This window comes from Acanthochromis polyacanthus, chromosome 11 (genome assembly GCF_021347895.1).
Source record: "Acanthochromis polyacanthus isolate Apoly-LR-REF ecotype Palm Island chromosome 11, KAUST_Apoly_ChrSc, whole genome shotgun sequence".
Classification (NCBI taxonomy): Eukaryota; Metazoa; Chordata; class Actinopteri; family Pomacentridae; genus Acanthochromis; species Acanthochromis polyacanthus.
In genome coordinates this window covers 16,550,443-16,622,531 of record NC_067123.1, presented here as the reverse complement: position 1 = coordinate 16,622,531, position 72,089 = coordinate 16,550,443, and positions in this window count along the sequence as shown.

The following is a 72,089-nucleotide window of genomic DNA, read 5'->3' as shown; positions in this document are numbered from 1 at the left end:
TGTCCTGTTATGCCTGGAGATGTACAAGGCTAAAACCTCTGAAGTTGCTTTCAATTATTACTCTCTTCCTCTTCTACATTTTTAATATGTTCCCGGATGAGAGAAAGTCCATTTGCAATACAGTGGGTAAGGCTATGCCAGTGTCCTCAAGGATGACATGTAACAGCAGGTGGATTCAAGCATATGCCAAGAAATAAAAACTGTAGCAGCGGAAAAGGTTGTAAACCTATGAAAGACATTAATTGGTGTGCAGAACGGTGCCACAGCATCATTAAACAATGGTATAATGGCTCAGCAAGCAGCAATTAAAATGACCATTAATGCAAACCAATACCACTGTATCTGTCTTCTGTTGGAGTCCATTAGATACCCAATGAAGTTGGCATGTTTCAGTTCATTTGGATCAATCTCTCAGTGAGTTAAAAGATTACAGTTTTCCTTTTAAAAGCTCTCCAAACTATGTTGTTGATATATACACACGTGGACAAAATTGTTGGTACCCCTCACTTTTGAATTGTTGATTAACATAATTATTTAAAAAACAAACTAATGAAATAGGGCTGGACAAAAATGATGGTACCCATAACTTAATATTTTGTTGCACAACCTTTTGAGGCAATCACTGCAATTAAACGATTTCTGTATTTGTCAATGAGCGTTCTGTAGCTGTCAACAGGTATTTTGGCCCACTCCTCATGAGCAAACAGCTCCAGTTGTCTCAGGTTTGATGGGTGTCTTCTCCAAATGGCATGTTTCAGCTCCTTCCACATATGTTCAATGGGATTCAGATCTGGGCTCATAGAAGGCCACTTTAGAATAGTCCAACGCTTTTCTCTCAGCCATTCTTGGGTGTTTTTGGCTGTGTGTTTTGGATCGTTGTCCTGTTGGAAGACCCATGACCTGCGACTGAGACCAAGCTTTCTGACACTAGGCAGCACATTTCTCTCCAGAATGCCTTGATAGTCTTCAGATTTCATCGTACCTTGCACACTTTCAAGACACCCTGTGCCAGATGCAGCAAAGCAGCCCCAAAACATTACTGAGCCTCCTCCATGTTTCACCGTAGGGACAGTGTTCTTTTCTTCGTATGCTTGGTTTTTGAGTCTATGAACATAGAGTTGATGTGCCTTACCAAAAAGCTCCAGTTTGGTCTCATCTGTCCAAAGGACATTCTCCCAGAAGCTTTGTGGCTTGTCAACATGCATTTTTGCAAATTCCAGTCTGGCTTTTTTATGAGTTTTTTTCAGCAGTGGTGTCCTCCTTGGTCGTCTCCCATGAAGTCCACTTTGGCTCAAACAACGACGAATGGTGCGATCTGACACTGATGTACCTTGGCCTTGGAGTTCACCTTTAATTTCTTTGGAGGTTGCTCTGGGCTCTTTGGATACAATTCCAACGATCCGTCTCTTCAATTTGTCATCAATTTTCCTCTTGCGGCCACGTCCAGGGAGGTTGGCTACTGTCCCGTGGGTCTTGAACTTCTGAATAATATGAGCCACTGTTGTCACAGGAACTTCAAGCTGTTTAGAGATGGTCTTATAGCCTTTACCTTTAAGATGTTTGTCTATAATTTTTTTTCGGATGTCCTGGGATAATTCTCTCCTTCGCTTTCTGTTGTCCATGTTCAGTGTGGTACACACCTTTTCACCAAACAGCAGGGTGACTACTTGTCTCCCTTTAAATAGGCAGACTGACTGATTATGAGTTTGGAAACACCTGTGATGTCAATTAAATGGCACACCTGAGTTAATCATGTCACTCTGGTCAAATAGTTTTCAATCTTTTATAGAGGTACCATCATTTTTGTCCAGCCCTATTTCATTAGTTAGTTTTTTAAAATAATTATGTTAATCAACAATTCAAAAGTGATGGCTGTTTTTGATTATTTAATTTTCAATAAATTTTTATTTATTGTTACTTTTGTGAGTTTCAAGTGATTTCAGTGAGAATTGTGGGTTTTTCCTTCTTTGAGTGGTACCAACAATTTTGTCCACGTGTGTATATATATATATATATATATATATATATATATATATATATATATATATATATATATATATATACTCTTGAGAGTCTAATCATATGTGGCTGACATAGTACTTCCAGCATTGTGATAGGTACTATAGACCTGGTTGAAACAACTGTGCAATAAATAACTGATTTTGTTGAGAAATATTTGATTTCAACTTTAAGATCACAGGCCTGCGTTGGCAGCAAAACTGTGAATGAACCTAGTATCACATATTTCTCACATATTTTAAAACATTTTATAACCCAGACATGTAATTAATTGATTGAGAAAACCTCGGTGGATTCATCAGTACTATAATAAGCATAATTCCTAACAGTAATTTCACTGTGTGGGATGCTCAGTTAGCTAAGGAGTGTACAGGGTTCACTTGTGGAGTTATCAGCAGCCATTTCCCCACCAGAGTGCTCTGTCTTTGTAACGGGGGAGACATAAGACCTCAGCAATGAAGATAAAAGATAGAGTCTAGGGTTCTGGGAAGAAAACACAATACAAATCAATTTCTTTGTTCAATATCGTCACTGCCTGCTAGAAAATAACGTTGACATTTGCCAGGTCTGGCTTCACAAAAGATGGTAAGGTTAACTTATTTTCAGTCAGAAATCATTTTCAACACCGTATCGAAGAAGATTCATGAAGATGCAATTAGCCATGTTGCTTATTCATTAACACCAGAATTAACGTGCTGAAAAGGAGAAAGACGGAGACTGCTGGTGATAATTGGCTTCAGGGTGAGCCTCATCAAAGCTTCCTTTTAAGTATGATGGTCTATTGAGCTAAGAATACATGTCTTTATTTTTGGAGCCCTGACAGGGACTTGGCTGGCCATGACTTAGCTGTGGAGACATCACGCTTAAGACTGCCTGCCCATTGTAAATATGACACGCTGTCAGTGATATGCAGACACAAGTTTTTTGTTTGATTAATTGGATTTGCAGTCTAAGTATGCAGGGACGAGGCGACAGAGGAAAGCTAATACCACACATGCATACACACAAACGCACACACACAAACATGCACACAAATTATGTGTATGTTAGCTACACTGACATAGAGGACAAATGTAGTTTATGTTGCAATGCAGAGGCAATTGTAAATTAAGCAAGCTGTAAATTAAACCAACACAAAAAAATCTTGTTTCCCAGCACATACATCTTATTATCCTAGTTTCCTCTTGCCTCCCAGTGTTTTCGGCTCACCAGTCAATCAATTTTGCTGCATAGCAAAGAGTATTTACAGTTCATTAATGAGGCAGCTAGGGACATTAATGCCGGGACGGAGTGCTCCTGGGACAAAGCAGACGTTTGAAGGAGAACCAGCAAAGTGACAGCGTTACAAAATGTACATCTGAGAGAGGACTTGTTCAGGAGGCGGAGAAGGGTGGTGGAGTGAAAACTCGGAGGCTGAACGGAGCAAAGAAAAATGCCTCATGCTTGAGGTTACAGCAATGTCTTCATTATGCACATGTTTGTAAAGAGACTACCAGTTCAGGGGACATGTTTTACTGTGCTGACCTCTGATAATTAGCACTGCTAAGCCTCAGTACAACCACACTTAATATTTGATTCACAGATTTTCTTCTCACTATGACATCCTCTCAAATTACTTTTTTAGCATATTTGTTTTTCTACAAGGCAGATGAGGCTTGAAATCAGCATTTTATTGAGGAAATTAGTTGCTTGGGCAGAAAGTGTGTCAGGACTTGCTTCTTTTTTTGTCGGAGTCAGTGGAGTGCATTGGCCTCACAGCAGGGAGGAAGCACATGGCGCCTCAAAAGAAATACCCTTTCTGTGCGTCCCAGAACACCCTGCAGTCGATAAGGAGTTGTCATCTTGCTCCACCTAACAAAAGCCAAGCCTGTCAGAACCAATATGAGTCTTCATCGATTTAAATACCCCCCCGTTTTCAGCCGAGCCAACAGCAGGGGGCATTAGGAGCATGGTTGCAGCTATCGGAGGAGTGGATCTGGACACATCATCAGTTATTCAAAAGTAATTTAATTTAGCAACTGACAAGCAGGACATTTTGAGTCTAGAGAAAAGGAGAGGGTGGGGCAGTGTCAGGTACGATAGTGGTGTGAGGGGTCATTACACATTACTAATTGTAATTAACAAGTGGTCGGGTTACCATCACAGAGGAATTGAACAACTTGTGTTTGATGGATGTCATTAATCAGTGCAATAGCAGAGGGCTGAGGCGAGTTCTGCTGGGGACCCTGCATCTCTTTTGTTTGAGGTCTTCTAGCAAAGAACAAGAGTAGATGAAACTGCACTTAACATCTATTTGAAGGCTGTGGCCCTCAAAGTCCATTTGCTACTCAATCCCTGCCATAGACTTCCATCCATCTCTGAATTATAAAATCCGAAGTGCTAAGGCCATCGCTCACAGATTCTGTGCTTTCGTGCTTTTGAAAGCAGGCAAGAGCAAAATCTATGGTTTTATGTACAATGTCTTCTTTGTGAAGTCAGACTAGACACATGTCAGTGCAAAAAACTTAGTAACCATGGTAACAATTTTGCCATGAGAAAAATACTGTCTCTCACAAGCATATTGAAGTATAAGAGTCACAGTCGGTCAGTAGCTGTTACATGAGGTGACAGAGATCCAGCTAACAGGTGCAGGGGCCAGTGGTGGTTTTGGTCTGATACGGTAGTTTTGGGGGGAATTTTGCTGGCATGGATTGAGTCCACTTGTCCACTTAGAGGGAAGGTTGAGTCATCACCTTTATTAATCACCTGTGGCTGATTTTGGACTGATGTGTTAGACAGCACCCACCACCAACATCACCATCATCAAAACACAAAATGAACAAAGAATGGCATTCATCCCTCCATTTGAATTCCAGACAGTCCAGAGTCCATGCAAAGATGCATTGAAATTGTTCTGCTTTTATGTTTTATGTACATTTTGTTGCTGCAGTGGCGTTTGGGTTTTTGTCTAGGTTCGCCACAGTCTGCAGTGTTTTTAGTTTAAAATGTATGAAAACGTACTTTAAACAAGACACCAGAGACACCAACAATGATCTGTCTAATCTAGTATAACAGCTGTTCTGATGAGTTCAAAATCAAGACGCATACAGGAATTTTCCTGCATGTTTTAAAGGAGGTTCATTCAGTTACTACGTATAAAATTCCAAAATGAATGGTGACGACTGGTAAGCAAGACCAACCAAAGGCAAATTCTTTATTCAGAGCACAAATATTAAACACTGGAACAGTGTTTAATATTTGTGCCTCAGAGCGCATAGGTAACCTACTGGTTGGCTGACCTTTCTGTGTGGAGTATGTGGGTTTTCTCTGGATTTTCCAGCACCCACATTTCAGAGATTGGTGATCCTAAAGCGGCTGAATGTGCTTGTGCAGAGTTGTTTGTCTCCATATTAGCCCTGCAATAGATTGGTGGACTGTTCAGGGCTATTCAAATGTCAGCTTAAATAGCTCAAAAGATTGGGTTATATAATATATAAATGTCATGTATATATTAAATTCATCCGAAGTCTGGCCAGTGGTTATCAAGATATCAGGCTCTGTACCAGGGTGGAACAATCTGATGGAAGAAGGACTTCTTTTAATGTTCCTAAACATAATTCCCTGCTCTTCATCACTGTTAACAGAAAATATTTAGTCCCTTTTACACATAGCCCTCATTTCATCCATCCATTATGTACGCATTGCTTAAGAGTCGGGGCTGGAGTCTGTTCCAGCTGACTTAGGATAAAGACAGTCACCAGTCTGTCACAGGACTATACTTAGAGACAGACACACCTACGGACAATTTAGAGTTAAGAGTTAACCTCAGCATGTTTTTGGACTGTGGGAGGAAACTAGAGAACCTGGATAAAACCTATTCATGCTCAGGGAGAACACGTAAACTCCATGCAGAATGATCCCGGAAAGGCCTGGGTGTGTGAACTGGGGATCTTCTAGCTTCAAGGTGAAAGTGCTAACCACCAAGCCATTGTGCAGTCCCCTCATTTCATTCTGATAGCAAATTAACATGTTCATTTTGAATCTGGTATCAAGACAGGGTATCAGCGCTGTATCACTTTCAACATGGAACAAATGTAGTCATGTTTAGCAGGCCACATACAAAATATTTACATACTGATACAATGTTTTTTTTTTCCATATAGTGTGCCTAATAGTCATGATCTTAGAAGCAACACTTAAAAAGATGCAATTTAATCCGAGAAATAATTTTGTATCTGTAAGGTTTGACCGCAAAGAGGAACTGTTTTGGCTTAAAGCTGCATGAGAGGAATAGGAATGTGTGTTGGATGCAAACACCTTGTGTGTCTGTAGTGGTCTTTGTATGTCTGAATAAAACCACAAAGAACATTAAGGTACGAGTCAGCCATCCACCCTAAATGATACAATGCTGGCACTTTAACTGCCTAATGAAGCATCATGTGCTCAGTGTCAGGAAATGGCTATTATCGCTTTTGAAGGAAACATTCATAATGTACTGTCTGTGTTTTTGCAACTTAACAGCTGAAATGATCTTCCAAAAACTTTAACCATTCTTACATTTTAACCATTGCCATAAATATGCTAACATTACCCAGATTCAGATTATACCCCAAACTTCATCATACCCCAGTGGAAAAAGTGGACCATGTAAGGATTTAAGTTCAGGACAGTCGAGAAAGAGATGAAACCCTAATATAGACAAAAGCAAAGACAATTTCCAAAGGTGTGGGCTTAGATGGAATGAAGAATTTTGGAAAATAAAGTAGAAATTATACAACTGTGAGCTGATTGAGATAAAAAATGCTTTGTTTGTTGACCAGATTAAATTGTGGTTGTGTGTGCACTGAAATTAGTAAAATGAGCATAAAATCAATAAACATTTTGAGCTACCCCTGTTAACAATTTTTTTCTTTTCAAACCAACTTCTCCTGGAGCATTGCTTTAATGCCAGATTGTTGACTGTCTTTCAGGGGAAGGATTATGAAGTCCCGGATGCATTAAAACATAAATTTCTCACCCCGCTCATATCAAAAATGTATGTGTATTAAATGTTATCTCACTTTTGTAGAGTTTTCTAGAGATTTGAATTTGCTCTGAAAGGCTCTGAATTAACAACATAGTTGGAATGCAAGAAAAACACAAATGATTCACACTGCACTTCTTAAGTCAACATTAACATTCAGTCGGAACATTAAAAAGACAGCAAAGAGAATATATGAAAAGACATTGTCTCTTATCAATGAAAAATTACAGGCTCGAAAGGATCTTTGAAGTGAGTGCTTGCCTCATCTTTTACTCGAAGATGGGCAGACAGACATACACACAGACAACACTCAACACCACACAGACAATTGAACCCATGTGTCTACATTATTAAGGCTCATCCGGCAGTAGTAGATGCGTTATGCCTGTTTGCCACCAGTATATCTACAATTCAGACCTGGCTCTATCGGAAATGTTCTATTCATGCACTCTGGTGTGGTAATGTTAATGAGCTCTAGCAGACTTTTTGGCAGGACATTCAATCAGTGACCATCCTGCAACCAGAAATCTATGATTGTAAAGTCACTGTATAATTTCTGATATCATGTTGGCATAGTGGAGCTTTATACAGCTGGAAACATTATTTTTATTTCTGCAGTCCAGTCCACAGTGTCAAGGTACACTGTTGTGCTACCAGTATGCATGATGGGACACTATGGGCCTTAATGTAAAACTGGAATCAAACAGCATCTATTAATCTGTTAATGCAAAATACAAACAATACTCTGTCATTTAAAAAAAATAAAACATTAACTCAATTATTTTAAGCCCACAGTTGTGCGAGTTTTTTCAAGAACATAGAGAGTTTTTCTTGTTTTGTTTGTTTTGGGTTTTTCTAACCAATCATTTTACATTGCTGAATATTTTTCATTCTTACATTCATACCAACCATGATGGTTAAGCAGCACTGCTAAAGGTTGTAAAGGGTCCGTTCTCTTTCACAAACCATAAGACAATGATCTCAAAATACAGATTTCTTTCCAAATCTTGCCCTTCCTCTCAAATAGCCAGTTGTTTGTAAATCTGCCCTGTTCCTGCACATAATTATTGCTCTGCCCTCGAATAGGCTGTTGCTGTGTTTCAGTTTCAGTTTGTATCCTTGCACTCAGACTGCTGCTGTGCACTTGCTTCATTATTTTAACTTCTATTTTATCATTTCCATCCTGTGTAGGGTCACAAGGATGGGAATCTGTCCCAGCTGACTTTGGAGATACGCACAGTGCACCCTGATCAGGTTGCCTTTCCATCACATGGCCTACTAAGGGAGATATACAACCATGTATACCAATTTAGAATCATCAATTAACCAAACATGCATGTCTTTGGACTGTGGGAGGAAGTATGAGGAAACTGAAGGCACCCTCACCAGCACAGGATAACATGCCAACTGCACACAGAAAACATTAATGAAAACTGACTTCTTTCCCTTTGCAAAGGTATTTCCTTGCAGCTGTTAACTGAAGCCATTCTATATCATCCTATAGTTCATCTCAAATTCTCCTACAGGTTACCACCTTCAGCACCTGATCACCTATGGCCATGATCAGGTTCAGGCTTTGTTTCACCCTGATGCAGCCATGAGAAAGACAGATGCTGCAGGAGGAAGATATGTTAGGACTCGCTGACCTGGTCAAGATCAGATATTGTCTAGTCTGACATTCTTGAGCAGACAAGTTGTCTCCACGTTGGGCTGTAATCTAAACCTGGCATTCCGTCCAACTACAACATATACCCAAAGGTCGAAAGGAATCAACAGAACTGATGATGGCATTCCTTGCAGGAACTGTCCTGCTTTGTTGTATCACTTCTGTTGATGTCATGTACATGGTCTTTACAAATGCATGTAAACTTATGCTCACAGCAGTAAGGCCATAAGGACTCACTGGAGAAAATTATGACTTTTTAATTCAGCCCATATTAAATCCACTTGATGTAGCACTGTTATTGTCTGAAAGAGACTCAGCCAAGCCCCAACTTCTAGAGCTTCTCAATGTAAGCCTTTGAAAAAAGTACAGCAAAGATAGTTTTTTTGTTTTTTTAATTGCCAGTCTTAGATATGGACTTGGTGTTGAGACAAGGGTTTCATCCAGTGAAAGGCTACAGCAAGCAATGCTAGCAAGGGGAGTCTCTAGTGGCAGTATCTGCTGGAGCTGGTGTGCTATTGACAGGTTAGAAATTCATCAGAGGAACTATGATCTAAGGAAACTAAGGTGACAAAGTGTCATCCCTCACTGGTTTCTTTTTGGCTCCTTCAGGCACTGCCCTCTGGCTTCTAGAGCTCCCAGGTGGTGCAACTGCACAAGATGGAGACAGTCTGTGAGTGCTCTCTAATTCAGCATCCTCCATTTTGACAGATTTTGGCTTCATATTGGTATCGGTGCGTATGGCTGCAATCAGTATGTGGTAGTCATTCTTCTCTCAGATGTTACATACTATGACATGTAAGACAATTGTTTCCATTGTGTTTGAGAGGCAGAGTTTTTTCCCCAATATATAACTGGTGCAGTGCTTCTTGAGTGCTCTGAAACAATACTCTGACACTTTTCTCTACAAGCAAAAAAAAAAAAAAAAAAAAAAAGGATGGAGTGTTCTCTTTTTGGCTTTACATAATTTGAACATTATTTGAAGCAAAGAAGATATAATCATCACAAAAATGCATATTATGCAAGAAGTCTGATTAAAACAAACACTCAGGGTAGATTAATTCATGATATGAACTCAAGCTTTTATCAATTTAGAAAACATTCCACCTTCAAAGCTGTTGCATGTTGCTGCCAGCACAGTGTAGTTTTCTCCTCTAGTATACATGTTAACTAGTAAAAAATAAAAAGGCAGCAAAATATCAATTTCTTGGGACATAATGAAAAGTAATAAAATAATTTATTTAAAGTTTAAAGTCTTTCATTAGTACTAATTTTGTAGTCCATCAATGAAGGGCTCTAAAGTCAAGTTACAACCAATTTCTTTACAAAAATGTCTCAATTAGGTTTGCAGTCTGCTGTCATGAATAGTAATTTGACTGACAATAAAATACTGAGTCAATCTGGACAGAATTGCTTAGCTGGGAGTATAAAGTTGTTCTTCCTGTAAATAAATGAGTTGTAGCATGATGGCTTCATGAGCTATTCATAAAGTCATTTTAACACTGAATTGTGTGCTCAGTACAGTTGACTGCTGCATATAAACCTGCTACCTTAGCAACAGCAATTACACAACCATAGAAACAAGCCCCAACTTAACAAGCCACATGCATCAAGGATATCGTCTTAGAGCACTACACTCATGCTGCAAGAAACTTTTTTATAATGTAATGTGTAGATTATTGTGCCCTAGAGTTTTTGTGTATGTGTGTGTGTGTGCATTATTAGACTTTGGAGTTGGCCAGCTCTTTCCTTTGTTTCCCCAGAAACTTTTGGTGAATGAGAACTGAGGTACCAACACTTGGGTCAAGAGGTTCACTGATCAATTGCTTAAAATTCCTGCCCATTCATTCTGTCAAATCCAACTGAGTTTCTCACTGCGATTAAGAGCCTATCAATTTACACTTCACGATACTGTGCAGTTAGACTGAGCACAGCAAGCTAAATGAGCAGCTGCCACCCATATTCTATATTTTTTCAGAGGCAGTGAATCAATTGCAGGTAGTATGGACGGTGAAGAAGGTTGATAAGTCAAACGTGATGTGCAATTGGCGAAAAATGGCAGCATGGCAACTCATCACGCCTGAGATCTTTTGTAAATGAATATAAATTACAGCCTATAATTTGACTCCTGACACAGAACTCTGTTCAGATGCAGCACTACACTGATCTATTGTCCTTGTGAATCCTGTCTACGATAACAATGGGGGCTGGTGGTAAAGTCATTTGGATCGACACCATCATGGATCTGTTCACATAGATCCCTGCTGAGTGCAGGAGGTGCTCTGAGTCTGTCTTTACCCTTTTCATGATCACTCACTGTGGCATGCTAGCTTTTTTGTCTTTTTTTTCACTACTTGCAAATTTCTTGTTTGTCTTGTTTGTCCCCAACTGCTAACTATAGATGCTTGTTGTGTGCATGTCACAGCCTGTTCGAAGTCTTTTTCTTTCATGCTTGAACTTGTGCATTTAGCACAAAAGATAATAATCAAAGCAACTAAAACCACTCCTCTTACTTGTTCTAACTTTGAACCAACCCGGACTGAACCTATTGTTCCTGCCTGTGTGCCTTTTGTTTTATTTATACATGACTCACTGTCTGAAGGAGAGTACATCTCCCCAGGGTAATGCATATGTTGAGGGCTTAACAAGTGATCCAGAACAAAGACAAGGCTTCTTTATCACAAGGAGACGAACAGTGCTTTACTTGCAAAGCGATCTACCTATGCAGACAGCGGAATACGTTCAGCACTAAGGACGCACTAATGCACAGTCAGTCCCGGAGGAGCTTCTATCAGACAGCGGCTGCCTCCTCAGTGCATGCTGTTGTCATTGGCTCATCACATCCCATCACAGCCCATTTGCCTCTCAGTTAATCCAGTCCTCCAAACCCTTCTAAGTCTTTACACTCTCAGCATGAGAAAATAGATGCATTGGCTAAACATGTCAGCACAGACTCCAGGAACAGAGGTAATCATCCAGAACATTAAACAGCGCAGCAGAAAAAGAAATTAGTATTTATTGTCTTGTACCTCAGAAAATCTTTGAAATGCTCATAAAAAAATGTCACCTCACAGTGACAGAGAAATTGCTGAAAACGGAAAGAGTTTAAAGACCCGAGCCTGAGGAAGGAGGCACATGCTGGGAATGTGAAAGCATATTGTACAGCTTTTTGGATTACACTTCAGGGAAATTTTAGTGAAATCCAGTCTGATTTTATTACCTGACTAATTCTGATTTTAATCACCCTACCATATATTCTCTTTTACATAGTCATTGATTTTTTTTTTCCAGTTAAAGATTCAGCTCCTAATACTGTCATTTTAACCACCTTGATTCACCTGTGACTGTCAATTGATCGCCACCGGCACTATTTAAAACAGATTGGCAAGGCTGTCTCTGCAATAAAGACACAAAGACAAGGATCAGCCTTTGCGGTGTCGCAGCTGCCTGGCTGTCATCCCTTTCACCAGACCTATAAAAAATACTTAAGCGTAAGGAAATGTACCCATGCACCCTCTGGGCACTGCTTGAATACATCTAAACAGTCTAATTATCCCCGCTATTATCCTCATTCTGTTCTAATGAAGCTAATGTTGTGGCAGATTGTTGGAAGTGCCAGTTTTCATGGACACAGTTATAGGAAGAGTTGTGCTTCATCAGAGTGTTTGCAGGCCCCATCAGCTGCTCACTCTACTTCTGTTTTCCTCCTGTCTGCATCTAGAGTGAGTCCACCGCTTTTGTTTCAGCCCATTAGCTGCTGTAGCTCTCATATATTGCACTCTTATTGGAGCTCATGCCTTATCGTTAGCTGCATAATTCAGCAGAATCGCTAGTTTGAAGGCTCTTACCTTTACTGTATTGCTGTTCACCAACAAGTCATGGCTCCTATTAGACATTACAGGAGTCATGAATATGAGCTGCCTGGAACATAACGAGATGAAAGAAAATGCATAAAAGCTGTAATGAGTTTTGCGCCGCAGTCCTTTTAAACAAAAAAGCATACTGTGATGTTCTTTCATGAGTCAGACAGCTTTCGTAAGGAATTACTCTATATGAACGTAATATTCTGTAATTACCTGTAATTTACTCATGCTGGCTTCTTTCTTGAGTTTCTATTTCTGTTATCAGAAATAATAAAAAAAAAAGTCTATTACTGCTAGCAGGGGTATTTTTTTCAAGCAAATATTGCTTATTCCTGTAATTACATAGTGAGCAATAAGTCCTGCCTCACTGTCTTCATTCCCTTCTTTTGGTTTTCATTCATTTCTGAAGAGCCTTAAGTGTAACCACTTCAGTAACAGCTTATGTGAATAAAGTTCAAAGTATAAATTCTCATGTTGCTTCAAAGGGAGCTGTGTGAAATCTGGTAAAAGGCCTTAAGTGATGTGTCTTGTGTCAATATCAAGATTGAAGATTCAAAATCACTGTTTTTTGTCAAATGCTCATTAATTATGTGCAATGAAATGAAATTTGACCGGTCCTCTGATTTATATAATAACAACAGGACATTAAAAAAGAAAACATTCTTTAAAAACAATAGAAATTTACACAAAAAAAGCCATAAATAAAAAAATAGGTAGAGTTATTGATGCTGAAGTGTAGTGTACATTGTGCAAGAGTGCAGCTATGTTATGATGCATGAATAGTGTTGGTACATGTGGGTATGTGCATACACCTGTAGGTTATTTAAATATTAACATCGGTCCAGTGTGCTGCAGCTGACAGATGATTTGAGGTTGGAGTTCACAGTCCTGAACTTACCAGAGCCCTGTAACAACATAATATGCTTCAAGTATTACTCACCTAAATTTCTGACAGAACTATTACAGGTTGAATTGCATTGTAGGCATATCTCTCACCAGAATTACTTGCTGTAACTGTTGCCTTTGCTACTGTTCATGTAGCATGTCATAATCACCATCTCTACTTTTTCTCCATAAAGAAATTAACCATCGTCACTCTCCAAACTTGCTTTCTGGGGTTTGCTTTTGATAAGGAGTGACAGATGCAGGTCATAAATGCATGACAAACGTCTATTTATATACAGTATCTCTAAGTGAAATAATTATTTCTGACATTTTTTTTTGACTGTCTGATAGTCATAAAGTATTGTTGGATTTCAGCATGTTTTCAGTGCTGATGCTTCATCTCTCTGTTTATCAGCATTACTATACAAAACCTACCCTACTGAAAATCTTTAATAGTGGTGGAGAGGTGGAGCATGGCCGATTATAATTTGGCTTTAAATTTTCTTTAAATTTCGATACAGGATATGATGTTATTAGAAGGCTGCACTTTCTGACTACTCTTCTAATTACTTTTAAAAGCAGCAGTGAAACCCTATTTTCCTTTATGATGACTAACTTAACTCATTAATTCGGGGTTCACATGCATGACACCTCGTGGGTGGAGATCTGTACAGACTGTGGATCAACCATGGCTTGGTATACCACTCATTTTTAGTAACTCAAGAGAATTGGGTCAGGTCCTGCTTATATTTAGTCTTACAAGGTTTTGTGCTTTACTGTTGCTACAGGTGTTAGGACTGTGTTAATATGTTCAACCTCCAAGAAGACTTGCTCCCAGTTTTGATCACATGGTGCATTAGTCTTTGCTGGAGGAAAATTGTGTTTGTGAATATAAAGGGACAGTGTGAACTGTGAAGACCATCACACTGATTCTGAGAGCATGTCTTCCTACTCTTTTTTTTTACTGCTTCTGCTCATTAATAGGCCGTGCATCATGCTGGTGTCAGTAATGGTGGTCTGATTACTTTGGGGCTACGAGGGTCAGCTCTTCATTGATGTTCTGGTCTTAAATTCCTAAACATTGGCCCAAATTGCTTTTTTGAAAAGGGACACTTTGATATTGCAATTAAATGATTATTATGTCGTACTGCTATGGAAGAGAAGAGAAGAGTGCCACTATGTGGGTGATTCCTAGGCTTTATAAGGTTTATTCATGTGCTGTTGAGATTTCAAGAGGTGGGGGTTAGAATTTTAGTATAAATTATGATGGTATAGTATTGGGATGCCTTCAGCTGCATTTTCCAACATCTTTTTTTTACTTTTATGCAAAAAAAAATTATCTTTCATACATTCAAAATTGCTTTAATTAGTCATTTTTATCCCCCCAAAAATGGTACACTACTGTTCAAAAGTTGGGGTCACTTAGAAATGTCCTTTATTTTTGAAAGAAAAGCAGTTTTTCAATGAAGATAACATTAAATGAATAAGAAATACAGTCTAGACATTGTTAATGTGGTAAATAACTACTCTAGCTGGAAACGGCTGATTTTTTTAATGGAATATCTACATAGGGATACAGAGGAACATTTCCAGCAACCATCACTCCCGTGTCCTAATGGTACATTGTGTTAGCTGATGGTGTTGAAAGGCTAATTGGTGACTATAAAGCCCTCGTGCAATTATGTTCGCACATGAATAAAAGTGTGAGTTTTCATGGAAAACACGACATGAATGAAATTGTTAGACATTAACATTGGTTCAGTCGAAATATCTGTATAGCATCTAGCTTCACTGGTTAACATGAATTAATATGAAAATATCTTTTTTTATGTAGCTACGTTCACAATTCATTTGTAAAATTGGCTACATTTGTTATATCTTCTGTCTGTCTGTTGTTGCTATTGTTAAATTTTCATCGTCAAACCATAGTTTACTGACGACGGTCTCAAAGACAGAGACTTGCAGGGTTTCATACACGACAAGCCTAAGGAACCATTACTGTCAGCTTGCGGGGTGAGACTTTCAGTTTCATTCTTCTTCTTCTTCCGTATCTTTTTCAGGCTCCAACATGCTTGGCTGAATCACTCAAACTTTTCACCGTGCAGCATAAAGTAGTTTTACAGTGTTTGAGCAGAATTAAATGTGCGTTGCTGTGCTTAAGCCACAGTGTGTGGTGGAGAGGCGGGTGGAGAGAGAGCGGTGGAGATTTGGTGACGAGCATTGGTCCCATCCCAATCACACTAATGATTGTTCAAACTCTGACTGGTGAGTGGCAGGTCAATTCTTCAGCCTGCTTACATTTCCAGGAGATTTGATTTGAGATCAAGCATCCTGTCCATTTTTTCTCTGATTTCGTTTTGCTTTCTGTCACTGCATAGAACTCTGATATGTCCCTGAAATGCCTTTGTTGTCATTTGGTTTAAAAAAAAAGGCACAAAAAAGGAAAAAAAAAATCTATCTGCTGTGTCTAGCCTTTCTATGGTAAGGTAAACCATGTTTATTCCTAAAAAAAAAAAGACAGAGAACCAAAGAATGTCACGTCAAGGTCTCCTATTAAGGTGGCATTAGAAAAGGAGTATAGAAATTCTAATCATCGGTTTCAGCCTCATCTCTACTAACCCCTGTAATTGTCTTCTCATTTACAGTTTAGGTTGTTATACAACTCAGATCGGAATCATCAGGAAATATAATTTCACACATGGGCCTACAGGGAGAAAGTCTTGATGTCAAATGCGTGTCTATTTAAAGATCTTGGAGCCTCTGCAGATCTCCGATGTAAAACATTTTTGTTGAATATTCAGTCTATTTGTTTAGAACCGAGCTGACCTGTGGCCCTAACAGTTAGTTCAGTTAGCAAGCGAGGTAGATGTAGAGTTTTTTCCTCAAGCACCTCCTGTGAGTAGAATTTCATTGTCAGGAATGTTCAGAGATGGAAGGTTTCAGTTGAGTGTGTCAGAAATCCTTGTGGCATTCAGGGCGGACAAAATGAACAAAGGCAACCTCCCTGCTGATCATACCAGGAAAGTAAAGTGAGCACGTCAGCAGCCACCGCATTAAAATCAACAACAGACTGAATCTCACAATGTGTCAATGTTCTGAACCCGTTGATCACCTCATCTGTAGTTTTTTACCTTATGTGTTCTGTGAAATTGTCGCAGTCACGTCAAAAGTGTGCAGGAAATGAGTCATTCTGAGTACATCTGGGGATGAAGGAGTGACGTTATCAGTGTGAGTGATGAACTCGTGTGTGGTCCGTACATGGCAACGCTAAAAATCAGTCGTTCTGATCTGAGGTGTTCTATCACTCTTTATCATTTGAGTTGCTGCTCTATTTTGGTGCCATTATGGTGGAAGAGCTCTATCAGTCACCTGCCTGTCTTCTGTTATCCACCCCAATTCACCCCCAGTCAGCTTCTTGTGTCGCATTCAAACAAAGAAGGAGTAAGAAGAAAAACAAGGGTATTTACTCTGTACAGAAACACAAATTTTAAACTTTGTTTAGTTGTTTTTTTCTTTGTTTTTCTTTTTGCAAAGGTGACGAAAGGTATGTTGTGATTTTGGCAAAGTGTGTGTTAAACCCCTCTGTGATGTTTTTGGATTAATATTCATGTCGAAATGTGGAAAAATCCTTCCCTCAATCGCCTCACTCAACTCAGAGTACCGTTACTTGTATTTATCTCTCTGGTAAAGTGACAGCTCAGTTCTGACAAAGACTGCCAGTTCAACTTTAACAGAAACATGACCTGAGTGTGAAATCAGACATTTAATTCATTGTTCAGGAAACACTCATAGTCCTGCAACACATAATGACATCTTTTCACTGATCCAGTTCGAATATCTACAGTAGGCTCAGTATAATACATTGCATTTTTGTTCGAATTTATGTGTTTAAAGGTATATATGATCACAATGACATATCAAAAGATGGAAATAATTACTGTATCGTACTGAGCCACTTGCACACAGCCTCTCTCTCTTTCTACTGGTATTTAGTCCTAAAAGACTTTATCTTATGATATCTGGCCTGTTGCTTATCATTTTTCATTAACAGTTTGGGTGTTTTTGTCATACTTCGGTGGTCATTGTCTGTTATAACATTGCACTTGCCAAAATATCTGCAAATATCTAGGAAAATCGCAACAAACCTACAGTGAAGTCCAGATTGTGAAGACATTATGTATGTTATGTCCGTCTTCGCCTTAGTTAATGACAATAGAGGTGCAACTTTGCAATTACGAAAAGGCACAAAAATCCATATTTTCCCCCACTTTTGGCAACAGACTATTTTAAGGTAAAGTTTAGGAACCCATAGTAATTTGTTAAGAAAAGAATCAAGGAATCATGCCTTAATGGCTTAAATGGGTTAAAATGCACTCTGTCACAACTGTACTACATGATTTGTACATTTTCAAGGTAACAACTCCTCCTGGGATTTTACTTGCACTTTTTTTTGCATCACTACTAGCGATTGACTATATTATCAGGATTATTTTTAATTAGTTATCAAACGGATGATAACATGCTTACTGATTTTACTAGAAGTCCCAAGTGGCCTATACTATATGTATGGGAAAGATACACTACTGTTCAGAAGGTTGGGATCACTTAGAAATGTCCTTATTTATAAAAGAAAAGCATCTTTTTTTCAATGAAGATAACATTAAATGAATCAGAAATACAGTCTAGACATTGTTAATGTGGCTATTTAAGCCGGAAACGACTGATTTTTAATGGAATATCTCCACAGAGGCACAGAGGAACATTTCCAGCAACCATCACTCCTGTGTTCTAATGCTACATTGTGTTAGCTAATGGTGTTGAAAGGCAAATAATGATTAGAAAACCCTGTGCAATTATGTTAGCACCCCAAACTTTTGAACAGAAATGTATGTGCTGATAACAGCCCATTAATTGTTGAAGTCTGTCCCAGTTGTCATTTGACAAGAGACAAGATACATTCTGGAATCCCTGTAGTTGATTGCAGGAAAATAGACCAATTATTTGGATTGCAGTTCATAATGTGCACAGATATGACGTGCTCTGTTATACTAAACTCTACCAATGATGAAGAAAAGTAAAAAAAGAACTCATGAATGGCAAAAAAAATTGTTATGTTGCCACTATAATTAATAATTGCATGGAGGTCACTAAACTTTAACTTCAAGGAAAACTCTGTGCTTTAAAGTTGGTATTATTTTAGGCGACAGTATATTTAGGTCACTATGGTCAAAATGAGTGTACATTACATTTTTTTGTAAAAATGTACAGGAGAGAAATCACTGATGATAGTATCTAACAAAAAGGTGGCTCATCTGTGACACTGGAGATAGCCGTGAAATGATTATAAAGGAAGACACTTCACTGGTAATAGCTGACTATAATATTGCAAAGCCTGATGATAAAAAATGTTGTCTTCAAAAGCCTGCTGAATTTGACCAGGCACCACAGTTATGGCAGCATTTCGTCACTTAGTCCAGATGCCTCTCTTTCTCAGTATTTAGGTTTCTGTCAGCTTTGTGAACCGCTCTTTTGCTTGAAAATGTTCTGCACTAGCTTGTTTTGAGGTCTGACACACGCCCCGGCTTTTACAGCGTGTTGTGGAATGTAATTCTGTTTAATTAGAGATAGAGAACAAATACCAGGCTGTGTGCCCTCGTGCGGAGAGAAGTGATTAACCACTGGCTTTGTTTAAATATAATCCTGTCAATCACAACGTCCTTTGTCTGTGGTGCTAATAAGTATTTCATTGTTCAGCAAACACGATTTCCCCTAAAATAAGATGAAGGATTAAAAATAATGAACTGTTCAACTGCTCATTTGCATCTTGTGTTAAGTTAAAGTGTGGGTTTGAGGAACAAATTGATCAGTGGTTCATTTCTATTAAGGTGTCTGGAGAATGTTAACATGCACAGAGGACAGATTTAATGAAAAGTTTCAGAGAAGGATCAGTACATTCGTGATAATGCTTATTCTATCCATATTTACATCTGTCCATTCAGTCATTTCATATACCAGCCCATCCATCAGTCAAATTAACTTCTATACTTCCGATAAGTCCTTTCAAACAGCTATCCATGCATCCACCCATCCATCCATTATCTATACCTCATTCTCTGTCCCACCTTTAACCTTAATCCATCCATCCATCCATTCATCCATCTCTATATATCTCCACCCATCCATCCATTACATCCATTTTCTCAATCAGATTTTTAATAAATGTTTTATTTGTATCAACCCATTCATTTACCCATCCATTTAATGAGCCAGCTCCATCTATCTAACAATCTGCCCATTTCTTATACTCCATTTATTTTTCATTTGCTCATTTTCTATTCCTGAACCACTCATCTTTCTGTCCTTCAACCATCAGTCTATACATATGCAGTCATCAAACCTGTCTTTTATTTTGTATGCCTGCTCCATCCATTCACATACGTCGATTGGTTTACGCATGTCTTATATCCTCCTGCCATTATACCCATTGGACAGGTCACCATTTTATCGCCGGGTCCATCGTATTCTTTTCCCTTCCATACCAGCTGCCATTTTGTCATTTCAATGTGTCACTTATTTCTACTTAATTAGGTTGCATTAATGGAAGATTATCAGAATTATTCACCTTGTTTTCTCTCTCTTGCACCAGCAGTGTACACTGCCATTACCCAAGACCCAAGAACTGCTAATGACATGTTCACACAGTGGACTTTTTTTCTCTTTCTTATGAATGTGTCAGACTCAAGAATTTTGCTAAAATTTACTTACTTAAAAATACTTATATTTCTAACAATCTGACCTCATATTCTGGATACAGCAATGTTTCCAGATGTCACTTGTGAATCCTGTATACTGCCTTACAGTGGCAAACCCAGTCAATATATGACCTGAATCTGGCATCATCACATCTATTTATTTTGGAAAAACATATTGCACTAGATGTATTTTTTGTGAAATAGCCTGCAGTGACCAGACAGTGGCTTGGTAATCTGTGGTCTCAAGAGCCCTCCATCACGCTTACTGCACTCTCTGCCTCATGGTTTCTACCTACAGGGGCGTTTTTTTGGATGCAAGGTGTTGCACTGTTTCCCAACACTGGACACTCGACTAAGCAGTGCCATAATAGATGAATGACAGGTACTCTTCAATGAGAAATCACTACAGGCTACACCCTTGGTAAGCCAAACACTGGCTGCACCTGATTAGATGACCGCTTCTGTTCATGGGTTTCAAATGGGACCAGCAAGGCAGCTCAAATGGAAATTTTTTAGTTATATTATGAGAACAGTTCATAAAATTGCCCTTCTGAAAAATATTTGAGGCAAGAAAGAAACAAACAATGCAGTTGCTGAATTTGTCTTCATTTAGATGAAAAACAGTTCATTGACAAGTTTTTTTTTCTGTGTCTTCAAAGGCCTCATGTGGTAGCTGGACACCCATTATTTGCATAAAGTAGTCTCAGCTTCAACTATATGCAAATGAAGAGAAGCAAACCCAGTGAAAACAGACATTTTGATAATCCACCACAGATGTTCAATGGGACTAATGTGCAGGGATTGAGCTGGCCACTCAAAGACCTTAATACTGTGCTCCTGCAGCCAAGTTCTACTGCCCTGGATGTGTGGCGAGGGGCATTATCTTGTTGAAACATCCAGTTTAACCTCGATGGAATAGTGCGTGTGCAGAAGGGAGTATGTGGGTTTTGAGAATGTCACAATACTTGGCAAAGTTCAAATCGCCTGACCTAAATATGTAGGGCAGGAATTGATGGGACTAGAAAACACTCCCACAATTTAACTAATTTTTCCTTGGAAGGAAAGGAAGGAAGGAAGGAAGGAAGGAAGGAAGGAAGGATTCACGTACACTGATCGTCACATAACTCTGTCGCATTCCTTGACAGAGTAATAAATATCTGTCTGTATGTACAACACAGAAATGCAAATAACTAAAAGTGGTAACCCACCAAGGCATGTACGATTATTACAAAAACTAGGGAATTTTTATTTGTGCAGTACAGTCCAAATTTATAGTCAGCAGAGAATGATAAAGAGTAATTACAGTGTGTAACATATTGTGAGTTAACAGTAATGTTTATGTTGTCTGGTTAAATGGTTGATTGCTCTGGAAATAAAAAAGGAGGAGAGTGAACAGATGGTGGATGGTGTGTGTTCAAATAAGTGTTTTTGCTTTTCGGATGCACCTAGACCAAAAGCACTCGTTAGTGCACTGCGAACAGCATGTTGTAGGGCTGTTTTGTCTGCATTGTCGCAGCTAGAACACCACACTGGGATGCAGTGTGTCAGTGTGTGCAAAATACTGTATCTGTAAAAGGTCAAGTCGTTGTTGATATTTAATTTTTTGAGTGACCTCAGGCAGTAAAGTCTTTGCTGGGCATATTTTCTTTTTAACCAGCTCCATGGTGTTTACTTTCTATTCATATCTATTCATCATGTCAGCATTATGAAAACTGAGCAGGTGTGGTTCCACTTCTCTATAATCAGTGATCTTTTCCTCAGTGTTGTTGGTGTTGAGAGCCAGTGTGTTTTAGACTCAGCATTATCAGAGATCAACGAAATCACTGTGGAGTAGTTTGCTTATTTTATTTTTGTGTTATGTATACACTACCATTCAAAAGTTTGGGGTCACTTAGAAATATCCTTGTTTCAGAAAGAAAAGCGTTTTTTTTTTCTCAATGAAGACAACATTAAATGAATCAGAAATACAGTCTAGACGTTGTTGATGTGGTAAATGACTATTCTAGCTGGAAACAGCTGATTTTCAATGGAATATCTACATAGGGGTACAGAGGAACATTTCCAGCAACCATCACTTCTGTGTTTTAATGCTAACTGTGTTATGCAATTATGTTAGCACATGAATTAAAGTGCGAGTTTTCTTGGAAAACGTGAAATTGTGTAGGTGACCCCAAACTGTTGAACGATAGTGTATATACACTTGATCACTATTTTATTATAAATGCCAAAGCGTTTGCACATGAAAATGGAAGACATGTATTCCTTAAGGTATATGAATGGAAATATGCAAAAATGTCCCACTGTGTTCTTTGTTTTTCTGTCAAGATTGGTCAAAGGCAGAGTATAGTATGTGAAGTTTATTATACTGATTTCTAAGTGAACTTATCAGCAGGAAAAGAATATAAAATGATGTCATTACAGCTTTTCTTTTTATAATGTCACTGTCCAGCCAATTCGAAATTATTTTTACTTGCCTTTGCTGTCCATTGTAGGACAGTTCTGGGAGGACTGGTGATGTGTGAATGTCAAGTGATTGCTATCTGATGATAGATTCTGCTGTTGCACCTCAGATGAATTCAGTTAATAGATACTTATGTGTTAATGTAAAAGTAAAATGTGTCCTCAAAGTGCTCTGCATAATGTTTTATCTCACATTCAAGTGGTGAGAAAAATAATTCCACCCTGCTGAGGTGTGACCTGATGAAGCAGTTTGCCACACGTTTCATATTCTCAAAGATTACATGAACAATGCATTTGAAACTCTAATTTAAAGTTAATGGAAGGTTACAGGGTTTTAAGGAAAAGCACATAAACGATATTACTGGAATGTGACATGGTGGTGCTTCGAACGTGTTCTCCAATTCCCCCGTTATGTTTGCAGAGGACCCGTTTCATTCAGAAGTCAGACTGTAATTTCTTCCTCTTTACAAGAAGAGAGGACAAACCGCACTTATTTGACCTCAGCTTTGAACTCTTAAAATGGAACATCTTCACTTTTAAAACGTGACAGTTTGCCTCGACCTCTCACAGACTTCATGTTGTTTGTACTAAGTTTTGTTAGATTTTCAAAGTCACACAAGGAAATAACATGCCAAACTCCTTTTGCTACCTTTAATTGATGTCTTGTTGGCCCTCTCTCAGACCTCAGACATCACTGGCCTTTACACACTATCTTTGTGTGAGATTGTAACATCCTTACTCAAAAATCCTACTTTCAAAGTTCTCAAAAATGTGAAGCTGCAGAAAAAGATAGCTGCTGTATCCTGGTAAACGAAAGTCACAGATAACCTTTCTCGGTTTAAAACACCTTAGCTAAAACAAATTATCTGTATGTTTAGGTTGATCAGTTTCGCCACAAGCAGCTGTGATAGAAGATGGCAAAGCCATAGCGGAATTTTTTGCTTTGAGATCCGAATACCCACACTAATGAGAAATCTTCACAGGAAACAGTCATGATCTGAAGATATATGTGCCCTCTTTCCCTATTAAGCCTTCATCTCGATGTCAAGGCAGCATCACTGAGGCTGACACTCGCTTTCAAAGGCGGGTTTTCAAAGTTTGCCTGCATCGCTGTGGAATCCGAGAAATGCTGCGCCCAAGGAATTGATGTGTTTGTAGGTGAAACTCATCTATAGTAACAATCTCAGTGAAATGGCACCAACGCTCCCCAGACCACTGTCTGAGAGATGACATTTTGTTGGACAGTATTTCATTCCTCATTTTCTTCTCATGTTCCATCCTTCATCGCTCTCTTTTCTCTTCACTGATGTACCCCGTTGCTTTTCTCTCCTACTCTCTGCCCAGAATATCCTTCCTCACATCCTTTGTCTTTTTTTATCCTACAAGTGATTCCATTCCATGTGATTCCATTTCCCTCTGTTAAACACATTATCTATAGAGGCTCGTATAGATTAAAATAAACAAACAAAAAAGATCACATCCTAAAGCGATATCATATTGCCTAAATAACAAACTTCATGACTAAGTGGTTTGTTTCCAACTCCATATAATATTTTTCCTTTTGTTGTTTTACAATCTACAGAAAGGGGAGTTCTTTTTTCTTTTTCTTTTTTTTTTGAAGAAATGGTGATGAAAGCAAGCAGATAAATGTCAGTAGTGTGTGGTCAGAGTCAGTGAATGCAGACTCCAGATGACAGAAATACCACTGAACGACAGATGGGAGGGACAGATTATTAAATAAATGATCATAAAGTTGGTTTATACATATTTTAATCATTAATCCACCATCTAATTTAGATCCTAACTTGTATTTAATACTGGAAACATTTGACTGACTTGGATTAGAATTAGTATGTCTGTCTTGTAATACTAACCCTTCACATCTTAACTAAATCACATTACTTTTATTTAATTAAATCACATGTATAAGCAATTTGTCAAAATCAAGTGGTCCTGGTCTTTATTACAAGAGCGTTTTACAGAGGAAATTAAGGAATCCACCCTACACCCCTCGCACCGACCCCTCCACATACAAATCCAAAATACACCAATCAAACAGCTGAGCAGTAGTAAAAATAATTGTTCTACTACATCTAGTGCCTTGCTCTCCACAAAGGGTCATCGACTACGATGACCATCAGAGGCGCGTGACGATGTTTAGTGTGAACTGACATTTAAATTAGAAGTTAATTTCCTATTCATTCATTCTATTTGTCATTCCCTCCACTTCCAGCTCCAGCAAGTGGGCAGCCTTCCCTCCCTCTCTTTTCCCTTTTCCCGTGAGTAGGTCACTGTTTGTGGAATGTGAACAGGTGCAGGCCGTTGGTTAATTACCTGAGTGTGCACACCTGTGATGGGGAGTGGTCTACCAATCAACTCTTCACTTTGCTCCATAAAAGCCTGGCTCAGTCCACGACAAAACGCTGGGCTGTTGAATAATGCTCAGTCAGCCAAACCCAGCCACTCTTGGAATGCTTGTTTTTTTGCTTGTTCATGCCAGTAACTGCGATTTTCCTATGTGCAGTCCATGACCACCCCTGCCTGCCTGCACTGATTACCAGAGCCACACTAACTGCGAAGCAACATCTGCTACGTCAAACACCACCTTTCTTCCACAATCCTTTGGTTCCTCTCCTTATCCGATTGCCAGCTAAGTAGCCCTCCTCTCGTTGTTGGTCTTTGCTGCGATACTTCTGTGTACCTGTAGGTCAGGGTCTTCTCTGTATTTGTTTCGCCTCTGTGGCATAACTTAATATTATTCTCGCCCATGCCCTTGGTGCATTTGTTTAGTCTTTCCTAGCTTGGCTGTACGAAGTCCTGGTTAGTCGCCACCCCTAGTAAATCTTTTTCGTAAGAGCTAGTCTTTCTGTGCATATTTCAGTATTCTAGTTTCATGTTTCCCTGTCATTCAGCTTCCAGTCAGTAGTTGTCATCCTCTGGTATTGTCTGTCTAGTTGCTGTCTGTGATCGTCATTTCCAGTTTACCTTTTACATTTCCTTGTGCATCAGTGTGTATTGATGTCTTTCGGTTGCGTTTTGTCATTCTGCATTTGAGTCTCTGACCTGCTCTGTAACACCATTTTGTACAGCTGTGTTTTGTTGTCATGTTGAGGAAGCTATTTAATTTGCAGTAATGCTGGTAGGAGGTAGCCTAGCCGCGCTAGAGCCATGCTCTGAAGACACAAGGGTCTAGGCACGCTCGACAGGGAGGGAGGCGGGCTAAAAGGTTGTCTATCAAATCACTCTGCAGCAATTGGGTAGGTACATGGGCGTAACCACCATCTCAGAAGTGAGGGACAAATTTTTCAGAGCGATTTATCATTCTCTTGCATTTAATTGCATCGTCCTTAGTGGCTAAAGAACCACATAATCCCTAACAGCCACAGTACAATACCAGGGGACCAACTAGGCTAGTTCTTTAAACTATAAAGTATAAAACTTTAAACTATAAAATCTAAAGTTTTAGGGGCCAAACTCTAGTTGAGTTGACAACAATGTCCCTTGAACATCTACTGGATGAGTAGCCAAAGGTGCCAAACACTGAACATGAAATGATCAGTACTGCCTGGTTTCTCCCTGCAATAGATATCTTATTTTCCGGAAGTTATAATCTCTCCTTACCTGTAAAGACCCTACATCCTTGTCCCTGCTGCTGGCCTCTGATCCATCTCCCCCCTGACTCTGCTCTTTCTGTTATGGCAATAAACATAAATGTGGTAAGAAAAATTCTGAAATAGCATTAGGAAGAGTAAAAATTGCAGTAGAATTTAACCTCAAAATCACTTTAACCCATAGATACATATTTTTTCTCAGCCACTTATATATTTTTTTTCACCTCTGCAGACCCTGCATGGTCAACATTACTGCTGGTCGCCGCCTCTGGTCCATCTCCTGTCTGACTCTGCTCTTTGTTATGGAAATAATCATTTAAAAAAATCTAAAAATCAAAATTCTGAGATAGAATTAGAAAGAGGAGGAGTAAAAAATAGTTGTAAATTTATACCATAGATAGCCTATTCTTTTTTTTTTCTCCTCCCTGACTCTCCTCTTTTGGGACCAAAAGACTTAAATACATGGAGAGCAATTGTGAGCACATCTTCCGCCCAGAAATGAAAGAGGACTGGGTTTATTCCAAGAATAAACTAATTAGCAAGTAATGTAACAGAGGCAACCACATTTGAATTGTTAACTAGCTTAACATATTGATATATTGCCACGTTTTACCTTGTCATCATTTAGCTAACAAGTCTAACATTGTTTGCATCCAACAAGGTCACACAACTTACACGGTTTGTTTGGAAAAAACTGTGTAAAGTTTTTTGCTTCTTGCTAGCTCTGGCTGGTTTGCTAAACATTATTTCAGACGCACGTTCAGCACAGCAGCACGTCTCCTGTGGAACACCTGCGTTAGCATGCGTTCATGGTGCATTCAAAGACGGCTCGGGAAAACACGTTACTGGATGCTAATAACGGGTTTAGCTGTTGTAACGGTTGAAAAAAGTGCGGGGGACAGATGTGGAAAGTGTGGGGGACATGTCCCATGCGTACCCCGCGTCCGTTACGCCCATGGGTAGGTATACAACCAATCAGCGCAACGAATAGGCTCCTAGAGCGCTGGAAATCAGAGGATGCGGTAGTTCGGTGAAGCCTTATTTATACAGTCAATGGGTGAAGCTCAAGTATATTAAACACATGTTAACAGAAAGATTATTCAGAGTCAGTGCTAATGGAGCTCAACGACTCTTGTCGTTTTTGTTGTCGACCCTGGCAGAGAATTAAATTCGTTGCCGTGGGTTGTCTAGCGTGGCTAGGCTAGTTGTTTCCGGTTGTTTCTGTCAGAATCAATGAATCGTCACTTAGTTACGCCCCCCTTCTGACTCTACACTTCATGGTGATTCGTCCAGCCAGTTTTAGGAGCATCCAACCTCGAGCCTTATGGAGGGTAACTAGAGCCACCCTGGCAGAGAATTAAATTCGTTGCTGTGGGTTGTCTAGCGCAGCTAGGCTAGGTAGGAGGCAAATCCAAGTGAAGGCAAATGTATTTTTTTTCTTCGTTTGCTTTAGGATCTGATTGATGGTTTGTCAGCATTTCTTTTTATATTGTGTCTGTATTGAGTAACGTTATGACCCATTGTTAGTTTCGTAGTTTGGAAATGAGTGTGTAGGCTAGGAAGCCTACTGTACAAGCCCAATTTAATGCAAATTCTGTTCCTCTTTAGAAGCAGTCAACATTTTAAATAAGGGTTGCTAGTCTGAAAAAATGTAACATTGAAGGGTATTTTGCAAGTAACTACAGTGTTTAAGGTGTAGATGAATAGAGTAAGTTAGAGGTTTGTGATTCTTGTGGTTTAAGATGGAGTGGGCACACAGAGGGTTCCACTCACTCCAGAATAGGTACAAGTCAGTCTGCAGTGCAGTTAATGATTTTGCCCCTCATATGGCACACATTAAAACACAGGGCTCCCATGGATGTTTCTGAAACGGCTCGTTCCAGATTATGCTGTTGCATCATTTCAGTGATTATTCCTGAGAGTGTGCTTAGCATTTTAATTGACCTTAGCACAGGACCTCTAGAAAATGTAGAACATCCAACTGTGTCTGTGCATCATCAGTGGAAGCATGGACAAATCAAAGCACCTCAAACGTCTGGCAGTGACTATTTCAACTGCAACGCTTTTAATAATGGATTTCTAAGGTGTGACAGATGGAGAGTCTCCTCATACAGCCTTTCCTCAAAACAAGTATTTGTTGTGCACACCATTTGTTTTCTTGGATTACATTCCACAATATCTCAGCATTTTTGGTTTTGCCTCAGAAATGTCACTTTTAATGTCACCCCACAAGTTTTCTATTGAATTAAGGTCTGGGGATCCCCGGTTCAAATCCCGACCTGGGCCCAGGATCTTTCTGCATGGAGTTTGCATGTTCTCCCTGTGCATGCGTGGGTTTTCTCCGGGTACTCTGGCTTCCTCCCACAATCCAAAAATATGCTGAGGTTAATTGATGACTCTAAATTGCCCGTAGGTGTGAATGTGAGTGTGATTGTCTGTCTGTATATGTAGCCCTGCGACGAAGCGGTGTATAGAGAATGGATGGATTGGGCTAGCCACTCCATAAGGTTAATCTTGTTGGTCTGGAAGCAAGATGCTGTTCGCTTGCTGTCTTGTTTGGGGTCGTTGTCTTGTTGAAAGACTCAATTTTACAGGCATTTTCTCTCTGACATGAGGCAACATGACCTCAAGTGCTTTGATGAATTAAAACTGATCCACAATGAAATGCAGAAGATAGGCCTGACCTCATAGTATGAGGAACATCCTCATAACATGATGCTTGCGCCACCATGCTTCACTGTCTTCACAGTGTACTGTGGCTTGAATTCAGTGTTGGGGGGTGCCATTTCTCTTTAAGTCAGTCAGTGTTTTCTTTGGTAAACTGTAACCTCTTCAATGCATTTTTGCAACAATGGGACTTTGTAGGGGCTTCTTGCCCATAGCTTGGCTTCACATCTAATTGGTACAGTACTCACAGGTAACTTTAGACCTTCTTTTATCTCACTGGAGCTGATCATTGGCTGAATCATTTTGGTTATTCTTCCATCCATTCAAATAGTAGTTTTCCATTTTCTTCCAAGTCTAGCTGGTGCTGATTGCCATTTTAAAGCTCTTGAGATCATTTTAGCAGAGCAGCCTATTATTTTGCACTTCATATGGTGTCCCCTCTCCAATCAACTTCTTAATCAAAGTACACTGTTCTTCTGAACAACGTCTGGAACAACCCACTTTACTCTGAATTTCAGAAAGAAATGCACTATAACCAGAATGTACAATACTTGCTGTCTTCTTCTTTAAATGAGGTACACCTGTTTTTTTTATGGAATGAATGACCTCACTCATTGAATTCCACACTGCTATTATTTTGAACACAGCCCTTTCAATTATGAAGAATCAGCAGCATGCATATCATGACTGTTGGTTTTCTATTACTCTACTAGAACTACTAGTATATTACTTGTCATGTAGAAATATAATTTCTACCAAAAACAGCGATTGATCTGGTTGGTGATGTTGGACTGTTATTATTTTGAACACAACTGTATGGGACGAGTTATGATGTATATGGTTTTGGCCTGCAAAAGAAGTTGTCCCACTAACTGTGTTTCTATCACTATGTAGCACAAATCTGACAAATTCTGAAGCAGTTCTCTACTCTCTGTTCTAAGGCATTCCTACCACATGAGCACATGCTTCAAAAGCATAAAGACAGTCAAGCAAAAAGTCAGCATACATTTGTGATTTTACCCAGGACTAGAATCCAAGCCTCCCCAATGAAAATCCTCCATCCAACCCATTTGCACCACCCCATCCTGTTCTCACTGTTTACATATGGAATTATTGCCAAGTTATTTCAGAAAAACTATCTACCCCAGATTTAATGAAACTTAAAGGAAATGCAAATGAATGCCTATTTCCATTCCCTGCTGTTATGCAACTATTAGAGGTTGGTTTGTCAAGATAAACAGCTGGTAGTGCTAATTCTCCAGTTGGCTGCCATAAAAACAAGAAGATGGCACATTGAGATGTTGGAAAAACAACATAGAAAATGCGGTGAAAATATGACATTTCTGTATATTTCATCTACTCCTTTGGGGAGGATTACAGCTTCCTGATTACAACAAACACGCCAGTCTGCTGCTATTTTTACTCTTTCCAGTGAAGCAACTGGATATTGAAGTGACATGCTTCACGTCCATCATTATTTTTTTTATTAAGTCTCCTTTTATTGAACTAAGTTACATTTTCTTTAATTGAGTTATCAACTTTTCTACCTCAGTCAAGCGTAAAAGCTCCTAAGATATCTTAATTATTTTTTCCTAATTTCTGCACCTGTAACAGGTGGATGGCAGAAATGTTTGTCACCTACCCTTAATTAATCCGTGAGATTCATTAAGATATGCCTTGTCTGGGTATGTTCAATTGGTATAAGACAAGTCTAATGATTCTACATGTACAGTGGGTATGGAAAGTATTCAGACTCCTTGAAATTTTTCACTCTCTGTGTCATTGCAGTCATTTGCCAAAATCAAAAAAGTTCTTTTTATTTCTTATTAATGTACACTCAGCACCCCATCTTGACAGAAAAAAATACAGAAATGTAGAACTTTTTGCAAATTTATTAAAAAAGAAAAACTGAAATATCACATTCCCCAAAAGAACTACTCAGCAGACTCATGCTAATGACCACCATTAGCACACGAGGGCTCAGTGACATCTGTGCATTTCAACGACCCCCACCGATACGCACAACGACCATCGTTGAGTAGTCAGATGAGTTTTGGTATCAGTCGTTGGAATAATAGCCCTGGACACACCTCAGAGGTTTAAAAGCTGAGGCCACACCAACCACCACCAGAACTGAAGAAGCCTCTTGGATGAGAGGTGAAACGTCTTCAAGGAACTTTCTTAAAGTCCTGTGGATTGATTTAAACTGCTTTGGATAACCATGACCTGGATGAATGAGAACCTACACAGACATCGACACTCACTGCAGTAATCAGCAGGTAGAGTGCAGGGAGAGAGAGAGAGAGACATGAGGGAAAGGTGACAGTCAGATCAAAACAGACCAGGAACCAAGGGAGAAGAAGGGCAGGGGCTGGAGCAGGATCCTAACACTCATATAGAGCCGTGTGACGGCGGATTCATCATCTCTGTGCGCCAACTAGTTCCTGCACGAAATTTGTTTTGCCGCAAACGATGTACATCAGAATGATGGAACAAGACTTTCTTAATAAATTTGTGGGAGATTTCAACATAACCACAAAACACTGTAAGTTGAGGATGTCGTAAAGCGAGGACCTATTGAATGATTAAAGTCATCACCTCACCTCTCGGTTTAATACAGCATATGGCTGGCTGTGGCTCTTTTGTGTGCTGTACAATATGTTCAAGCATTTCTTTAGCATGGCCTAGCGAACTGCCACATGTGGGTAATAGAAGGGAAAATAAAGCGAGCCTGTGACTTCCATCATCTCTTTTGGATGGTGCTCTACTGAACTATGAGTGTGACACGTGCCATGCTAGATTGTTAACATAGTTATTATAATTGCCACATGCTGTGAGAGACGTTTGATGTGAGACAATGTTTTTAAATGCTGCCTTTCTGGGAACACAACTTCCCGACTAAAGATGTGCATGAGCTCAGTGAAAGCTCATCAGCACATCAAAACTATGGAGCAGATAACAAGATTTTAAATCCACGACATGTCAGCTCTGATCCAACCCACTCTTTGTACTGTGAGCCTGATCCGTAAGTAGATGATGTTGAGGAAATGATTGCTCTGTGGTATTGTTTTCACCTTCTTTTCTCTCTCCTATGCCTCTGTTCTCTGCAGCACTTGCGTGTTTCTCTCCTTCCTCTTTCAGTCACATCAAAAGCAGCCTTTTCCGCTTAATGGGCCATTAGCTCTGCTCTGAGTTTCTGTCAAAAATCTCCCCAGGCTTCTCATCTTGCCATTTCACTCATATGTTTCAATGCTACAAAAAAGTGAAAGATACAGTTGTGCTTCTGTTGGAGAGGAAAGTATATGTGCCTCCGTTACTGCAGCAGAGCATATAGGAATCATTAAAGCAGCAGCAGCAGAGGTACAATACGGCCAGCATTCTTGGTCCAGCCAAATATTTCAAAGCTGAGAATTCTGACCCCTGTAAAGTACAGTTCTAGTGTGATTTCCATAATTTCTATTTTCTTCATCCCCCCCCTCCCATTTACCACCACTTTTAAGATTTTTGTTTGTTTTTTGTATTTACTCCACCGAGGAACGTAGTGGAGTTATGTGACGATTGTACGTTTGTCTGTCTGCTTATCTGTCTGTCTCCGTCAGCATTACTCATGGATTTGGATGAAATTTCAGGAAACGTCAGAAATGAGACAAGGACCAAGTGATTAGATTTTGACAGTGTTGCGGCTTATAGTCGGGATCCACGGATTTGTTAAACATTTCTGTATCATTGCGAGATAGTGGCATGGCATCACTGTAACTATGACAACAAGTGAACACTACGTCAGATGCCTGCTGACAATCACATGGTTGTGATCCTACTACAAATCAACCACTGTGGACATATGGGGACTTATTTGTCTGATGATACAAGGAAGTGTTGATTAAATTGTATGGGTGTTTCCGAGTCCCATCAGTTCCTGCTGTATCAGTCCATAATGTACACATGTATACATGCCTGTGCTCAGCCCAAGGTCATTTTCTTTGTAGGTACATCTGTATTAAATGGCCATATTCTATGTTGCCGTGATTTTTGATTGTCAGTAACTAATAAACAAATGCTGCATTTCTGAGACCGAAAAATGCTGCATTTCTGTCAATGCTATATGGAGCAATGAAGAACCTCTCTGACTGCTTTTGTAGTTTTCAGTGCACTATAAGAATAGATTATTAAACCACTTTTGCCAAGCCATTTCTCAATCCATCACCAGAGGGGAGGTTTCACAACAAACAAAAATGTTTTATGCAAACATGAGTCAGATTGCTAAAATCAGACTGCCTTTGTAAACGATGCCCACATTCTGGATAAGTGAAGGGTGAAACATTTTGACGTTTTTCAGCATCCTTATTTCCTCCTTTCCTGCTCCAAACAAATAAATAAATTACCAGTTCAAAAACAGTGATAGTCACAGGAATACTGAAGCGTTTCATTTCCAAGCCTAGACTGTAAAAAAGATGAATTCATGTTTCATGCCAGAGGGGCATGCAGGGGTGGTACAGGCCACCCCGACATCTGATTGGTCAGCCCGGGTAGGGTCAAAATCTTTGCACAATTTGACTGTGACTTTTTCTTCTGACAGATTAATAATAAAAAGATGAAAGAGCATTGTGCATCTCTTTGTCTCAGTCCCTTTCTTCTATATTATGGGGCTCATTATTTTTATTTTTTCTTACTAGAATGTTTAAAGCTGTGCACTGACATTTATGTTGCCCATAGGGTTTTTGAGTTCTCGACTTTCTGTGTTCTGCTAACAAAAGATGTGCATTCCATCATTTAACCTTCTGAATTCTGAGCAGTTTCTGGGTGTTTTTTGCTGCTGTCATTTTTTTTCTTACTGTGGGTTCCCATACTTCTGTGGAAACAGCACAACTATGGCTGCAAGCAGAAAGAACTAAAAAATGGTCTTTGGTGCAGTATGACACAGTGATAATACCAAAAATTACAAAATAAATAAACCCAAGAGAAGCAAAAGTTGAAAACTAAAATCAACTTTCTGGGGGGGGGGGGGGGGGGGGGGGGGGTTCTAGATGATATCAATCGGTAAAAAATAGTGGTTCTACAAACTATTTTTACTATGTTTTTTTTTCACACTGCTCTGCACATCAGCTCCATAAAGATATTTCACCGTGCTGAATGTATCTTCCTAAAGTTGACAACTTGCTGCTCTGTGTACTGTTTTTGAGCCATGCAGCATTTTCTTTTAACCAGTTTTTGTTTTGCTCTCAATCTCTCAAATGTTTTTATTTGCCCACACGATGTTTGAAATAACATGATTTTGATGAAATATCATAATTTTCAACTTGGCACTTTTTTCAGATGGAACTGCAGTTCTAAGTTGAAAGTTAAAAATTAAACAATTTCTTTTGTTTTTACAGTTTCTGGTGTTGATAAATTTTGATGATTTTTAGGTTGACATTTGGGGTTTTATTTTATTTATTTTGTCCACTGCTTATTTGACCTTTACTTTTTTACCTGTCGTGTTGCAGTGCATCAAATAAAGTTGTCTGCTGTTGGATATCTGTTTTTGTGTAGAAACAGAATCCTAAACAAGTTCTCCTGCATTGAAACTCCCAGATGAACTGCAGATTTCTCCTCCTTACATATTGTGAGCACTAAATATCGTCAGTGACTCAGATGCTGATCCCTTGCGTGACTACATAATCATGCACAGTCACTGAGCCGTTGTCTAGGTACACACTGTCAGTGTTAGGTATAAACCTTTAATGCATGGACGAGTGGGCTATTTCATGCATGGATACGCAGAAGGGATTGTCATCTGAACTGATGACTAGCTCAGATGTTCGCTATTTGATTCAAAGTGACACAGACTTCTCTGCTCTGATATAAAGTTGCTAGAGTCAAGTTGTGGTTCTGGCACAGCTTCACCTAGTGGCAGACTGCATAGGGAAAAGAGGCCGTTTCAAAAATAAAAACTACAGCAGAAGTAGTACTGAGATTACCTGCATTTATTTTAAACTCATACCGTAATGGAATTTATGCAAAACTTATATTTCCCTGTTACAAGATCCATCCATCCGTTCTCTATACACCGCTTTATTCTCACTAGGGTCGTGGCTGGTGTTGGAGCCTATCCCAGCTGACTCGGGCGAAGGCAGGGGACACCCTAGACAGGTCGCCAGTCTGTCACAGGGCTACGTATACAGACAAACAATCACACTCACATTCACACCTACGGGCAATTTAGAGTCATCAATTAACCTCAGCATATTTTTGGACTGTGGAAGGAAGCCGGAGTACCCGGAGAAAACCCACGCATGCACAGGGAGAGCATGCAAACTCCATGCAGAAAGATCCCAGGCCCAGGCCGGGATTTGAACCGGGGATCTTCTTGCTGCAAGGCGAAAGTGCTAACCACTTTACCACTGTGCAGCCTCTGTTACAAGATGTTGGATGCAAAAAAATAATTCAAATAAGTGAGTCATTGTCTTGGTCCTGTGTGCACTGTATATTGCTGTGTTTTTGTCTTTATTACATTGTAACTAAACATATCATGTCCGAAGTGGTTCATAGAGGTAAACGGCACGCTTTTCTTCCAGTTTCCCATACAGTTTTAAAGTGCCTTTACATGCATTCAGTCTTTCACTCATCTTTGTGATGATCTCCAGCTCTCTGAGGTTGGAATGCTCCATTGCCATCACCTTTGTCTTCAGTTCCCTACACAGATTCTGGACTCCACCTCGGCCTCTCCAGCATGTTGATATGGTTTTCTGTTAACAATTTCTTCATCACTATGGATGTATGTTTCAGATCATTGTAATGGCATGTTGGTGTTCTTGGGGTTCAATGCCTTTTCTTCTTCCACCTAACAAAAGCCATGTCCATATGTCCAGACAATATTTTTGTGTCATCTAACCAGAGAGCTGAAGATCTTCTTCTTTGTCCAGCTCAGCTTTTGTGTGTCTGTCTTGGAGACCTGGAGTCCTTCATGGACGGTGTCCATGGAAACTGTACTAAAATTCAATGCACAGGTCACTTCCTGTCAGGATTCCTTTTTACTTGTGTGAAATTTGTACTTCTTAATGATGCTCTGCACTGTGGCCACTGGTATTTCAGATACATAGATGTGACATTAAAGCCTTTTCTTGCCTTATAAGCAGTAACTCTCAGCAGCTCTCACCTCAGTGATGGTTCTGTCTGTGACTGACGTCACAATGTCTTACTGTCTTTTGTTGTTTGTCTCTGTTATTTCCAACTAGGAAAAAACAAATCAAACAAACAAAAAAACTAATAGTGAAAAAAATCACTTCAACTCAAAATTTCGCATGGGAAAAGAGAGTTAATGTTGCTGACCAGCAGACACAATGGCTACAAACAAAAATTCCAAGTTAATGACATTGAATTTTTCCAAGGTTTTGAGTCCAACATGACCAAAGCATTAAAACAGGACGCAATTCAGCCAATCCTACTGCTTGTCTTGTTGTTGATAAAACCATTTAACTTTGACATTTTGAAGATTATAGCTGCAGCACAGAAATTAAAAGTCAAGGAGTCAACGCAGTAATATCAGACACATGATAAAATGTAGCTAAATTTGTCATTTAATGTACCAGTTTTAAGTCATCGAATAGGTTTATCTTGTGAGCAACAGCAGTTATAGAAATGTTGAGGAAATTTCACACCTCAGCTAAGATGACCCTGCTACTATCACCACACAGATAGTTTCCACAAAACATCTTAAGCTTTGGGAGCCGGAAGATCTCCACACGAGGAAAAAATGGGTCCACAAGCTGACGAATGCTCTTAATATTGGCTGACCATGTTAGAACTGTTTCAGCTGAAAAACACCCAAAAAAACCCACTGGAGATCCCTGTTACGACTGCGATCATATACACACGTGGACAAAATTGTTGGTACCCCTCAGTTAAAGAAGGAAAAACCCACAATTCTCACTGAAATCACTTGAAACTCACAAAAGTAACAATAAATAAAAATTTATTGAAAATTAAATAATCAAAAACAGCCATCACTTTTGAATTGTTGATTAACATAATTATTTAAAAAAACAAACTAATGAAACAGGCCTGGACAAAAATGATGGTACCTCTATAAAAGATTGAAAACTATTTGACCAGAGTGACATGATTAACTCAGGTGTGTCATTTAATTGACATCACAGGTGTTTCCAAACTCATAATCAGTCAGTCTGCCTATTTAAAGGGAGACAAGTAGTCACCCTGCTGTTTGGTGAAAAGGTGTGTACCACACTGAACATGGACAACAGAAAGCGAAGGAGAGAATTGTCCCAGGACATCCGAAAAAAAATGATAGACAAACATCTTAAAGGTAAAGGCTATAAGACCATCTCTAAACAGCTTGAAGTTCCTGTGACAACAGTGGCTCATATTATTCAGAAGTTCAAGACCCACGGGACAGTAGCCAACCTCCCTGGACGTGGCCGCAAGAGGAAAATTGATGACAAATTGAAGAGACGGATCGTTGGAATTGTATCCAAAGAGCCCAGAGCAACCTCCAAAGAAATTAAAGGTGAACTCCAAGGCCAAGGTACATCAGTGTCAGATCGCACCATTCGTCGTTGTTTGAGTCAAAGTGGACTTCATGGGAGACGACCAAGGAGGACACCACTGCTGAAAAAAACTCATAAAAAAGCCAGACTGGAATTTGCAAAAATGCATGTTGACAAGCCAAAAAGCTTCTGGGAGAATGTCCTTTGGACAGATGAGACCAAACTGGAACTTTTTGGTAAGGCACATCAACTCTATGTTCATAGACTCAAAAACCAAGCATACGAAGAAAAGAACACTGTCCCTACGGTGAAACATGGAGGAGGCTCAGTAATGTTTTGGGGCTGCTTTGCTGCATCTGGCACAGGGTGTCTTGAAAGTGTGCAAGGTACGATGAAATCTGAAGACTATCAAGGCATTCTGGAGAGAAATGTGCTGCCTAGTGTCAGAAAGCTTGGTCTCAGTCGCAGGTCATGGGTCTTCCAACAGGACAACCATCCAAAACACACAGCCAAAAACACCCAAGAATGGCTGAGAGAAAAGCGTTGGACTATTCTAAAGTGGCCTTCTATGAGCCCAGATCTGAATCCCATTGAACATATGTGGAAGGAGCTGAAACATGCCATTTGGAGAAGACACCCATCAAACCTGAGACAACTGGAGCTGTTTGCTCATGAGGAGTGGGCCAAAATACCTGTTGACAGCTGCAGAACGCTCATTGACAAATACAGAAATCGTTTAATTGCAGTGATTGCCTCAAAAGGTTGTGCAACAAAATATTAAGTTATGGGTACCATCATTTTTGTCCAGCCCTATTTCATTAGTTTGTTTTTTAAAATAATTATGTTAATCAACAATTCAAAAGTGATGGCTGATTTTGATTATTTAATTTTCAATAAATTTTTATTTATTGTTACTTTTGTGAGTTTCAAGTGATTTCAGTGAGAATTGTGGGTTTTTCCTTCTTTAACTGAGGGGTACCAACAATTTTGTCCACGTGTGTATGTATAGTTTGTCCTGTGTTCAGTGTGGGCTTAATTTTCTTGCATCTACTTTTCAAATAGGGCTGTGCCGTACCGTCTACGTGAGGTGATGTTGTCTTGGCTCAGTGCAAGATTGGTCGAGCTACCGACAAGCATCGGTCAAAGGGTCAGATGGGCGTGCCATCCATCACTGAATCCCAACCAGCAAACACACCTAAGTGTAGTGTGTACTCCGATTAGTTGAATCTAATAGTGTGGGAGCGTATAGTAGGAGTGAGCTGCCACTTTAATCTGTTTTTTCATGTTTAAGCTAAAAACGGAGGTAAGACTCTTTGTTTCTTTCAGCACTTTTAGCTTTGTTAGGTGTGTCTGACTCAAAAGAATAGTGTAGATTTTGTTTATTTGAGCCTTGAGTTCTGTCTGAATTAAGTTTATACATTACCACTGCCTTGTTTTTTCAACCACTTCTTTTGTTTATCACATCACATTTATTGTAAATAAATTCTTCATTTCTCTGATAAAATGCGTTTTGTGGCTGCTTGGGACATGTGAAGGATGGAGCTTCATGTTACGTTTGAGCAATCCCGAGGCCAGGCGTAACAATCCCTAATCTGTACATTTTTTTTACGTTTTTTTTTTTTTTTTTAGAACTGTTAGTCATGAAGTTGGTCGGCGTCATTCTTTGAGAAATTACTGTTCAAAAAAAATGAAACAGCAGAAAGGCTGCTTTCTGTAAAACTGAGGATCTCCCTTTTTTTTTTTTTTTTTTTTTTTTTTACCTGTGCTCACTGTATTCTGTTCTCCCTATGTTCGGGTAACCACTTTGACTCTTTACTTTTAATGTTTTGAACAAACATTTCAGGTTTTATTTTACTGGTAGAAGATTCTGCTGTGAGAGTTCTGAACTGAGTGAACACATCATACATCTTCAGTCACCAAGTAAAAATCTTTAGCCCTTCTCTTCATCCTGGCATTGTTGTTTATGAATTTAAAGAGAACGATTCACTCATGAATGATAATTTAAAGAGTTCATTCAATCAGAAACAGCTAATTAGTATTAATTATGTTTGGACTTTCACTCTTTACTGTTATTCTTAGTCTTGCTCACAGTCATCTTCCATCTCGTGTTAGTCATCAGCATCACAACGTCTCACCTTCTCTTTTATTTATAGCTGCACTGAAGAGAGATGTGCAGGATGTGAGTACACATTTTCCTTGACGGTAGCTGCACCATCCACCACAGCATAAACAGTACTGGTGAAAAATACTGTTTATGTATAGTGTTATTGAATAATGAGAAACATAAAGTAGGTAAACACTACAATTAAAGAAACACAGAAATTTGTCCAATTAAAAAGCATGTGATTAAAAACCTCATCTTCTCCACTCAATTTCAGTGAACTATATATGAAGTACAATACATCTCTTAGTGAGATAACTACTTTCAATAGGTACACAATATTTAGTGACAATCTTTAAATATGGGGGAAAACAACAAGCTGGTGCTCAGTGCTAAATGATCCAGAGTTCCCAGTTAAAACACTGACCTTAAAACACTGATATGAAATGCATTAGCATACACTATCATTCAAAAGTTTGGAGTCACTGGGAAATGTCCTTATTTTTTTTAAAGGACGTCATTTGTTTCAATGAAGATAACATTAAATGCATCAGAAATACAGTCTAGACATTGTTAATGTAGTAAATGACTATTTTAGCTGGAAACAGCTGATTTTTAATGGAATATCTACCTAAGATATGATATGATATGATATGATATGATATGATATGATATGATATGATATGATATGATATGATATGATATGATATGATACGATCAGATAAGATACACTTTATTCATCCTATAGTGGGGAAAGTTTACAGTCACATGATTACAGTCATGGTTAGAAGACCCTTGTGCAGTTATGTTAGCACATGAATAAAAGTAGGAGTTTTCAAGGAAAACATGAAATTGCCTTTGTGACCCCAAACTTTTGAACGGTAGTGTAGGTATTGTTCACTATCAGCTGCCATTAACTCCAGTGCTCAGTTTGTACATACAGTAGCGAGAGACTGGAAGTGCTTTTAGCTAACCCGAGATGGCCATTCAACTGAATGGCCACTCGGTTAACCAAATGAAATTCCAAAACTGATTTTTTTTTTTTAATGTATTGTTAATTCAGTTATGTAAGTATATCTCAGTTGAATTACTCGCAAAGCATTTATTGCAGTGAACATCAATAACTGCACAAGTGCAACAACTGAATAACTGACCTCTCCAGCAGTGCTATTTGCTTGTCTGCAATGAAGGGTTAGTGGGAAAGATTATTTTGTATTTACATTGAAATGTAATCATAGTTACAATCTGTATACAGCTGTGATCCTCCTCTACACTTGTTATTCTGCTTTGAATGACTCATGAACTTGTCATTGCATAAATATGGAACACAAATCACAAGACAGGGCAGAACTGAAGCTTTGTGATGCTTTTCATCACATATTTTTACTGACTGAAATATGTAAGTACCGTAAGTAGAAAGATAGACAAAACACTGCAAAATATGCTCGTAAATTTTACAGTGAAAACTCTCAAACCATGATGGTAAAGATCTGCAAACTCTAAAACAGCTTCTACGGTTTATATAACACTGAATCACCATAAATAAGGTAATCAGGAGAACAGTTATTCAATATGTGTATAACATTCAATATTGTAATTTTTACATTTATTTCTCAAAAAGAATACAGTATTCACACTTAAATGTACAGTGGGTCCGGAAAGTATTCAGACCCCTTGAAATTTTTCACTCTCTGTGTCATTGCAGCCATTTGCCAAAATCAAAAAAGTTCATTTTATTTCTCATTAATGTACACTCAGCACCCCATCTTGACAGAAAAAAATAGAAATGTAGAAATTTTTGCAAATTTATGAAAAAAGAAAAACTGAAATATCACATGGTCATAAGTATTCAGCTTAGTATTGAGTAGAAGCACCCTTTTCAGCTAGTACAGCCATGAGTCTTCTTGGGAATGATGCAACAAGTTTTTCACACCTGGATTAGGGGATCCTCTCCAGTTCTGTCAGGTTGGATGGTGAACATTGGTGGACAGCCATTTTGAGGTCTCTCCAGAGATGCTCAATTGGGTTTAGGTCAGGGCTCTGGCTGAGCCATCAAGAACGGTCACAGAGTTGTTCTGAAGCCACTCCTTTGTTATTTTAGCTGTGTGCTTAGGGTCATTGTCCTGTTGAAAGGTGAACCTTCGGCCCAGTCTGAGGTCCTGAGCACTCTGGAAAGAGGTTTTCCTTCAGGATATCTCTGTACTTGGTCGCATTCATCCTTCCTTTAATTGCAACCAGTCGTCCTGTCCCTGCAGCTGAAAAACACCCCCACAACAGGATGCTCCCACCACCATGTTTCACTGTAGGGATTGTATTGGGCAGGTGATGAGCAGTGTCTGTTTTTCTCCACACATACTGCTTAGAATTAACACCAAAAAGTTCAATCTTGGTCTCATCAGAGAATCTTATTTCTCATAATCTGGGAGTCCTTCATGTGTTTTTTGGCAAACTCTATGTGGGCTTTAATATGTCTTGCACTGAGGAGAGGCTTCCGTCGGGCCACTCTGCCATAAAGCCCCAACTGGTGGAGGGCTGCAGTGATAGTTGACTTTCTGGAACTTTCTCCTATCTCCTGACTGCATCTCTGGAGCTCAGCCACAGTGATCTTTGGGTTCTTCTTTACCTCTCTCACCAAGGCTCTTCTCCCACGATTGCTCGGTTTGGCTGGACGGCCAGGTCTAGGAAGAGTTGTGGTCGTCCCAAACTTCTTCTATTTGAGGATTATGGAGGCCACTGTGCTCTTAGGAACCTTGAGGGGTGCTGAAATTCTTTTGTAACCTTGGCCAGATCTGTGCCTTGCCACAATTCTGTCTCTGAGCTCCTTGGGCAGTTCCTTCGACCTCATGATTCTCATTTGCTCTGACATGCACTGTGAGCTGTAAGGTCTTATATAGACAGGTGTGTGCCTTTCCTAATCAAGTCCAATCAGTTTAATTAAACACAGCTGGACTCCAATAAAGCAGCAGAACCATCTCGAGGAGGATCAGAAGAAATGGACAGCATGTGAGTTAAATATGAATGTTGCTGCAAAGGCTCTGAATACTTCTGACCATGTGATATTTCAGTTTTTCTTTTTTCATAAATTTGCAAAAAGTTCTACATTTCTGTATTTTCTGTCAAGATGGGGTGCTGAGTGTACATTAATGAGAAAAAAATGAACTTTTTTGATTTTGGCAAATGGCTGCAATGACACAGAGAGTGGAAAATTTCAAGGGGTCTGAATACTTTCCGTACCCACTGTACATACTGTTGTACTGATAATGGAAACATGCTGTAATATTTATAGCAAGTAACATTTTTGCATTTATTTCATGTCAAAAATACAGTTTGACCAGGTCAAATTTCTGTACTTTTGTGTTAATAACAGACATATGGTTTAATATTTATCACAGCTATAACCAGAATTTTGGAATATGTCATATGACAAATACACATAATAAATTTACACTAACTGTTTACACTATACTTTATTTTACAGGTATTTTCACGTAAATCTTAAAGTAAAACAATCTTTTTTTTATTTTAAAGCTTTTTTTTACAGTAAGCACACTATTTAACCATAAAATCAACACTATCATTACATTTCTTTACTGTAAATAAAGAAAATGTTTTACCGTAAATTTATGGTAGCATTCTGGCAACCTCAGCTGCCAGGATTTTACCGTTTAAATAACAACTTTATTTTTACAGTGAATCTCTGTAATGTTTTTATTTCATCCATTCATTTCATTTTTCTCTGTTGAAAAAGTGCCAAGGTCCCCATCATTTCACAACATAGCACACATCAGAATGACACTGTGATACAGTTGCTTCTGTGTGCAGCAAAGTGTTCTCATTTTGAATTAACAACTTTTTGCATTATTTTCAACATGTAGGAGACATTACACACCCTGAGGGGAGGTCAGCTATGTGTGAGCTGCTTACTGCACATGAACATCTGGTGATATTTTAAAATGTGGGAGCAAAAATGGAAAGATGTATAATCAGCAGGTCGTCTGAACTGTAATGCATGCATTACAAAAGCCTGAGTTTAAAAAAAACAAAAAACACTCGGTGTTTTTATTCTCATGAGAGCAAAGAACAGACTTTTTTTTTCATTTTTTTTCAAAACTGTGATTTTTTTCAGTGGACTACATGAGCCTGAGCACTCAACACAAAACTGTATGAACTTAATGTAAAAACGAATTAAATCGTGTTTTATGGTAAATCCACAAACTATTTCTTTTTATGCTTTGAAAAACATTTTTAACATATTTTCACACATTGTAGCATTGCACTGGCTGATTGTTTAGGCCTTAATAGGAAAACAAATTATGCTAACTACCTGAGGTAAGTCTAGGTTTCAAAATATCTTCAGCAAAAAGAACATCATTCTGAGTCTCCATATTTTTTTATGGATGCAGGACTAGTATTACCATGTCATTAGACTAGCATTAATGTGTTTCCAGCAACAAGAGCAGACATATGTTTTGCAATTCATCTGAGATGAAGGCTGTCCTCACTAGACCAGTGCATTCTTGCCCTAGGATACCAAATGTACCCCATGACCATGATTCCTGAAAAAAAAATCACCATTCCGAGAAAAGGAGAATAATCTCCATCAAAATCACTGTCCTGGAAATTTTCAAACATTTTTCCGAGCTTGATGGTGGCCAGGTACCATGTGGACATCTTCCACAGCTCCCTCACCAAGCTGACCTCCATCTGCATTCTAGCCCTTATTATCCTATCTGCATCCCGACTGACTGGACATGCAAGTCTAAGTACACACAGCCGGTACAATAAAACTGCGAATGGCTCATTAAATCAGTTATGTTTCTCACGCAGCCTTCAACATAACTGAGGAAGTAGCGAGAAGCTAACGAGGCTAACGACTAACTAAGGGCTAAAACAGTGTTTGCTAACCAAAGCTAGCGAGTTAACAAGCGCTGCGTTGGTCTTTGTTAACTATGCAGCTAAACGTTAGGCCGGTTTTCGGTTGACGTGGAGTGGGAGGAAACAATGCATCCTCAGTTCCTATGCCTCTAATGTTCATCATCACTGTTGTCACTAAAATCATCATCATTGTAGTTGGAGGGAATTTCCTAGGCTTCCCTGTTCTCTGCTGTACTCACAATCTACAAAATATGACAAAATGATAAATGTTGAACAAACTACAACTCATTTACACAAGACTGTCCATTTTGAAATGAATACCCTAATAAATATAGCGCAAAAATACTATGATTTACAACCAAAACAGTCATAAGAAAAGGTGAAGTAATCACATGACTTGAGTCAGCACTATACCTCACGTTACATGATGGTTACTTTTAATTTACTACTAGTTAAAATTGCATTTTCAAAAATAAAAGAATGATGTTATTACTTTGATATTAATGTATATCAGCTTTTTTTTGTACCTCTAGGATTCTCCTGGAATAGAAGGACTGACTGGATATTCCAGCAGTGGTCAACAGGTGTAGCTGTCTGTCGGCCATCTTGGATTCAGAGGAAACTAATTTGCAGTTACAGTGACTGAGCACTGAATAAACCTCAATGGAGTGATGCAGTAGAGAGCACTCTAGTGGCTGATATGCAGTTATACCAAAGGAACCGCTGCATTTAGGAGAAAATGACTTTTGAATAGCTGCCCAATACAGTGACCGTTATGCGCAAGAGGGTTAAAACAACTTCCATGCTTTTTTACATAGGTCAGGAAACAGCCACCTGTAGTGCTCTGCATTAGTTAGCTGAGGGTGCTATGAAAACCAAAAAGAGATAGTTGGATGAATCAGGACAGGGTGACACACTCAGAGCATCCCTGAACCACAGTAGCTTACTCTTACTCCCGCTTGTGTGCAAATGGTGTGAGAGGGGAGGGAAGGATGCTGTGCAGCTGAAGGAAGACTCACTGACTGACAATACTCTGAGCAGCATGTACGGGAATGAATTACAATAGATTTGTGGATTTCTTGCTTTCCCTCCAATTGGCCTGAACCACTCACTGCTGCAAAGTGCTGTTGGTCTGTCTTGTCTGTCTGTATGCTGTCAGTGTAAGTGATTTCCAGGAGCGGCATCAGAGCTGTAACTAAATCATCATTCTGGCATTTAAAAAAAAAAACAACACACAGCCAAAATGAGAAACTGTGTGTGAAAGCAAGATTTAGAAAAACTAATTTATGCTTTATTACTTGTAGAGGGGATTTCTGTATAGCATTCCTTACTGGCCTCTCTAATAACACCATCACATTTTTTTTGGGTCCCTGCACTGACTCTCTGTGAAACATGGAATCATAACTTGCTGTCAACTCTGAGTGATCTTGGCCAAAATGTGTCAGACATGTTTACTGATCTGCAGGGACTGGTCAGTTAGTGGAGCTCAGGGTTCAGACCAGACAAATGCCAAAAAATAATCAACTGATTGCACAGTCTTTTTGAAATATGAAAAAAGGATACAGTATGCATGGCTAACCCTGATAAGGACCAAGTGAAGGGACGGAAAATAAAGGTTATGAAGTTACCATGAAAATTGACAGGGGCTTGTAGGGTTAATAACTAGCTTTTCAAGATGAAGGTTTGTACTATAGAAACATTTTGTACACCATGTTCCAGAGAATAGCATGAACCACTGAGTTCCAGCATGAGCATACAAGCCGGTCGACCAACACATTCTCAGTCCACCGCCTGCTGCTTTCAAAAACACTGGTTTTAAATTGTGGGAGAGCATATTGTTTCACTGCTGGAGACAGCATCAGTACCACAACAGTGGAACACACCTCACACTCATTCCTGTTTTTCCAACTCCAAAACATGTGGACCAAACTCTGTTTAATGACAAGACATGAACCTAGAGGTGGTGGTCAGTTTAATGTCATTATTCACAGAGGCCGTAAAATAATTCCACAATCAGTTAGCTCTGTCACAGATTAGGAGATTGGACCAGAGCAGAGAACCACACTACCAAGGCGGGGTGAAATGAAAGGAGTTTTATTGTCGGTGAATGAGTAGAGGCGGGGGTGAGAGGAGCCGGAGTACATGAGGGAGGGTGACGGCTGAGTGAGTCCAGGTTGGGGGTTCCGGAGCTGGGGATCGGCTAGCGCTGTCGGTTCTGGTGGGGGACCAGAGTGCGGCGGGTGGTGGTGGATGGATCCCTGGCGGCTGGAGGCAGGTGGGGGACGGAGAGCCGATGGCGAGGCAGACGCAGGAGGAGTGAGGGGCGTCAGACGCTGACGATCCGGAGGGGGCTGAGATGGAGGATGGCCCAGGAGGCGGCTGACGGCTCCACAGCCTCGAGAGGGACGCCGAGGAGGGAAACCGGAGGTGGGAGAGGAGCCGGTGGGAGCCAGAGGAGGGTCGGAGCCGGGGAGTGGCAGGTGGATCCAGTGAACGCAGGTGGGGAGCCGAGTGGAGCTCCAAGAGAAGGAACTTGGTACCGAAGGGGTCCAGGAGTGGGGCCGAGCCGAGTAGGGGGATCCAGGAAGGGAAGACTTGGTACAGAAGGGGTCCAGGAGGAGAGCCAGGGAGACAGGAGGGAGGGAACCCAGACAGCTGGATCTAGGCGAGGCAGAAGAGACAACAGGTTAGACGCGTTTCAAAAAGCAGAACACTTCTGAGAGGCTAGAGCGTGACTGACTGCTAAGTCAAGTACAACAATCTGGGAGGGTGTGGAGGAATGAGCCGGTCTTTATTGGAGAGGTGTAATCAGGATGACAAGGTGCAGCTGTCCGGGTCCAGGGAGAGGTGGCTAATCACCTGAGTGGAGACAGCCGTGTGACTGCACTCCACTCAGGCGCAGCACTGAGGAGGGAAGGGGAAAACAGAGGGAGAGAGGAGTAACAGAGGGAGAGAAAAAGGAGGGAGACAGATGGGGAAAGGGTATTTGGGATGCCAGGTGGGGAGGACGGGGGTGAGGAGGGAGCCCTGACAAGCTCACTGCTATGTTATGTGTTTCACATTACACACTTTAGCAGTCTTTGAACAGATTCTGAATCATCTCACGAGAAACACTGAAAAACAAAATGTACCAAAACAACATTTCTATATTAGCCATCTTTCACTGGTGGCAAAGATTTTGCAGCTGACTGACAACACAAGAAAATTAAATAATTGAAAAAATCTATGGGCTGCACAGTGGAAGAGTGGTTAGCAATGTTGCCTTGCGCTCCCTGTGCATTAACCTTATTGAAGACAGCTGGACACATTCTGCCTAATGAGTCGAAGTAAAGTTGCTGTTCAGTGAGGTCTCAGTGCAGAGTTTTCTGCTGAGCGTACCACACTTCATGTTCCAGGTCTGTTTAAATTTTGTTTTCATCCAGCAGAGAATTAACAGCCTTGTAATTTTGCTCTCTTCTGTCATGCAGCGATCATTCTCCTGGTTTGTTACTGATCGATGCTTCAGTGAAGACAAATCTCAATAAGCATTCTGATAAAGTCATTGAGTTTAAAGGTGAATATGCTCTCCAGCTGCGTTTCCATTACCCTTAGATATGCGCAAAATGTAAATAGCGCAATAAAAAACTGGTAATGGAAACACCTGAATTTGGAAAAAGGACTAAAATATCGCTAAAAAGTTTTTACGCTCTCATGAGGTGGTTTTTCAGACGTTTCGATATTGAAAAATATAGCAAAAGCGCAATGGAAACACTTTTTCCGCGATTATACGTCACCGGACGTGACGTACCTGGTCACATGACCAGTTATCTCAGAGTAAACATGGCGCGGTACATGTGGACAGAAGAGGAGACCGAGACTTTTCTTGCCATTATTCTTGAGAAAAACATCACTGCCATACGAGACAGCAAACAGCAGAGGAATGCAGAGTGTTATAAGGAGATAGAAGCGGAAATGAGGGAGAAAGTGGCGTCCATCTTCCTGCAGTGAAATCTCGCAGGATGATATTTTACGAGAGTTACGATGCTTTTGCCCGGAACAACTTTCAATGGAAACACGTTCAAAGCGCAAATACACTTTGTCAAAATTTTAGAAATATCGCTTTTATTTTGCGAAAAACTGTAATGGAAACCCAACTTCTGAGACAGCGAAACAGAAACCAGTTTTGATCAGGTGTTGCATCCTTTCAATTTGCTGCTGATTTATGTTGTGTAAGACCACAGCATACAAAAAAGAGTAACGTGATCGTTAATATGGGCCCAATAAATGAAGGTGCATGACACAAACATATCCTTTGCCATTAAAGATAAGACAGGAGCTGAATTTTAATTTGCTCTAAACCTATTTAACGATCAATAAAAAGACTTGAAGGTCAATCAAATTAGCTTGCTTGATTCATGCTTCATTTCTCAAAGGGATGTAAATGTACAGAATCGAGATAGAGTAGGTAACTTTCAAGATGACTTATTAATTAGACCAATGGCGTGCTCGGCTCAATATTTGGCGAGTTGATTTACAGTAATACCTAAGAAAGTCACACCTCACCTTGAGTGAAATATTCTATGCGGTGATGCCTAAAGCTTTATGACTCCAGCAAAAAAAAAAAAAAGAAAAGCTGCAGGCAATTTGCATCCATTTACATATTTTATTGGAGGGCTATGCATATGTATTGTAGAATATGAGTGGATTCAAGTCTGGCACACTCAGACGAGTGGCACACAGCTCCTGGCATCATTTATGTAGCATGTTGAGGACTCATAAATGATTCATGAAGCTTGATCAAGCCTTTGAAGTTGTAATATGATTTGTGTATCTCTAAAGGTCATTTTCACAACTATTGATACTGTGTAGATTGGTGCTGCTTTTCTTGTTAGTTTAGAGAAGTCTTTAGCATACTGTGCTTTTAAGAAGCAGGTCCTTTTATATTGGAAGTGACGGAAGAAGTCCTACACGGCTGCAGTTTAAAGATAAATGAGTGTACAGAGACTGAGTGTTTGGGAGTTTTCTTTTGTACATGAAGGCAGACAGTAGTTAGAGTAAAACACCATATGAGAGTTCTTTATAGCACTTTTGTAAAGACCCTTGTTATGTTCTTTAAAAGGTTTTATGTATCAAAACTTTTAGAGAAGAAATAGATCAAATGCATGATGTTATAATAACTAATAAAAGACAGTCTAGCACATTCCAAAGAGGGAATACAAGCACAAAAGGCTCTCTCCTGAAGGCACTGTGGGCTCTGATATAAAATGTTGTACTGGTTTACAGCCTGGAGCTGCTCTGCTGAATGGAAGACTGGCTCTCTGGAGTCATGTAATGTTTGTCAGGAATGTTACATCCAAATGAGTTTCCTAAAGGTTGAGATCAATCAGTTCTGATCCTGTAAGTGCTTCCCACGTCCATTTACAGAACATTGTGGTGTTGTCAGTTACCGCCGTCATCCTTTACAGGCAGACCTGTGCAGTGTCACATCAGAGCTGGTGTGGAAAAAAATAAAAGAATCTCAATTTTCTGACCATGCGAGAAAGTAGAAGTGTCCTAAGACTCTCCCTCTGTTCATTACTCCGCCAAGGAATGTGGCGGAGTTTTGTGACTTTTGGCATTGGTCTGTCTGTCTGTCTGTTAGCAACATTGGTCAAAAGCAAAATAACGGATTTGGATGAAATTATCAGGGAAGGTCAGAAATGACACAAGGGCCAAGTTTCTGTATATTGCGAGATAGCGGCACAGCATCACTGTAACTATGAGTACAAGTGAACACTATGTCAGTGTCGCCTGCTGACGATCACATGATTGCGATCCTACTACAACTTGACCACTAAGAATTTATCGGAACTTATCTGTCAGAAATGATACAAGGAGCAATTGATTAAATTGTGAGGGTGTTTCCAAGTTAATTCCTGCTGCCTGCTACACATTTAGGTCATATGATTCGGTATCTGTACATAATGTACAGATGCATAACACATGCCTGTGCTCAGAACAAGGTCATTTTGTTTAATCTATACTAAATAGTCACATTCTATGTTGCCTTGATTTCTGATCATCAATAACTAATTAGCAAATGCTGCATTTCTAAAAAGAAAAAAAATGGTGCACTTCTGACTATTGTGTTTTTAGGAATGAACAACTTTGGCAGAGTACTGTATCTTTGAGTGCTTCTCTAGTTCATCATGTAATTCCATTCTTTAATCAGTCTACATTTTGGATAGTCAGTTTTTAATGCATGTGTTCTGCAAAGCATATCAAAAGTCACTGATCTGTGAGAATGGCTACTTGTGACATTAATTCCTGATTTTGTTTAAAACTGGATACCCAATTTATTTGTAGAGCCTGGCTATCGCATTGGTCGCCCCTGACAACATTATCCGTTTTCTTGTTTTGGGGTTGTAACTAAGTACCACAACCTTTTGATTTTCATATTGTATAAAGAAGAATGTTTATCATGTTAAAGCTAAAGTCATGAATAATCCAAAACCATCATGAAATTAAAATTTCTATCTCAGACCTTGCTTTTAGCAAGTGATGAAGAAAATAGCACACCTTTTGGTACAAGTGTCACATGTCATCCCTTGCATTGTATTTCCCACAGTTATCCACAATTCTGTTGTCTTTGTTATGCTGTCTGTCAGACCCCCCCCTTTAACTTTTGGTGCCACACCTTTCCAGTTGCATCTGTATGCCGGATCCTTTGATAGAATTGCTCTTTGTTCTTTTTGTCTTACCCTCTGTTACTGATAACCAACTATATGCACTGTTCATCCTTGAACATCCTGTTCACAGCCTGCCCTCTGATCCACCCTCTAACTTCCATATAAAAGGGGTTACTCTCAAAATGCTCAGGGTCCCTTACCTTCACAGACTTATGCTCTCTGTTGGTAAGCCCACTGAGTAAACACCCCCATTACAGCAAACTTCGAAAGACTAAGGCTACGTTTATACGAGGACCATCTTAACAGAAAACGCAAAAGTGGCATCTTGTCATTTCACGTTTAGACGAGCGATTTTGAAGGAAATCTGAGTATATACGGTGACTCTACAGTGTGTGGAATTCGATTGGATATGCATGCCAGGCAGCTGGGTGGCGCTGTGATAAAACTCTGCCATGTCTATGCGCATGCGTACTATCTCCCTTTTCGGATCTCCGCCGCGGTAAATGTTCATGAATGGAATCTGTACAGATTCTGCACGTTTGTTGGTACGACTCCTGTAGTGTACATAGAGCTGCCAGAGTTGCTTGAAGGTACGAAGGATGGAAATAATCACACATCTTTGTTTACTTCCTTGTACCGGCCGGCAAATCAAAGCCCCGGCGCACGTATGTGACATAATCGCGTACGTGACGTGGTCAGATCTCGGCAAAGTTTTGCGTTTTGCTGTTTAGATGGAAACGTAACGGCGGAGAGTTTTCGACCTTTCCACTCTGGAGGCCGGTTTAAAATTTTTGCATTTTTAAGCCCCCAAAACACCGTCCTCGTATAAATGATAGGGTTGAAATATTTTGACGTTTTTACCTGCAAGCCTCCTCGTGTAAACGGCCCCTAAGAGTGAAATTTCTTCAACACATACGTCAGAATTTAGTAAACTCAAATCTAATTGGCTGCTTCATATTTTCTGGATGCACCTCCTTTCATTGGCTGCATTTGTGTTTTATTTTCATTTATTTGATTTTTAGCTTTTGGATTTGACCATTCCAAATGCTGTCTCTTCTTCATCCACCTTTAACTTCATGTTGTGAGTTTTAATCTCTTAGTTAACTGGTGCTGTGATGGAGGCAAGTTGTAGTGCAACCATCAAGTTTCAAGTGTAAATTAAAGCTGCAAGCAGCGATGGACGGGTCCTCGCATCCACGCTGGTCGGCGAATCCATGCACGTCCACCAGGTGGCGCTGTGACTGAGAGTGTGTGCTGGCCTCTTAATCACATCTGGACCAGAGTTTAATCACACGTAAAATTTCAGCCAGATTGGAGCATGTTCAGACTAGTTATACAGCATTTCCTGCCCATCCACCACCAGGTGGCGCTGTAACTCAGAGTGTATTTCAAACAGTGGATGTGATGAGGGCTGGACTCTGATCACTCATGAAAAGTTTCAGGCTGATTTGATCATGTAGAGGCCAGTTATACAGCATTTATTGTCCCTCCAACAGGTGGCGCTGCAACTGAGAGTGTCTGTTGGCCTGTAGATGTGATCAGGATTGGATTGTGATCACACATGGAAAGTTTGAGGCAGATTGGAGCATGCAGAGGAGAGTTATACAGCAGTTGTTGTTTCATGGCGAAGCATCAAAACTCTAATGGTCGCCATGGCCACGCCATTTGGCTTCTGGTTAAACTTTTGATAACTTTTCCAAACCAAGTCCTGCTGTGTGGACTGACAAAATTTCAGGTCTCCTGGAATTATCCCCTAGGAGGTATTAACTCTCAAAAAAGAGAAAAATCATCAAAAATCTCACAATTAATCCAAGATGGCCAACTTCCTGTTGGGTTTAGGACATGGCTCCAAGAGGCTTTTTTGTGCGTCCTGATGTGCTCTATAAGCCTCCCAAATTTCATGGATGTAGGTGAAACGTGCTGGGGGGGCTGTTTGTTAAAAATACTGTAGGGGGCGCTATAGCATGTGCAGTGCCGAGATGCATACAGTGTTGTTCCTTGGGTCAATGGTGATGTGTGTGGTAATTTTTGTGAGCATTGGAGTATTCCTAACCTGTCAGAAAGGGCTTTGTTTTTCATGGCGATATTTGGTTGCTACGGCAACAGCGTTGCATGAAATGTCACACCCTTCACAGTGTGTGATTGTCAAGAGGTGAAGACTCGACTGACCAATTTCCAGCATGATATCACCAAGTTTGGGGCCATTGTACCTGAAAATATAAGGCCTTAAACTTACTATTACCAACAGGTGGCGCTATGACTTTTTCAAAATTTATGAGTGTGGATGTGTTCAGACTGGACCTGGTATCCAGCATGTGAAGTCTGAGGCAGATAGGATGTTGTTCAGCTGCGATATGAATCGTTAAATTTTCATGGCGAAACATCGAAATTGGTTTGGCCGCCACAGACACGCCCTTTGATGACAAGTCACCATTTTCACTGGGATGCATCATCAATGTGTTTAGGCTGTTGTCACTGCATTTGAAGTGAATATGATCAACCGGGTAACAATAGGGCATGAAAGTGTAAAAGATGTCTATTTCCTGAAACCACAAGGTGGCGCTATGACTGTCAATGAATATCCCTATGTGGATGACATCAGGACAGGACTGTCATCATACATGTAAAGTTTCAGGCAGATTGGAGCATGTTGAGAAGAATTAGACACCAATTCCTGTTTCATGGCGAAGGATCAGTTGTTTGAGGCTCCGCCATGGCCACACCTTTTGGCTTCTGGTTGAGTTTTTGATAACTTTTCATCAGAAAGGTCTGGTGAATGTACTGGCCAAATTTCAGTTCTCTCAGACTTATCCACTAGGAGCTATAAATTTTGACAAATGTACAGCAAATTCAAGATGGCCGACTTCCTGTTGGGTTTAGGGTGTGGCTGTGATTGACTTTTTGGTGTGTCCTGATGTGGTGCATATGCCCACCAAATATTGTAGCTGTAAATAAAACATTGTGGAAGTTGGCCTAATGACCACTTTTTCAATTTTGCAGGTGGCGCTATAGAGCCATTTTTCCACACATATGCGCAACTCCCATAAAATATCAAATTTTTCGCCAGTCCTGATGTGCACGCCAAATTTCACGCGTTTTGGTTCATGATAAGGCCGCCAAAAAGGCAAGTCATTTCCCGAGGAGCGATTAAGTTTGAAAAATTTACAGCAAATTGAAGATGGCCGACTTCCTGTTGGGTTTAGGGCGTGGCTGTAATTGACTTTTTGGTGTGTCCAGATGTTCTGCATATGCCCACCAAATATTGTAGCTGTACATGAAACATTGTGGCAGTTGGCCTAATGACTACTTTTTCAACTTTGCAGGTGGCGCTATAGAGCCATTTTGCCACGCACATGCGCAACTCCCATAAAATATCAAATTTTTCGCCAGTCCTGATGTGCATGCCAAATTTCACGCGTTTTGGAGTATGATAAGGCCGCCAAAAAGCCAATTTACTTTACGGGAGAAAAAAAAAAAAAATAATAATAATAATTAAAGCTGCAAGCAGCGATGGACGGGTCCTCGCATCCACGCTGGTCGGCGAATCCATGCACGTTCACCAGGTGGCACTGTGACTGAGAGTGTGTGTCGGCCTCTGAATCACATCTGGACCAGAGTTTAATCACACGTAAAATTTCAGCCAGATTGGAGCATGTTCAGACTAGTTATACAGCATTTCCTGCCCATCCACCACCAGGTGGCGCTGTAACTCAGAGTGTATTTCAAACAGTGGATGTGATGAGGGCTGGACTCTGATCACTCATGAAAAGTTTCAGGCTGATTTGATCATGTAGAGGCCAGTTATACAGCATTTATTGTCCCTCCAACAGGTGGCGCTGCAACTGAGAGTGTCTGTTGGCCTGTAGATGTGATCAGGATTGGATTGTGATCACACATGGAAAGTTTGAGGCAGATTGGAGCATGCAGAGGAGAGTTATACAGCAGTTGATGTTTCATGGCGAAGCATCAAAACTCTAATGGTCGCCATGGCCACGCCATTTGGCTTCTGGTTAAACTTTTGATAACTTTTCCAAACCAAGTCCTGCTGTGTGGACTGACAAAATTTCAGGTCTCCTGGAATTATCCCCTAGGAGGTATTAACTCTCAAAAATGAGAAAAATCATCAAAAATCTCACAATTAATCCAAGATGGCCAACTTCCTGTTGGGTTTAGGACATGGCTCCAAGAGGCTTTTTTGTGCGTCCTGATGTGCTCTATAAGCCTCCCAAATTTCATGGATGTAGGTGAAACGTGCTGGGGGGGCTGTTTGTTAAAAATACTGTAGGGGGCGCTATAGCATGTGCAGTGCCGAGATGCATACAGTGTTGTTCCTTGGGTCAATGGTGATGTGTGTGGTAATTTTTGTGAGCATTGGAGTATTCCTAACCTGTCAGAAAGGGCTTTGTTTTTCATGGCGATATTTGGTTGCTACGGCAACAGCGTTGCATGAAATGTCACACCCTTCACAGTGTGTGATTGTCAAGAGGTGAAGACTCGACTGACCAATTTCCAGCATGATATCACCAAGTTTGGGGCCATTGTACCTGAAAATATAAGGCCTTAAACTTACTATTACCAACAGGTGGCGCTATGACTTTTTCAAAATTTATGAGTGTGGATGTGTTCAGACTGGACCTGGTATCCAGCATGTGAAGTCTGAGGCAGATAGGATGTTGTTCAGCTGAGATATGAATCGTTAAATTTTCATGGCGAAACATCGAAATTGGTTTGGCCGCCACAGACACGCCCTTTGATGACAAGTCACCATTTTCACTGGGATGCATCATCAATGTGTTTAGGCTGTTGTCACTGCATTTGAAGTGAATATGATCAACCGGGTAACAATAGGGCATGAAAGTGTAAAAGATGTCTATTTCCTGAAACCACAAGGTGGCGCTATGACTGTCAATGAATATCCCTATGTGGATGACATCAGGACAGGACTGTCATCATACATGTAAAGTTTCAGGCAGATTGGAGCATGTTGAGAAGAATTAGACACCAATTCCTGTTTCATGGCGAAGGATCAGTTGTTTGAGGCTCCGCCATGGCCACACCTTTTGGCTTCTGGTTGAGTTTTTGATAACTTTTCATCAGAAAGGTCTGGTGAATGTACTGGCCAAATTTCAGTTCTCTCAGACTTATCCACTAGGAGCTATAAATTTTGACAAATGTACAGCAAATTCAAGATGGCCGACTTCCTGTTGGGTTTAGGGTGTGGCTGTGATTGACTTTTTGGTGTATCCTGATGTGGTGCATATGCCCACCAAATATTGTAGCTGTAAATAAAACATTGTGGAAGTTGGCCTAATGACCACTTTTTCAATTTTGCAGGTGGCGCTATAGAGCCATTTTTCCACACATATGCGCAACTCCCATAAAATATCAAATTTTTCGCCAGTCCTGATGTGCACGCCAAATTTCACGCGTTTTGGTTCATGATAAGGCCGCCAAAAAGGCAAGTCATTTCCCGAGGAGCGATTAAGTTTGAAAAATTTACAGCAAATTGAAGATGGCCGACTTCCTGTTGGGTTTAGGGCGTGGCTGTAATTGACTTTTTGGTGTGTCCAGATGTTCTGCATATGCCCACCAAATATTGTAGCTGTACATGAAACATTGTGGCAGTTGGCCTAATGACTACTTTTTCAACTTTGCAGGTGGCGCTATAGAGCCATTTTGCCACGCACATGCGCAAATCCCATAAAATATCAAATTTTTCGCCAGTCCTGATGTGCATGCCAAATTTCACGCGTTTTGGAGTATGATAAGGCCGCCAAAAAGCCAATTTACTTTACGGGAGAAAAAAAAAAAATAAAAATAATAATAATAATAATTAAAGCTGCAAGCAGCGATGGACGGGTCCTCGCATCCACGCTGGTCGTGAATCCACGCACGTCCACCAGGTGGCGCTGTGACTGAGAGTGTATGTCGGCCTCTGAATCGCATCTGGACCAGAGTCCAATCATACATTTAAAATTTCAGCCAGACTGTAGCATGTTCAGACTAGTTATACAGCATTTCCTGCCCATCCACCACCAGGTGGCGCTGTAACTCAGAGTGTATTTCAAACAGTGGATGTGATGAGGGCTGGACTCTGATCACTCATGAAAAGTTTCAGGCTGATTTGATCATGTAGAGGCCAGTTATACAGCATTTACTCTCCCTCCATCAGGTGGCGTTGCGACTGAGAGTGTCTGTTGGCCTGTAGATGTGATCAGGATTGGATTGTGATCACACATGGAAAGTTTGAGGCAGATTGGAGCATGCAGAGGAGAGTTATACAGCAGTTGATGTTTCATGGCGAAGCATCAAAACGCTGATGGTCGCCATGGCCACGCCATTTGGCTTCTGGTTAAACTTTTGATAACTTTTCCAAACCAAGTCCTGCTGTGTGGACTGACAAAATTTCAGGTCTCCTGGAATTATCCCCTAGGAGGTATTAACTCTCAAAAATGAGAAAAATCATCAAAAATCTCACAATTAATCCAAGATGGCCGACTTCCTGTTGGGTTTAGGACATGGCTCCAAGAGGCTTTTTTGTGCGTCCTGATGTGCTCTATAAGCCTCCCAAATTTCATGGATGTAGGTGAAACGTGCTGGGGGGGCTGTTTGTTAAAAATACTGTAGGGGGCGCTATAGCATGTGCAGTGCCGAGATGCATACAGTGTTGTTCCTTGGGTCAATGGTGATGTGTGTGGTAATTTTTGTGAGCATTGGAGTATTCCTAACCTGTCAGAAAGGGCTTTGTTTTTCATGGCGATATTTGGTTGCTACGGCAACAGCGTTACATGAAATGTCACACCCTTCACAGTGTGTGATTGTCAAGAGGTGAAGACTCGACTGACCAATTTCCAGCATGATATCACCAAGTTTGGGGCCATTGTACCTGAAAATATAAGGCCTTAAACTTACTATTACCAACAGGTGGCGCTATGACTTTTTCAAAATTTATGAGTGTGGATGTGTTCAGACTGGACCTGGTATCCAGCATGTGAAGTCTGAGGCAGATAGGATGTTGTTCAGCTGAGATATGAATCGTTAAATTTTCATGGCGAAACATCGAAATTGGTTTGGCCGCCACAGACACGCCCTTTGATGACAAGTCACCATTTTCACTGGGATGCATCATCAATGTGTTTAGGCTGTTGTCACTGCATTTGAAGTGAATATGATCAACTGGGTAACAATAGGGCATGAAAGTGTAAAAGATGTCTATTTCCTGAAACCACAAGGTGGCGCTATGACTGTCAATGAATATCCCTATGTGGATGACATCAGGACAGGACTGTCATCATACATGTAAAGTTTCAGGCAGATTGGAGCATGTTGAAAAGAATTAGACACCACTTCCTGTTTCATGGCGAAGGATCAGTTCTTTGAGGCTCCGCCATGGCCACACCTTTTGGCTTCTGGTTGAGTTTTTGATAACTTTTCATCAGAAAGGTCTGGTGCATGTACTGGCCAAATTTCAGTTCTCTCAGACTTATCCACTAGGAGCTATAAATTTTGACAAATGTACAGCAAATTCAAGATGGCCGACTTCCTGTTGGGTTTAGGGTGTGGCTGTGATTGACTTTTTGGTGTGTCCTGATGTGGTGCATATGCCCACCAAATATTGTAGCTGTAAATAAAACATTGTGGATGTTGGCCTAATGACCACTGTTTCAATTTTGCAGGTGGCGCTATAGAGCCATTTTTTCACACATATGCGCAACTCCCATAAAATATCAAATTTTTCGCCAGTCCTGATGTGCACGCCAAATTTCACGCGTTTTGGTTCATGATAAGGCCGCCAAAAAGGCAAGTCATTTCCCAAGGAGCGATTAAGTTTGAAAAATTTACAGCAAATTGAAGGTGGCCGACTTCCTGTTGGGTTTAGGGCGTGGCTGTAATTGACTTTTTGGTGTGTCCAGATGTTCTGCATATGCCCACCAAATATTGTAGCTGTACATGAAACATTGTGGCAGTTGGCCTAATGACTACTTTTTCAAGTTTGCAGGTGGCGCTATAGAGCCATTTTGCCACGCACATGCGCAACTCCCATAAAATATCAAATTTTTCGCCAGTCCTGATGTGCATGCCAAATTTCACGCGTTTTGGACTATGATAAGGCCGCCAAAAAGCCAATTTACTTTACGGGAGAAAAAAAAAAAAAAAAAAAAAAAAAAATAATAATAATAATAAACCCTAGGGTTTCAATAGGGTCCTTGGCACCGCTGGTGCCTTGGACAGTCGGTGCCCTGGCACCGCCTGTCCTTCGCACCCTCGGTGCTCGGACCCTAATAAACCCTAGGGTTTCAATAGGGTCCTTGGCACCGCTGGTGCCTTGGACAGTCGGTGCTCTGGCACCGCCTGTCCTTCGCACCCTCGGTGCTCGGACCCTAATTAAAGCTGCAAGCAGCGATGGACGGGTCCTCGCATCCACGCTGGTCGGCGAATCCATGCACGTCCATCAGGTGGCACTGTGACTGAGAGTGTGTGCTGGCCTCTGAATCACATCTGGACCAGAGTTTAATCACACGTAAAATTTCAGCCAGATTGGAGCATGTTCAGACTAGTTATACAGCATTTCCTGCCCATCCACCACCAGGTGGCGCTGTAACTCAGAGTGTATTTCAAACAGTGGATGTGATGAGGGCTGGACTCTGATCACTCATGAAAAGTTTCAGGCTGATTTGATCATGTAGAGGCCAGTTATACAGCATTTATTGTCCCTCCAACAGGTGGCGCTGCAACTGAGAGTGTCTGTTGGCCTGTAGATGTGATCAGGATTGGATTGTGATCACACATGGAAAGTTTGAGGCAGATTGGAGCATGCAGAGGAGAGTTATACAGCAGTTGTTGTTTCATGGCGAAGCATCAAAACTCTAATGGTCGCCATGGCCACGCCATTTGGCTTCTGGTTAAACTTTTGATAACTTTTCCAAACCAAGTCCTGCTGTGTGGACTGACAAAATTTCAGGTCTCCTGGAATTATCCCCTAGGAGGTATTAACTCTCAAAAAAGAGAAAAATCATCAAAAATCTCACAATTAATCCAAGATGGCCGACTTCCTGTTGGGTTTAGGACATGGCTCCAAGAGGCTTTTTTGTGCGTCCTGATGTGCTCTATAAGCCTCCCAAATTTCATGGATGTAGGTGAAACGTGCTGGGGGGGCTGTTTGTTAAAACTACTGTAGGGGGCGCTATAGCATGTGCAGTGCCGAGATGCATACAGCGTTGTTCCTTGGGTCAATGGTGATGTGTGTGATAATTTTTGTGAGCATTGGAGTATTCCTAACCTGTCAGAAAGGGCTTTGTTTTTCATGGCGATATTTGGTTGCTACGGCAACAGCGTTGCATGAAATGTCACACCCTTCACAGTGTGTGATTGTCAAGAGGTGAAGACTCGACTGACCAATTTCCAGCATGATATCACCACGTTTGGGGCCATTGTACCTGAAAATATAAGGCCTTAAACTTACTATTACCAACAGGTGGCGCTATGACTTTTTCAAAATTTATGAGTGTGGATGTGTTCAGACTGGACCTGGTATCCAGCATGTGAAGTCTGAGGCAGATAGGATGTTGTTCAGCTGAGATATGAATCGTTAAATTTTCATGGCGAAACATCGAAATTGGTTTGGCCGCCACAGACACGCCCTTTGATGACAAGTCACCATTTTCACTGGGATGCATCATCAATGTGTTTAGGCTGTTGTCACTGCATTTGAAGTGAATATGATCAACCGGGTAACAATAGGGCATGAAAGTGTAAAAGATGTCTATTTCCTGAAACCACAAGGTGGCGCTATGACTGTCAATGAATATCCCTATGTGGATGACATCAGGACAGGACTGTCATCATACATGTAAAGTTTCAGGCAGATTGGAGCATGTTGAGAAGAATTAGACACCACTTCCTGTTTCATGGCGAAGGATCAGTTGTTTGAGGCTCCGCCATGGCCACACCTTTTGGCTTCTGGTTGAGTTTTTGATAACTTTTCATCAGAAAGGTCTGGTGAATGTACTGGCCAAATTTCAGTTCTCTCAGACTTATCCACTAGGAGCTATAAATTTTGACAAATGTACAGCAAATTCAAGATGGCCGACTTCCTGTTGGGTTTAGGGTGTGGCTGTGATTGACTTTTTGGTGTGTCCTGATGTGGTGCATATGCCCACCAAATATTGTAGCTGTAAATAAAACATTGTGGAAGTTGGCCTAATGACCACTTTTTCAATTTTGCAGGTGGCGCTATAGAGCCATTTTTCCACACATATGCGCAACTCCCATAAAATATCAAATTTTTCGCCAGTCCTGATGTGCACGCCAAATTTCACGCGTTTTGGTTCATGATAAGGCCGCCAAAAAGGCAAGTCATTTCCCGAGGAGCGATTAAGTTTGAAAAATTTACAGCAAATTGAAGATGGCCGACTTCCTGTTGGGTTTAGGGCGTGGCTGTAATTGACTTTTTGGTGTGTCCAGATGTTCTGCATATGCCCACCAAATATTGTAGCTGTACATGAAACATTGTGGCAGTTGGCCTAATGACTACTTTTTCAACTTTGCAGGTGGTGCTATAGAGCCATTTTGCCACGCACATGCGCAACTCCCATAAAATATCAAATTTTTCGCCAGTCCTGATGTGCATGCCAAATTTCACGCGTTTTGGAGTATGGTAAGGCCGCCAAAAAGCCAATTTACTTTACGGGAGAAAAAAAAAAAAAAAAAAAAAAAAAAAAAATAATAATAATAATAATAATAAACCCTAGGGTTTCAATAGGGTCCTTGGCACCGCTGGTGCCTTGGACAGTCGGTGCCCTGGCACCGCCTGTCCTTCGCACCCTCGGTGCTCGGACCCTAATAAACCCTAGGGTTTCAATAGGGTCCTTGGCACCGCTGGTGCCTTGGACAGTCGGTGCCCTGGCACCGCCTGTCCTTCGCACCCTCGGTGCTCGGACCCTAATAATAATAAACCCTAGGGTTTCAATAGGGTCCTTGGCACCGCTGGTGCCTTGGACAGTCGGTGCCCTGGCACCGCCTGTCCTTCGCACCCTCGGTGCTCGGACCCTAATAATAAGTTTTCTCATTCAGACATGTATAACTAGGTTACAACTTGCAAATGTGTAGCATCAAGTGGTCTTACTGTGTGTTTAATCTGTTTTGAATTGGGAGTAGTTCTAGGCATTCTAAAGGAGGTAGTGGTCAAATATGTCATTTTGATACACAAAGATGAGTTTTTAGGGGTTTAGTCATTGATCGGCGAGAGGCTTTAAAAACTGGATCAGTAACTGCAAGTAGCAGTTGAAAAACAAATGTGCAGGAAAAAAAGCATTTCCCTGGAAAATACAGTGGAGTAGGAGTAAAGCAACATAAAATAATATCACAAATAATTTACCATCACAAAAAAATTAAGTGAATTAAATATTACAAACATTTCCCCAGAAATATAAGGGACATTCAAACTACAATCCCTAAAGAATCATGCAATAAAGCAACATCTTTCATAAAGCTAATGCTATATTAACCTAATATAACAATTACTTGCCATAGAAGAAAAAGACTAATTTCAGTTACACTAATTTTACTAAATACTGCTATTTGTCCTGAGACTATGCAGTCAGTTATGCCTGTGCTTAGGCATCTACAAAATAAATGATCAATTGTCAAATAACAGCACAAATAAAACTTCAAAAATTAAAATGTGTTATGGTTTGGTACTGCTTTTGCCCTCTGTCTCCCTCTGTCTGTGGTCTTCCTCTTCTGTCTCTCTCCCAGTCGCTCGCCCCCTGGCTCTGTCACCTCATTACTTCATCACTCTCACCTGCTGCAATCAGCTCAGTTCAATCCACCTGGTCCCCTTCCCTGCTATTTAAGCTCTGCCATTCCCGTCATTCTTCACTGGCGCATAGTTGGACTTATGTGCAGTTTCAAACCTCATGTCCCTGCTTTTCCCTGCTCTGGATCACATCAGTTTTGGACTTTGTCACTTTTCACCTTTTTCTGGATTAACCTCTTTGGACTCAATTTGTTTGTTTGGACTTCAGTTTGTGCTTACCTTAGTCGTTTGTTCTCTGTATGTAAGTACCTTTTTAGTCCTGTCGTTTTGCCACAGTCTAGTTTTGTTTTTGTCCACTTCAGTCTCGCTTTCAGTTGTAGTGATTTTGATTTTGGTTAATAAATCCTTTTAATCATGCCCGGTGTTCTGTCTGTGATGTCTGCGCCTGGGTTCTCCACACCCCACAAGCCTGACAAGATGTGATCCAATTTTAGTCTCACGTACTGGTAACTAAAAGCGAAGGTAGTGATGTGAGTAACCTTCTTGAAAACAACCCTTGAACCTGGCTCTGCAATACTTCCAGGTAAAGCAGGCCATGCAGAGAATAAAAGCAAAGACTTGACATGCCGTACCTTACACTGGTCACTATTGAAAAATTTAAAAGGTCTGCAGAGAAATGAATAGCGCACCATAGGATGAAAAGGAGCAGACACTCTAATTTATAAGGGCCTCTGACCCATAAACATCAATTCAAACTTTTAAAAGCCATAACTATCATACCACCGATTTTTAGTAGAAGATACATTGCTGTCACCAATTTCACAAAGTGGTATCTGCTTCATTCTGTGAAGTGGCATCCATTTTCATTTGTTTACTTTAAAGTTGTGTGGACAGCCAGTGAATGAGCCATAGGTGCAAAATGATCCTGAGAAAGTGAGTTTTTATCTACATTAGTTCAGTCAAACTGAGTGTATATAAATTTTTCTTTCCAAGCAATTCAAGAACAGTTTTTTTTTATGGCTTTTTGCTATTGAGTATGAGAGTACAAAATAAACTTAAAGCTGCATGTATTTGTTTTTCAAACAACCAAATAATTCAATGACGATGTGCAAAATAAAAGGGAATGTCAACACAAACAGGCTTTTTTTGTGTTTCTGTGAAAATTTGTTTCACTTCAACAGAACTTTTCAGGATTTTTCCGCTCATTATTTTGATGTATATGACTACTTACTGTCACATACAGTATGAGGATTTTTGTGCAAAGTCTGGCCAACTATGTGATTAAACGACCCAAACAATAATTTAGTTATTTGTGTTGTTGGCCAGCACAGAGATGCAAGATACATTCCTCAGGATGCATGACTTGGCTGGGAAACATTTAACATTGGCTTTGTTCTGTTGACTGATGCTAACTAGACTACGAATTTTACTTACTTTTTCTCACTACACTGGGTCAAAGAATCTGTACATAACAGCACTTATTTTTAGCTATTTGACTTTATGCTGTACCTTACTCTGCTAAAGAAAAAAATTAGGAGTTAGGCTAAAAATAAACTGGGAAAAAAATGCCTAAAAAAACTCTTAATGTACAAAATGTATTTTGAAGTATAAAAGCAAGTAACATGAGAAATGCTACTGGACCCAATGAAAAAGTAACACAAGAGAGGTAAACAGAAAGAGGCACAAACAGGAAGCTTGAAAACTGTGAGACACATGTGGATTCAACTCTTTTTTTGGCAGCACTTACTGGGACATCCCTGCTAGGCAGAGTTAAAGTTTTGAGCTCCACACTCAAATTCTTCATTAGAAAGGAGTAAACATTTCTCCACTTTAAGCACAGCATTAATGATTATATTGAAAGTATAAATTGTGTTCTTCCTCTGATAATGACTAGATTCACGACTCACTTGTGTAACAGTGGCCTGCTGCATGACAGTGGACAGTTGCATTGTTAAACATTCATCAGTAGAGGACAGCCAAGTCAACAGGGGACATTTTCACGATCTCCTATTGGTCATATTTTAAATTTCCTCAAAATCATGATTTAAACCCTTCTCTTGACATTTGTCAAATTTTGGCCAAGAAGGATCTGGCTTCCCGATGAATCGCCACCGTATCATGGAGGGTTTTGAGCATCCCTGTGATCCTGGAAGCTGTGTTGTCCGGCGCAATAACCCCTGGCAGAGTCTCTTAACACAAATTGGTCCTGGGGGAGTGAGCAGACAAAGGGCGATAATGAAAACTTCAAAGAAAACAAACCACTACCTTATCTTTGTCAGGGGAACCAGGGCCTCTTCATGGAACCGGGCCTTGGGAGGTGTTTGCCAAAGAGCATTTGGTGTCTGAGCTTTAAGGCCCCAAACACAGCAAAAAGAAGTAACACAGGGCCACCGCCAAGTGGGCCCACCATTCACAGGGCCAGAAATCAGGATCGGGTGCTGTGTCCACTGCGAAGCAGGCAGGAGTGGGAGCATGTACGCACCACTCCATAGTGGTGTAGACTGGTCATGGGGATTTGGAATGTCACTTCACCGATGGGGAAGGAACCTGAGCAGGTGTGGGAAGTGGAGCATTCCTGGCTAAATATAGTTGGGCTCACCTCCATCAAAGCAAGGGTTCTGGAACCAATCTCCTGGAGACAGGACTTTCTCAGGGTAAGAGGTGCTAGGTGGATGTAGGGATACTCACACACCTCCAGCTTAGTGCTCCTCTGTTGGAGTTCTCAATGGACAAAGAGAGGGTAACCTCTCTGGAACTGTGTTGTGGAGAAGAAAATTGTGACTGTTTGTGCTTTTGCACCAAACAACACTTCAGAGTATTTGGCCTTCTTGGAGTCTCTGGGTGGTGTCCAGGAAGGGGTGCCTGCTCACAGGGGCAATGATGGAGAAACTTGGAGGGAGTGATTGGGAGGAACGGCCTGCAAAATCTGAACCCAAGTGGTGTTTTGTTGTTGGACTTCTGTGCTCGTAATAGATTGGCCATAGTGAACACCAGGTTCAAGCTTAAGGTGGCTCATAAGTGTAGCTGGTATCAGAGCACCTTAGGCCAAAGGTGAGATGATTGACTTTGAAGTCGTGTCACCAGACCTGTGGCTGTATGTCTCGGACACTCGAGTGAAGAGAGGTGCAGAGCTGTCAACTGATCACCACCAGGTGGTGAGGTGGATCCGATGGTGGGGAAGGTTGCCGGACAGACAAGACATGCTATTGTGTTCAACTACTAGAGTTGATGCGATGTACATGCATTTCTAGGTCTGTTCTGCGTTAGATTTCCTAGCTTGGTTTGCACTAAGTCTTGGATAGTCCCTGCCATGTAAATATATATATAAATATAGTCTGTGTTTGTAAGATTAAGTCTGTCTGGTTGATAATTGCTTATTGGTAATTGTCCTGTCCTGGCCTCCATAGTATTTTTGGCTTGTGCAATTTTTACCCTCTGACCTATAGTAGTCTCCTACTGGAAAAGTCAGCCCTGTATGGTCCCTCGTTACATCATTACCCCTTTCCTTTTACACCTTTTTGTAATCTGTGGTAAATATTTTTGTTGTAAATAAATTTGTTATTGTTCATAATTCCCATGTGCTGTGTCTTTGTCATTCCGAGCTTGAGTCTCTGATGCGCTCTGAGACATACAGGTGTTAATAGTACTAACATGATTTCATTATTTCAAACATTAATTAAATTTTGTCCTATTGAATCAAAATGTAGAGGGTCAAATTTGTAAGTCCCCTAACTAGCCATGATCTTCACATTCTATTAAAATTAAGGGCTACCTAGACAGTAGGGCAATGATGTATAATTTGAACCTAAAAAATCCCTTCTATTTCAGTTCTAACATCATTCACATTAACTAATGAAATATCCACACAACTACTGATGCCGCCCCCCCCCCCCCCCACACACACACACACACACACACACACATTTTGGTAAGAAGACAGCGGCATATATTAGTGTTTCTGTGTTAGTGTAATTAAAATAGTTTGCAGACCAGAGTTTGGATCACATTTTGAATTGTGAATGGTGACGGAGGCAACCATTCTGTTGAAATATGGCATTTCTTTAAGGTTATTCCATGTTCAGAGCAGATCTGTCATAAAAACCTGGCATGGACCATTTATGAAGAGGAGAGAGAGATATTTTATGAAGCTATTGCTGCCTCTAAAGATCATATTACAGGGAAAAATAAAAAGCTCACCACTTATGGAGAAATGTAAGCCTGTGTTTACTTTCATAACAAGATAATTTCTTCATAGCACATCTGTCATTACATAGAAAACATTCAATGGGGAACTTTTGAAGAGATCAGAGAAAGGCTGCTGAATTGAAGGTGCACTTATGCCAATCATTGACAATCACTGCTCTGACATCACATGCAATGATTATGCATCGGAGCACAAAACCACACACATAGGCAGTCCTTTTATATGTCCAAATACTGTTAAAGCAATTGCTGACTACTGATGGATTTCAGCACTCGAGCTGTCAGTGACATTTCCTTGTGTTGTTTTGAAGAATTGTTTTTATAGAAGATTGAAGATGACAGAAGAGTATACATACAGCACTGTATATAAAATAATGGCAGAGATTTCTAAGAAATGGAAAAAGGTGTTTTACAGAACACTTAATTGCACAAGTAACAGTACAGTGTTTTGGTGCACTTTCATTCTTTATTCTAAAATGCCCCTACATCATCCCAAACATTTTTAGATTTTATTTTTCCCTGAAGCATCAAGCTTCATTTATGTTTTGTTTTGTTTCTGACACTCGTGACAAAGCACGGCCAGTTATCGCTGCTGGACCGAGAAGACATTTGTAACTTTTCACTTGTTATGGATGAACAAGATCAGAGAAAACAAATGAAGTGGCCACGGTTTGTCGAACCTTGCTATGCTTGCAAGACAAATTCGGGAGTGAGGAGAGATAGGAGTGAGCTCCGCACTGTGTAGGACAGATTTTGGTAGCAGCTGTGGATTTACAACAGCTGCTGAGAAAACCTCATGTAGAACACTTAGACATTTACATGTATAGTCTTTAAACTGATGATTGATTCTCTGCCACTGCTGCTGAGATTTTTGCCTTCTAGAGCTTTGCCCTCATTCCAACTTTTCGCAATAGTTTCAATGACACTTCTACCTCTTATCTTGTCCTGCTTGCTGCCACTTTTTCACCCTATACCTTTTCTTTTAATACAAGTTCATTTATCCTTGAACTCCTGCTCAGAGGGTGTTTTGACTTTTGCAGCTGGACCATTGAAAAGATTCTTTTGATCCTTATCACAGAGAACATTTGTTCCCACAAGTAAGTGCTTCCAAGTAGTCTTAGAGCATGGGAGGAGCTGAGGCATTATGCAGGGGGATGAAAGGAGAAAGCTCTCGCTCTGAAATGTAATTCATTCGGCTCTTCCTGTCAGTACTCTGGCAGGCTCTCCACATCAACTGCAAATGAATGTGTAAAAAATTTAAAAATTGAATTTCTCAACCTTGAGGGGAGAGTAGCGATGGTGTGCACATTTGCCGCAGGATGACAAAGTGGAAGCAGAGTAAAGTTTTCACATCACATTTGGCATCCCAGGAAACTGTTTTCACATGCAAAGCTTTCATGGCATCATGCATAATCATGGGGTGTACTGCATCTGTGTAGTTTTATGTGCAGTAAATTGCGAAACATAAAAACCTGGTCACATAACAGATTTCCTCTGGCATGAGGATTTCTGTAGGCTTTATAGAATCTGCTTAGCCTGCAAAGCTGTGTGAAAATGGCACATTATCAAATTCAGAAGGGTCTAATGGCAAATGAGACGCATTGGCTGGTGTTTAGGTACTCAATCTCCTACTGCTTTTGGAACTGTATGTCTTGAGCAGAGATTTCCCTTTTATAGAGTCTGAGATTGCTCAGAGCAACAGATACATGTTCTCTAGGAAAAACATTCATGGCAAGCACCATTCATCCCACAGGCTTCGAGGATGGCATGTGTTACACAGACGAGTTTATCGAGTGGATTCCAACTTCAATGGTTTATTGTCAAGATTTTTTTTTTCCTGAAAAAAAAAATGGAGGATTTGTTAATTTTGTTTGACTTTGAGGGTGAAACTCAAAACACCATGTTGCTACTTGCGCTTTGTGGCTTGGTTTAGGCAACTGTAGTGCATCAGAACTGATGAAAGGTGAATTACAGATTCTCTTACTTAAGTGCAAGTAACAGGACAAAGAAATAGGAAGTGAAGTATTATGTCTTCATTGAGCGCATGCAGGAATTTGTTCTTTGTGATCTTATCTGACATGAATGGAATTTCATTTTTAATTGAGATAAGTATTTAAATAATAATAATAAGCAGTGACACACAACTTTAGTTTATGCACAGAAGATCTAGAAGTCATGTTTTGTGTTGTTTCGTTTTGCTTTACGTGATGATTGTTGATCTAAGGATGATCCCAGGGGAGATTTTCTTAATTGTGCTGTGGTAGAGAGATGTGAAGCTTTTGATTGCTTTAATACGTTTTCCCTTCAGTGAATCCAGTGAATATAAACCTTGTCAGAAACCATGCATGTTTTGCTCATTTATAAGTAAAGGGAGGACTGTGAATTGTGAGAAGCAGGAAACCTTGTCCATAGACCATACTGTAGAGAAGCATGACAGGGCAGACCACTATTCAGTATTCTTTCTTTGATTATGTTGTTAAATATGTGTTCAGTTGATTCAGGAAAAAACTAACAATACTGTCATACATAAAAAGTCGATGAAAAATCATGTTGCATGGTGACTGAAATGTAAAAATAATAATAATTCACCACATCCATTATGTAGGTAAGTATAATAAAACTCAAAACAAAAGGACTACTGTTGATTTCCATACATCAAAAGACAAAGAAGTTGTTTTTCTGCATATAAATTGTTATAAGCATGTTTTTGCTGTGAAAGCTTTTGTGTTTTTACTGAAATAGTATTGTAAATTTCTTGAAGTATCGTCCATGGTGCTTTTAGTACCACTGATGGTTTCGTCGATGCATACAGCAGGTTTTGTGTTAGAGTTTGCTCAAAAGCATCACTGAACAATAGTTAAGGACAGCAGCTACACAAACATTGCTTTGGGTACAAGGTATAAGCAATTTTTCTTCCAATTGTAGGCAAAGGAAATATCATCTTTTGTAGACATACAAAACCAGCCTGTATTGTGATTCATAAGCATTGTTACATTCAATCAGCCTCCATTTCAGTTGCAAAGGCAAAGGTTCTGAAGTGTTCTTACATGCAAGGCCAATACCAGTCCTCTGCACTGATAAAACAGTATTTAGGTCAAAGTGTTAACAGTGATCTTGATATAATTTTATGAGTGCATTGTTCTGTTTATGTGTTAATATTACATTAGTCACTAAACACTGCTCTCAATTGGCGGAGTTCCTCATTGTGAAATGCCGGCCATTCTGAAGGAATTCACCAATGTGGTTGCAGCAGCTGCTTACATAGCTCCCCGCACCTGAGCCATCGGTACCAAAACTTCAGGACCACACATCAAAAGCTGCCAAACTCCCAGGGGTTCCAAACATATGAATAGCATGGATCATATGTGTATCCAGATAAGCCCTGTTGTTCTGAAGACTGGGTTATACTTTCCGACTTTTTGCTCTGACACAGACAGTGTGTGACACAGCAAGCATCTCCAACTTCATCACAGTGAGTACTTAATCTCCTCAAAGCTGTGTACTCAGTCCATTGTTGTTTAGACTGCTAACACACGACTGTACATCCAGAGACGAGGGGAACTAGATCATCAAGTTTGCGAATGACACCATAGCGGAGGGACTCGTTCAGGGAAATCAGGAATCAACGTGCAGAGAAGAAGTTAAAGATCTAGAGGACTGGTGCAGAGAGAACAGCTCAACATGGACAAAACAAAGGAAATGATCATTGACTTCCAGAGGTCACGGCCTGAGCATGTGAGATGAGTTCATGATTTACCTGCCATTACTTCTCATTTCATGCAGTTATTTATCTTATTTACAGTTCACTATTAATTTCCCACAAGGGCTGAATGTAACGCTCTGCCGGACCTCTGCAGACTTGAGGCGTGCCCCACATTGCGTTGTCAGTCTGCTGTATTCCGTTTCTATGGTAGGTCGATCGGTAATAAGCTCTACTGCAAATGCTAAATAAGTTTGTTTTAGTGGCCAAACTTCTGTCTTTTGCAGGTGCTATCTTTGTCAAAATATATGCCAAATGCTTCAGTGAGAATATTGGCCTGTTTACAGAATAACTTACAACTACACCACATAGTCAGCAACTTTGCTAGCTTGAATGTAACTTTACCAGTATCCTCTGTGGTGCTAACTAACCATTAGCTGAATAACTTCTTTTGTGTTTATAGTAAATTTCTAGAGCTTTTTACCACAAGTGTGGCTGTGAGAATCCGAGCATCAGTGTGTTTTATCAGCACCCTGCTCCTATGAATATGGTGCCAGAGAGTGAATGTTTTGAGGCTGATTCTTCACACAACACAATAGAGAGTACACTACTGCTCCACATGCTGCCCTCTGAATCAGTAGCTGCACAGTGGAGAGAGTGGAGAACATCAAGTTCCTCAGAGTACAGATCTCACACAACCTGAACTGGAACAAGAACACCTCAGAGATCAGGAAGCAGGCCCAGCAGAGACTGTGCTTCCTGAAGAAGCTAAAACAAGTCTCTCTCCCCACCAGCATCCTCAGTACCTTCTGCAGAGGTGTGGTTGAGAGCATTCGGGCACACTGTATCTCAGCACAGTACTCCGGCTGCAGTTTGTTTGACAAAAAGCCCAGTAGAGTATAATTAGGGGAACTGAGAGGGTCATCCCTCCCTTCTGTCCAAGAACTCTTCCAGAGCCACTGTAGGAGCAAGGCACTGACCATTGTCAGGGACCCTTCACACCATGTCAACAATCATTTTGAACTGAGCCATCAAGTAAATGGTTCCAAAGCATCAAAGGCAGAACCATCAGACTGCTCAACAGCTTCCTCCCACAAGCTAGTAGAATGCTGAACAGTTGATCCAGAATTTGCACGCTACTGCACCTGAGTTACTCCACCAAGGAAGTTATGTTACGATCGGCGTACGTTTTTTCTGTCTGTCTGTCTGTCTGTCTGTTTGTTGGCAACATTACTCAAAAACGGACTATGGATTGGGATGAAATTTCAGGTAAGGTCAAAAATGACACAAGGACCACCTGATTAGATTTTTGGCAGTGATACAGATTATAGTCTGGATCCACAGATTGCTTAAACATTTCTGTATCATTGAAAGATAGCGGCACAGCATCACTGTAATTA